The 72,089-nt window shown below is 44.5% G+C and overlaps 1 non-coding gene across 1 annotated transcript; it reads left to right on the plus strand.

The window, feature by feature from the left end:
• Positions 1 to 10,633: 10,633 nt before the first annotated feature.
• LOC135523229 (U7 small nuclear RNA) lies at positions 10,634 to 10,688 on the plus strand. Its single transcript, XR_010452805.1, has one exon. It is a non-coding gene; the product is annotated as a U7 small nuclear RNA (small nuclear RNA).
• Positions 10,689 to 72,089: the final 61,401 nt, after the last annotated feature.

Consider the following 72,089-nt stretch of genomic DNA (forward strand, 5'->3'; position numbering starts at 1 on the left):
GGTGACATCTATAAAAATCTAACTTTTCCTTAATATCTGCTCGTATATCACCTCCCCCGCTGCACGTGAATCTTAAACAACAGGGTGGTTTATAAGGCAGAGTGTATTGTGACGTGAGAGGCAGTAGGCTGCATGGTGCTGGGGGAGAAATGTCTTTTGATAAATGTTCTGTATCTGATTTGGTGTGGAGGAAAAGGAAGCAATCTGGAAGTGAAAAAACACAACTGTTGGTTTTCTAATCGGAGAGAAAGACGAAACAGGTGTGTTGGGGAATGGTAGAGTTATCTCTCTCTCTCTCTCGCTCTTTCTCTCCTTCTATTTTTAAGCATATCCTGCTCCCTCTGCCTCTATCTATCTCTCTCTCTCTCTCTCTCTCTCTCTCTCTCTCTCTCTCTGTATTTCCTGCCAGTGTCCTGGCTCTCCATCTAGGATCCCTGGGGCAGTATTTTTAGGGCTCATTTGTTAGAGGGTTTTTAATCTGGAGACATTCAGAAGCTCAACCTGCTGTGCTCTCCTCAATCACTTAAGGACGAGAGGCAGAAAGAGGGAGAAGAAGAACAGAGAGAGAGTGAGAGAGAGAGAGAGAGAGAGAGAGAGATGGTGTGATTAGTTATCTGTCCACTTTCTCTGGTCAGGTCGCCTACAGTACTTCCATCTCGCTGTCTCTCTCAATTCAATTCAATTCAATTCAAGGTGGCTTTATTAGCATGGGTAACATGTGTTAACATTGCCAAAGAAAGTAAGGTAGATAATATATAAAGTGAAATAAACAATAAAAATTAACAGTAGACATCACACATACAGAAGTTTCAAAACAATGAAGACATTACAAATGTCATATTATATATATATACAGTGTTTTTACAATGTACACATTGTTAAGGACACAAGATAAAATAAATAAGCATAGATATGGGTTGTATTTACAATTGTGCGTGTTCTTCACTGGTTGCCCTTTACTCGTGGCAACAGGTCACAAATCTTGCTGCTCTGATGGCACACTGTGGAATTTCACCCAGTAGATATGGGAGTTTTTCAAAATTGGATTTGTTTTCGAATTCTTTGTGGATCTGCGTAATCTGAGGGAAATATGTCTCTCTAATATGGTCATACATTGGGCAGAAGGTTAGGAAGTGCAGCTCAGTTTCCACCTCATTTTGTGGGCAGTGAGCACATAGCCTGTCTTCTCTTGAGAGCCATGTCTGCCTACGGCGGCCTTTCTCAATAGCAAGGCTATGCATAGTGAGTCTGTACATAGTCAAAGCTTTCCTTAATTTTGGGTCAGTCACAGTGGTCAGGTATTCTGCCGCTGTGTACTCTCTGTGTAGGGCCAAATAGCATTCTAGTTTGCTCTGTTTTTTTGTTAATTCTTTCTAATGTGTCAAGTAATTATCTTTTTGTTTTCTCATGATTTGGTTGGGTCTAATTGTGCTGCTGTCATGGGGCTCTGTAGGGTGTGTTTGTGAACAGAGCCCCAGGACCAGCTTGCTTAGGGACTCTTCTCCAGGTTCATCTCTCTGTAGGTGATGGCTTTGTTGTGGAAGGTTTGGGAATCGCTTCCTTTTAGGTGGTTATAGAATTTAACAGCTCTTTTCTGGATTTTGATAATTAGTGGGTATCAGCCTAATTCTGCTCTGCATGCATTATTTGGTGTTCTACGTTGTACACGGAGGATATTTTTGCAGAATTCTGCGTGCAGAGTCTCAATTTGGTGTTTGTCCCATTTTGTGAAGTCTTGGTTGGTGAGCGGACCCCAGACCTCACAACCATAAAGGGCAATGGGCTCTATGACTGATTCAAGTATTTTTAGCCAAATCCTAATTGGTATGTTGAAATTTATGTTCCTTTTGAAGGACAGACAGCCGAATGGACAGAGGGCTAGCTGGCTCTACGGGCTCGCATCAAAGACAAACAGAGCGGGCACAGAGAGAGAGACAAGGATAGAGAAGGAGAGAGAGAGACAGAGAGAGTGGGACAGAGTGGGACAGAGAGAGAGAGAGAGAGAGAGAGAGAGAGGAGAGAAAGAAGAGAGAGAGAAGAGAGACAGTGGGAGAGAGAGAGAGAGAGAGACACTACGCAAAGAGAAGAAAGGACATGAGGATCTTAATTGGACTGTTCAGTGGCATTCGATAATCAATGCCCCCCACCACCACCACCACCACCACCATCTGGCCGGAGGTTATCGGCGTACACTGAGGAACAGTAAGGAAAGGAACTCTTGAACGCATCCGGGACTCAACCATAGGGCCTATGAATGTTTAAAGCGATTGACGGTGGAGAGAGTAACAATGGAAAGGGGATGGCTCCACATAAAGGTCCTGAGGATTTTGATGATTTGTTCTCCAGGGGATCACAAAAGGGATGAGGATCGTTGGTGAATATTCTAAAAGGTTACGGGGACGAGACCAGGGATGGAGGAAGGCTTTGATTCTCACTAATAGTCACTTCAAACACACCAGATGAGAGGGGATGGGGGCAGAGTGACACCAGAGCTGAAGGACAGAGGACACACACAGGTTGAAGACCAGCCAGGTCACCCGACATCCATCCATGTCAGAGGACGTCAGGAGATGACGTGTAAACCGGCCACTAGGGGCAACAGTGAGGGCTGTTGCCTTCAAGCATGTTACCTTCAAGCACGTTACCTTCAAGCACGTTACCTTCAAGCATGTTGCCTTCAAGCACGTTACCTTCAAGCATGTTACCTTCAAGCATGTTACCTTCAAGCATGTTGCCTTCAAGCATGTTACATTCAAGCATGTTACCTTCAAGCATGTTACCTTCAAGCATGTTGACTTCAAGCATGTTACCTTCAAGCATGTTACCTTCAAGCACGTTACCTTCAAGCATGTTACCTTCAAGCATGTTACCTTCAAGCATCTGCCCTTCAAGCATGTTACCAATTTGAAGTTGTTTTTGAGATTTTTGTTTTTCAAGCTTAATGTTACCTTCAAGCATAGCGTTAGCCTTCAAGTTATGTTAACCTTTAGAATAACTTCATGTTGAACCTTCAAGCATGTTACCTTCAAGTTGTTACCTTAGATGACTTACCTTCAAGCATGTTACTTTCAACATGTTACCACATAGTTAATTAAACATGAAATGTGATCAAGAATACCTTCAGCATGTGATGAAACATTCATTCTGACTTGAGACCGTGAAGCTTGTTGGAGGACTGGAACACAATATCAGGGTTAGGGCACACACCTTCAAAGCAAAATAACCTGTATAGATGAGGACTGTTACACAGTGTAGATTGGAACACACAAGATGTTGGAACACACAGTGTCGATGAAGAATGTAATGCACAGTGTAGATGAGGCCTGGAACACACAGTGTAGATGAAGACTGGAACACACAGTGTCGATGAAGAATGTAATGCACAGTGTAGATGAGGACTGGAACACACAGTGTAGATGAAGACTCACAGTGTAGATGAGGACTGGAACACACTAGACTGGAACACACAGTGTAGATGAGGACTGGAACACACAGTGTAGATTCAGTGTAGATGAAGACTGGAACACACAGTGTAGATGAGGATTGGAACACACAGTGTAGATGAACCTTCAAGTAGATGACTAGAACACACAGTGTAGATGAAGACTGGAACACACAGTGTAGATGAGGACTGGAACACACAGTGTAGATGAAGAGAACACACAGTGTCGATGAAGAATGTAATGCACAGTGTAGATGAGGCCTGGAAACACAGTGTAGATGACTGGAACACACAGTGTAGATGAGGACTGGAACACACAGTGTAGATGAAGACTGGAACACACAGTGTAGATGAAGACTGGAACACACAGTGTAGATGTTGGAACACACAGTGTAGATGAAGACTGGAACACACAGTGTAGATGAAGACTGGAACACACAGTGTAGATGAACACCTGGAACACACAGTGTAGATGAAGACTGGAACACACAGTGTAGATGAAGACTGGAACACACAGTGTAGATGAAGACTGGAACACACAGTGTCGATGAAGAATGTAATGCACAGTGTAGATGAGGCCTGGAACACACAGTGTAGATGAAGACTGGAACACACAGTGTAGATGAGGACTGGAACACACAGTGTAGATGAAGACTGGAACACACAGTGTAGATGAGGACTGGAACACACAGTGTAGATGAAGACTGGAACACACAGTGTAGATGGGGACTGGAACACACAGTGTAGATGAAGACTGGAACACACAGTGTAGATGAAAGAACACACAGTGTAGATGAAGACTGGAACACACAGTGTAGATGAAGACTGGAACACACAGTGTAGATGAAGACTGGAACACACAGTGTCGATGAAGAATGTAATGCACAGTGTAGAGCCTGGAACACACAGTGTAGATGAAGACTTACCTAAACACACAGTAGATAAAACACAGTGATTTTAGAATGAAGACTGGAACACACTAGATGAAACTTAACACACAGTGTAGATGAGGACTGGAACACACAGTGTAGATGAAGAAACACACAGTGTAGATGAATGACTGGAACACACAGTGTAGATGAAGACTGTGAACACACAGTGTAGATGAAGACTGGAACACACAGTGTAGATGATTGGAACACACAGTGTAGATGAAGACTTGGAACACACAGTGTCTGATGATGTAACACAGTGTAGATGAGGCCTGGAACACACAGTGTAGATGAGGACACACAAGTGTAGATGAGGCCTGGAACACACAGTGTAGATGAAGACTGGAACACACAGTGTCGATGAAGAATGTAATGCACAGTGTAGATGAGGACTGGAACACACAGTGTAGATGAAGACTGGAACACACAGTGTAGATGAGGGAACACACAGTGTAGATGTGGACTGGAACACACAGTGTCGATGAAGACTGTAATGCACAGTGTAGATGACTGGAACACACAGTGTAGATGGAACACATAGTGTAGATGAGGACTGGAACACACAGTGTAGATGAAGACTGGAACACACAGTGTAGATGAAGTGTAGATGAAGACTGGAACACACAGTGTAGATGAAGATGTAATGCACAGTGTAGATGAGGCCTGGAACACACAGTGTAGATGAAGACTGACTAGAACTGGAACACAGTGTAGATGAGGACTGGAACACACAGTGTAGATGACTGGACTGGAACACACAGTGTAGATGAGGACTGGAACACACAGTGTGATGAAGATGAACACACAGTGTAGATGACTGGAACACACAGTGTAGATGAAGACTGGAACACACAGTGTAGATGACTGGAACACACAGTGTAGATGAAGACTGGAACACACAGTGTAGATGAAGACTGGAACACACAGTGTAGATGAAGACTGGAACACACAGTGTAGATGAGACTGGAACACACAGTGTAGATGAAGACTGGAACACACAGTGTAGATGAAGACTGGAACACACAGTGTAGATGAGGATTGGAACACACAGTGTAGATGACTGGAACACACAGTGTAGATGAAGACTGGAACACACAGTGTAGATGAAGACTGGAACACACAGTGTCGATGAAGAATGTAATGCACAGTGTAGATGAACTGGAACACACAGTGTAGATAAGACTGGAACACACATAGAAGACTGGAACACACAGTGTAGATGAAGACTGGAACACACATAGATGAGGACTGGAACACACAGTGTAGATGGAACACACAGACTGAACACACAGTGTAGATGAAGACTGGAACACACAGTGTCGATGAAGAATGGAACACACAGTGTAGATGAGGAACACACTGGAACACACAGTGTAGATGAAGACTGGAACACACAGTGTAGATGAGGAGAATGTAATGAACACAGTGTAGATGAGGACTGGAACACACAGTGTAGATGAAGACTGGAACACACAGTGTAGATGAAGACTGGAACACACAGTGTAGATGAGGACTGGAACACACAGTGTAGATGATGGACTGGAACACACAGTGTAGATGAAGACTGGAACACACAGTGATAGATGATGAAGACTGGAACAGACTGGAACAGTAGATGAGGCCTGGAACACACAGTGTAGATGAAGACTGGAACACACAGTGTAGATGAAGACTGGAACACACAGTGTAGATGATGGACTGGAACACACAGTGTGGAACACACAGTGTAGAGATGAAGACTGGAACACACAGTGTAGATGAAGAGGACTGGAACACACAGTGTAGATGAGGACTGGAACACACAGTGTAGATGAGGATTGGAACAGACAGTGTAGATGAGGACTGGAACACATAGTGTAGATGAGGATTGTAATACACAGTGTAGATGAAGACTGGAACACACAGTGTCGATGAAGACTGAAACACAAAGTGTAGATGTAGACTGCAACACACAGTGTCAATGAAGACTGGAATGAGGTCAATGAGGTCTACATGAACACCCACAACCATGGAGAGAAGACATGCCATATAGACAAGGACAATAACACACAGCCTAATATAGGGTTAATATATAGGGTTACACACAGACACACAAACTCATAGCTCTAAGGATCACGGTCCTTGGGTGTTGTTGGATGGTTGGCTGTTCACTCCTTATCTCTAGCTTATCGCTTCCCTGACATCAGCCTCACACAGGACACACACACACACACGTTCACTCTCACTCGCCTGTGTGTGGAATAGTAATAGAGAAATCATGTATGGAAGAGATAGCAGCTCCACAGCAACACACACACATTGTCTGGGTTTCTCTTAGTGATCCTGAATCCTTTGTCTGCGCTGGCCTTTCCAGTGAAGGGCGCAGAACAGAGGCTTATGGGTAGTGAGACAGAGTCTGGGTGAGAGGTTGAGTTTAATATCGCAAAATTAATTTACTCCGTCGGTTTACACACACACACACACACGTGCACACACACACCTCCCCAGTTGCAGTATAAATCTTCCTTAGGGCCCAACCCCGCCCCCTCTTTATCATAGCTCCATCTCATCTATCGAGCCACTAAAAGATGGCCACACACAAACACACACACACACACACACACACACACATGCACACACACACACACATGCACACACACACACACACATAGACACACAATCACACATATATACACACACACAAATACACACACAAATACACACACAAATACACACACACACACACACACACACACACACACACACACACACACACACACACACACACACACACACACACACATACATACATACATACACACATTAAAATCGGGCAACACAGCCCTTACTCCTAGTCTCATTTTGCCTCTGTGTTAATTACAAAGAATAGTGTGAGGCAGGTCACACACAAAATAAATCAATACCTTCAAAAGAAATATTCTGATGTGACCTAGAAACCCAGCCCTGCGTCCTCATTCTGACATTGATTTTCGACGGCAGGCATTTTTGTGTTAGGAGATTATTTCATGCCAAAAGCACATAAATATATTTACTCTCCGAAGATCAAGGAGAGGCAAGAGAAAATAAATATTGAGTCGTTGGGTAAGCGTGTGTATATGATTCAATATTAAGCTAAATCATTTGCTTACAAGTTGCCCCAATGCATTGGCTGAATCTGAAGAGTGCATTGGAAACATAAGCCTGTTTTGGAGTGATTGGCTTTGTTGTAGCCGTGAGTGTGCTTTGCAGATTTTGTAGGTGCCTTGGAGAGATAGAGTTGAAATCAATGATGTAAAGTGAAATTGTATGATTGTGTTTGATCTAGTTTCAGTAAGGGGGAAGGATTATACATTTTGTAATATTAGAAGTGTTTCCTTCTTACTAACCCTCATAAAAACAACAGACACAAAGAGGCACAATCACCATTCACCCCTATAGTGCAGAGTCATTCAAAGTATTTGAGGTAGATGTTATTTACTCTATAGGCTATGTCTTACATAGAGCAATTTTCATTTAGACAAGGTTACTTACAGTGGAGGCTGCTGAGGGGAGATGGCTCATAATAATGGCCGGAATGAAGCAAATGGAATGACATCAAACACCTGGAAACCATGTTTGATGTATTTGATACCATTCCACTGATTCCGCTCAAGTCATTAACACGAGCCTGTCCTCCCTAATAAAGGTGCAGCAACCTCCAGTGCTTGGGACTAGTATTAATAGAGGCCTAAATGAAAGACATACCATGACCACGCCCCCACTTAATCTATGACATGTTTATGCAATAAGATGCAGACTTGGCTCTTCATAGTATCCTGATGCTGATTTCTCTAAGCTCTTCTGGGGTTTGGTGGGTGGGGATAAACACGCACACACACACACACACACACACACACACACACACACACACACACACACACACACACACACACACACACACACACACACACACACACACACACACACACACACACACACACACACACACACACACACACACACACACACATCACTCAGCTCTTCTGTGGTTTGGTGGGTAAAGAGGCATCCCTAAACCCTGCTTAGCTTCAAAGGATGATTTTTATCTACGCAGGGGGTCCAAACTGCCAGGGATGCAAGGTGACCTTACCTGGAGACACACACACAAATCATCATCTAACACACTTGCGTACGCACGCATGCACACACACACTCAGACAGGCTGAACGCACACGCATACACACACAGAGATAGACACAACCATATACACAAAGGTGTGAGGGTCCAGCTATGGGGATTAAATAGTGCTGCTGATACAAAAAGTGAGAAAGGCAGCTCCAGCAAAGCTCTGTTTGGTCACACTGATAACGCTAACACTATTGAGGAAGCATACTGCCATACCTCCATCGCTCTTTCCCCCAGCTGTTTCCCCTTTCTCCCTTTCTCTCCAGTACCTTCTCATATTTGTATGCATCCTTTTGCTTCCATAGAATGTGTGTGCATGTCAGTTAAAGATACGTGCTATTCAGACGTGTGAGCATTGCTGCAGGATTCATTGTGAGCTACTCTGATCCCTGTTCACCTCACCCTCTCTCTATTCACTGAGAGAACCAGATGAATAGTCCGTCTAGGATTCAGTGAGAGCTTGATGATATTAAGAGAAAAGAGAAGAGGGGGGTGGAGATCTTCATTCGTTCTCTCCTTCTATTGCTCTGTCCTTTCGCTCGGCATATGTGATGGCCTTCTATGATGGATAAGGTGATCACCATCTGATCTCTCATTGTTTCCGGTGCCCAGACCTGAGTGTGTGTGTGTGTGTGTGTGTGTGTGTGTGTGTGTGTGTGTGTGTGTGTGTGTGTGTGTGTGTGTGTGTGTGTGTGTGTGTGTGTGTGTGTGTGTGTGTGTGTGTGTGTGTGTGTGTGTGTGTGTGCGCGCCTATCGGTGTGTTTGATGGAGCCAAATTGAATTTTCTCATTCAAATCCTCATCTCTATAAATTCTTCTCCTCCTCTCCACGTCTCTTCCTCCCCCTCTCCTCTCTTCCTCCCTGAACTCTGGCTAAGTTTTAAACAGTGATCATATTTGCTCTCTGGAAATGAGATTTCCGCAGACTCAGTTCATCTGAAGACGCTCCCCCTGACCTTTGCTTCTGAGCAGACTGTCTCCCGATCAGCTAGGGCCCTGCATGCCGGTCACTCTGTCTCTCATTCTTCCTCTATTTTGTCTCTCGCTTTCTCTTATTAATTTCTCCCACGTAGCTATAAAGACCCTGCCGTCCATTCACTCTCATTTTCTCCCTTTTTCTTTGGTTAATTTGGCCTCTGTAGGGTGTTAGGTACCTGTAATTTGGCCTCTGCAGCCCGTTAGGTACCTGTAATTTGGCCTCTGCAGCCCGTTAGGTACCTGTGATGATGTGACACGATGTGCAGGAGAGGTTTAGGAAGAAACACACTGGAGAAGTAGAAACAGAGATACATAGGCAGCTGGAAAGAGAGGCAGAGAGAGAGAGAGAGAGATGCCAATGCTTGCAGTCCTCTGATAAAACGTAAGTAATTCCCAAGTCAAACACACAGAGAGCCTCTGCATCACTCTGCATAGGAAAGAGCCTGTTGTCTGTTGGTGTCAATGTATATTATTGTATCTATCCCTCCATCTACCTCTCTCTCCCTCTCTCACTCATTCCCCCACTTCACTCTCCCTCACCTTACCTCCTTTTTTCTCCCTGCATCTTTGTCTCTCCCCACCGTTTCTTTCCTGTTTCTCTCTCTCTCTTTCTCTCTCTCTCCCTCTTTTCCATTGCAAATGGCAAGAATGTATCCCACCCTACCCACATAATATAAGTATACTATAGAATACTATAGTACTTATTATTGAATTCTGTAGTAAACTATAGTATACTGTAGAATATTATACTACATACGGTCCCGTGTGGCTCAGTTGGTAGTGCTTGCAATGCCAGGGTTGTAGGCTCCATTCCCACAGGGGACCAGTATGAAAAAAATACAGAAATATATGCACTCACTACTGTTAATCGCTCTGGATAAGAGCGTTTGCTAAATTACTAAAGGTAAATGTAGCATCCCTCGATCATGTGGTTTTAACTATAGTAAATGCTATAGTATTTAATTTGCATATACCCTGCCAATTCCCCTCCTCCATATACAAATGTGTGCCACCCGTAAGTTAAAAACCTACGTGCTAAGAAGAGAGCATAAATAGAGCATTCCGTACAGATTATAGAAAAGAGCAGAAGCTCGGAACTCTCCGGTCAGAACTAAATCCTTCCTACCCACAGGTCATGGAAAAGGTGCTCTTTCAGTATTTCTCCAGTAGGTTTCCTCAAGGAGAAAGGCCCCCACTTCTATGTCAAAGATAATGAAGCAAAAACACTTTGGTCAATTCTAAAGTAATGTCCCCAAAAACACGACAGTAAATACTACAATATACTTACTACAGTCTGAAAAAACACCACAGTAAATACTACAGTATACCGTACTACAGTCTGAAAAAACACAACAGTAAATACTACAATATACCGTACTACAGTCTGAAAAAACACTACAGTAAATACTACAGTATACCGTACTACAGTCTGAAAAACCACTACAGTAAATACTACAGTATACCGTACTACAGTCTGAAAAAACACTACAGTAAATACTACAGTACTACAGTATATACAACTATTTTTTTTACTACAGTTTATATACTATAGTAAACTGTAAAAACTACAGTATATTACAGTAAATACTACATTATTTCAATCCGCAAAAACACTATAGGGAATACTGCCCTACAATGATGAAACACAGTTACTACGAATTTGGTCAAAATCTTTGATCGGTTGTCATGGCCAGGTATATTATCTGAGTAATGTGCTATTTCATTTCCTGACACAAGAACAAGCCAGTTGATCAGACTATACCACAGAGTATCAGAACTAGCATTTCAGTCTAGACAAAAATAGACTTTGCAGTAAAACAAATTATGTAGACACTGCGTTTTGTCTTTGTAGGGAAGAATACTACAGTAAAGTCCAAAAAAACATGCATTCATTTTATGATAGCTCGGTGGGACAACCACATAATCACAGTCATTGTAAATCAATTTTTCCTCAATAAAGTATCTAACAACAAAGAGGTCAAGAGCGAATATTAGTTCACAAAATGTTTTTATTTATGTATTTTTGTCACCTTTTGGGGGGGGGTGAGAGGGTGCTGTGGGATTATTTAAGATACTCTTTGAGGCAGTGGAGGCTTCTGAGGGGAGAACGGCTCATAATAATGGCCGGAACAGAGCAAATGGAATGACATCAAACACCTGGAAGCCATGTGCTTGATGTGTTTGATACCATTCCACTGATTACGCTCCAGTCCTTACCACAAGCCCGTCCTCCCTAATTAAGGTGCCACCAACCTCCTGTGCTGAAGAGGTAGAATTTCAGATGTTTTTGGAAGATGGGCAGGCACTCTGCTGTCCTAGCTTCAGGGGGAAGCTGGTTCCACTATTGGGGTGCCAGGACAGAGAAGAGCTTGGATTGGGCTGAGCAGAAGCTGCCCTCCCGTAGGGGTGGGAGGGCCTAGAGACCAGAGGTGGCAGTATGGAGTGCTCGGGTTGGGGTATAGGGTTTAAGCATAGCTTGAAGGTAGGGAGGGGCAGTTCCTCTTGCTGCTCCAAAAGGCAAGCATTGTGGTCTTGTGATGGTCTAGTAGCATAAACTATAGTATTTTTTAATGTGGGTAGCTAGTACCGATGGGTTACTTTGAAAAATAACTCCTTCCCCCTGAGATCACTCCAAACAACTATTTATTTCAGCAGCGATAATCAGACACACACAGGGGCACAGCTTTCACTGGGGACGGAGGGGTCATGTCCCCCCACTTTCTGAAATAGCTATTTTTGCCTCCCCTCAGTTTTGTTATTGCAATGCCCCTCATCCTACTGATTTGAACTTCAGAACCGTATTTGCACTTGAATGTGTTTATGGATGAGAAAGTAAACTTACCATTTCCAAAATGTTGAGTGGGGATGCTGCTTTGCAATCTATTGTTTGGGACAGAGCTCTCCAACCCTGTTGTGGAGAGCTAACATCTTGAAGGTTTTCACTCCAACCCTAATCCTGCGCATCTGATTCAATAATTAGCTGGTTGATAAACTGAATCAGGTTAGTTACAACTTGGGTTGGAGCAAAAACCTACAGGAAGGTAGGTCTCCAGGAACAGGGTTGGAGAGACCTGACATAGGACACCAACAGCCAGCCAGGGTTTCATTAAATAAGCTATAGGCACAATACTTTTTAAAGCACATTTAGGCCTAATTTAACTGATGCATTTGGCAATGTTCAACTTCAAATCACTGGCAATATGAAAAATAGCTTAGCCATACTCATTTACAGCTTCATTTACAGCTTCATTTACATTATTATTTGCCTTAGGGAAGTATTCAAACTTGTCCCAGAATTTGTTATGTTACGGCAGCGTAGCCTAGTGGTTAGAGTGTTGGACCTGAAAGGTTGCAAGATTGAATCCCTGAGCTGACAAAGTACACAATCTGTTGTTCTGCCCCTGAACAAGGCAGTTAACCCACTGTTCATAGGCCATCATTGAAAATAAGAACATGTTCTTAACTGACTTGCCTAGTTAAATAAAGGTTAAATAAAACAGCCTTCTTCTAAAATTGTTTTTTTTATGTATCCTCAGCAATCTACACACAATACCCCATAATGACAAAGCAAAATAGTTTTTTAGAAATGTTTGCAATTGTATTAAATATTTGTTTTTATTTTTTATTTTACCTTTATTTAACCAGGAAGGGCTCATTGAGATTAAAATATATTTTTCAAGAGCGCCCTGGCCAAGATAAGCAGCACCAAGTCATTACAAAAAATACAGACAGACAACATGAAAAACTACAAGTAATCTAGTAAAAACCATTGAATTCACAAGAGTATAAAACAGCAAATTAAAAACATTGACAGGTCAGGGAATCAGCCTCATCAGTGATTTAAAAACACCAATCGGGACAAGTTCTTCCAGTTTAAAAGTATTTTGTAAGGTGTTCCAAGACGATGGCGCAGAGTACATAAAAGCCCTTTACCAAATTCAGTTTGGACATTTGGAACAGTTAGCAGGATAAAGTCCAGCGAACGAAGAGAGTACCCACCACAATACTGAACAATAAAAATGCACAAATAAAAAGGTAGTAAACCCAAAATGGCTTTGTAAATAAGTATACCAGTGACTGAGCCTACAAGTGACAAGAGAAGGCCAGCCAACCCTCGTATACAAAGTGCAGTGGTGCGTAAGGGTTTTGCAGTTTAAAATAAATCTCAAAATGCCATGGTAATGAATGTCAATTGATCCCAAACACTGAGTGGAAGCATTCATATATAAAATATCCCCATAGTCTAGTAAAGGCATAAATGTAGCTGATACTAGCCTCCTTCTGGCTTCAAAAGAAAAACAGGCCTTATTCCTAAAATAAAATCCAAATTTCAGCTTCAGTTTTTTTGTAAGTTGTTGAATATGCAATTTAAAAGAGAGGCCGTCATCAATTAAAATTCCAAGATATTTATATGAGGTTACAACCTCAATCTCCTTGCCCTGACAGGTAGTAATAGGTGAAAGGTTCAGAGGTCTATTTCTTGCATTAGAAAACACCATTAGTTTTGTTTTGTCAGTATTGAGGATAAGCTTCAATTGACAAAAGGTATGTTGAACAGTATAAAAACAGTTTGCATGTTCTGGAAAGCTTTTGTAAGAGACAAGGCACAACAGTAAATAACAGTATCATCAGCATAAAAAGGAAGTTGTGCATTTTGGACATTTTTGTGTAAATAGTGAATAAGAGAGGACCAAGTTCAGAGCCTTGGGGCACACCACTTCAAATTTATTTATTTCTCTTACAAATAAAATGTGGGTTTGTCTTTGGAACCTTAGTATTTCTAACAGCAACAACAGCACAATGGTCACTTAAATCATTACAAAAAACACCAACCTCAGAATATTTATGTGAAACATTTGTCAATATCAAATCAATCAGGGTAGATTTATCTGGGCATTTAAGATTTAATCAACTGGTTAAGATTCATAGAATTACAAAACATTTTTAAACCATCAGACACCGGCTTTAACCAACACCAGTTGAGATCACCAATCAGGATCATTTCACTGTAAAGAAGTTTAGACATAAGGTGCTTGAAAGAAGAAAATTCATCACCGAGAGCAAAGGGGGGTCTATGACAGCCAATCACAGTTATAGAGAGGCCCTTTGAAACCTCAATATTCAAAGCAAGAAATTCCAACTGTTTACAAATAGTTTCAGACTTTGCCACACTTACATGGAATTTAGATTGTACATATATAGCCACACCCCCACCTTTCTTATAAAAAACAGAAATACCTTATTTACATAAGGATTTACACCCTTTGCTATTAGACTTGAAATTGAGCTCAGGTGCCTCCTGTTCCCACTTATCATCCTTGAGATGTTTCTACAACTTGGTTGTAGAAACTGGGGTAAATTAAATTGATTGGACATGATTTGGAAAGGCACACACCTGACAATACAAGGTCCCAATGCTGACAGTGCATGTTAGTGCAAAAACCAAGCTATAAGGTTGAAGTGTCTGTAGAGCTCCGAGACAGGAAGCATACCAAAAAATGTCTGCAGTATTGAATGTCCCCAAGAACACAGTGGCCTCTGTCACGCCTGCTCCCGCACCTCCTCTCTGGCCCGAGGGCGCCAGACTTCCCATCCTTACGCACACCTGTCATCATCATTACGCGCATCCGCGCTCGCTGGACTCACCTGTACTCCATTACCTTGTTGATTGCCCCGCCTATGGCTGTCTGTTAGATCCCTGTCAACATTATTGTTGTATTGTCATTTTTGTTTTCCCCTGTCCAGACGCTGTCCGTTTTCTGTTCCTGTCCGTGTTTCATTAAATGTTCACTCCCTGTACTTGCTTCTCGTTTCCAGCGTCTGTCCTCACAGGCCTCCATCATTCTTAAACGGAAGAAGTTTGGAACCGTCAAGTCTCTTCCTAGAGCTGACCTCCCAGCCAAACTGAGCCGTCTGGGAGAAGAGCCTTGGTCAGGGAGGTGGCCAAGAACACCATGGTCACTCTGACAGAGTTCTAGAGTTCCTCTGTGGAGATGGGAGAATCTTCCAGGAGGACAACTGCGCAACTGGCGGCGAGTAGTGGGAGCAGGAAAAGCAACAATTGCTTCCACTTTACCAGTTACTGGGCGCACTTGACCTCGTCCCACTTGTTTCCCTAATTAAGTCACTGTAGCCTTCCCAAACTCACACTTGGCCAAATTGAGGGTTAAAGAAGCCTTCTCCAACCGCTGAAACACACTTTTCAAAGTGGAGAGATGATCAGACCAAGTAGACGAATGAATCACCACATCGTCAAGGTAAGCAGTACAATTTGGCACATCTGCAAACACAATGTTAACTAGCCGCTGAAAAGTAGCAGGTGCATTACACATGCCAAAGGGCATTAGTGTATGGTACAAAGTTATCTGGCGTAACAAAAGCCGATATGTCAGAAGCTCAAGAGGTCAGAGGCACCTGCCAATAACCTTTTAGCAAATTTAACTTACTAACGTAAGCAACAGAGCCTATTCTATCAATACAGTCATCTAAGCGAGGTAGAGGAAAAGAATCAGACATTGTAACTGCATTTACGCGACGATAGTCCGTACATAAGCGGGACGTACCGTCAGGCTTAGGAACAAGAATACATGGGGAACTCCAGGAGCTGTTACTGGGTTTTGCCATGTCATTCTGTAATAAATAAGTTACCTCACTTTTCATTATTTCCCTTTTCTTAGCATTAACCCGGTACGGATGCTGACGTATAGGAACAGCGTTCCCCACATCCACGTCATGTTCCAAGATGGATGTGCGACTTGGAATGTCCTGAAACACACTGAGAAAACTGTTTATCAATAGGATAAGATCCTTAGTTTGATCATTATCCAAATGTTACATTTGAGAGGGTAACTTCTTCAGCATCTCTGAATTACATAGGCGTTCACCTTGCTGTAACGTATGGCGTAACTCCAACCCGTCCTCCTTATCCTCATCTAGGTCCCAGCCAGGCTTCAGCACCACCGCAGCCACACTGGAGATGGCGGGCTGGACCGGCTTACTTGAGGAGCTGTCGGGAGAATCACGCACATAATATGTTTTCAGCATGTTAACATGACACACACAGGAAGAACGCCTTTGATCTGGTGTCTTTATCACATAATTGGTGTCATTGAGTTTCTTTTCCACCAGATATGGTCCAGAAAAACGTGCTGACAGAGATGAGCCAGGGATTGGCAACAAAACTAAAACTTGATCCCCTGATGCAAATGAACGACCAACAGCCTTTTTGTCATAATGCAACTTCATGCGTTTTTGAGACGAGGAGAGAGACTTTTGGGCTAACGCAAAAGCGGCGTGCAGTCTCTTCCGCATCTTACTGACATAATCCAAAACATTTTTAGGGGCACTACTGGGTGTAGGAGATACGATATGCTCCTTCAAAACTTTCAGCGGACCCCGTGGGGTGTGTCCAAACACAAGGTCAGCAGGGCTGAACCCTAAGGACTCTTGTATCGTTTCCCTTATAGCAAATAGGGCAAAGGGCACCCCCTCATCCCAATCAGTACTTACGTAGCATTGCCTTCAATGTCTGATGCCAGCGTTCTAGAGCCCCTTGACTCTCTGGATGATACGGACTGGAGACCTGATGGGAAATACACAATGTCTTTAACACATTTGAAAACAGTTTAGACATGAAGTTAGATCCCTGATCAGTTTGGATTACTTTAGGGAGTCCAAACGTAGAGAAGAACTTCACTAGTGCCTTCACCACAGTCTTAGCCGTTATAGTACGGAGAGGAATAGCCTCTGGGTATCGAGTAGCACTGCACATTATTGTTAGTAGGAACTGGTTACCTGACCTGGTTTTCGGCAATGGACCTACACAATCAATTATCACTCTTTCAAACGGTTCCCCCACCACAGGAATCGGGCAGAGTGGCGCTCGTGGAACTGTTTGATTCACTTTCCCAGTGAGTTGACATATGTGACATGTTTTACAAAATTGGACCACGTCAGACTTCAAACCTGGCCAGAAGAAATGACGAAGGACCCGGTTATAAGTCTTTGTGATCCCCAAGTGTCCAGACCACGCCTGGTCATGGGCGAGTGACAGCACCTGCTGTCTGAACGGTGTAGGAACAACCACTTGACACACTTCACTCCAGTCATTAATGGTGTCATGAGATGCCCATTTCCGCATCAAAACTCCTGCTTCCATAAAGTAGGCGGTCTCTCTAGTTTTAGCTTCCTCAATGGAAATTACCGAAGCAAAACACTTGCGAAGACTGGTGTCTTCTTTTTGACATTCAATCACCTTCTCGGGGGTGACAGACAAAAGAATGTCATGTAATTGGTGCACGATTTCGTTTTCCCCTGCCTTAGTTTTTACGGGGGTAAAAACTGTCGGCATTGCAGAAGGCATACTCGGGGCATTGTCTTCTACCTCAACGTTCTCAAAAATGGAACTAGCCAAATCCACCACATCTCCTAGCTTGCGAGATTGTGCCCTCGTTAACACACAAGCAGGAAAAACATGTGGAAATGCTTGAACCAATTTCTCATCTGTAGTTCTGATTTCTGGGTTGTCTACTACCTCTAACATTTACATTGACATTTAAGTCATTTAGCAGACGCTCTTATCCAGAGCGACTTACAAATTGGTGAATTCACCTTCTGACATCCAGTGGAACAGCCACTTTACAATAGTGCATCTAAATCATTTATGGGGGGGGGGGTGAGAAGGATTACTTTATCCTACTTTATCTAACACAGGAGTGACATTACCACCAGCAATATCATTCCCTAGTAGCAATTTGACTCCTGATACTGGCAGTGTAGACACTACACCAACACGGAAACGTCCTGATACCAAGTCTGACACTAAGTGGATCCAGTGTAATGGTACGGTTTGTCTCTCTATCCCCTGTAATATGACATGCGAGCCACAATATGTTTCAGGAGACCAGGGTAAAGCATCAGTAACGATTACTGACTGCGCCGCCCCGGTGTCTCGTAGGATTTGGATAGACTTTTGATCAGCTTGTTCTCCTGTTAAGGAAACACAACCGGCAGAGATAAACGGAGCATAGACAGGATCCGGTTTCTCAAATGCTGAATCAATAACTCGATCCAAGGGACGAGCCAAAGACTGACTAAACCCAAACTTTTCATTTTTGTGGATGGTGACTGGGACAATTGCGGTTTATTTTTCAAAACTGGGCAGTCCGCAATCACGTGACCCTTTTGGTGACAGTAAAAACATTCACGGATTTCATGAAAAGGCTTAGGGTTGTCAGAGGAAAAGCGACCTGAACGAGGAACTGATGACGTAATCGTCCGGCCTTCAAAACGTGGTGCATCAAAGACAGTCTTGTGTGTCAAAGCGTACTCATCTGCCAACACTGCTGCTTGGGCCAATGTCGCCACTTTCTGTTCATTTAAATGAACTACAATTCTATCTGGGAGGTTGCTTTTAAAGTCCTCCAACAGCACCAACTCCCGAATATCAGCAAAGGTGTTAGCTTTGCTGGCTGAACACCAACGACTAAACAGAGACTCTTTGTCCCTAGCAAATTCAACAAATGTACGGTGAGATGTTTTTTTGTGGTTCCTGAAGCGCTGCCTATAAGCTTCAGGCACCAACTCATAAGCCCGCAACACGGTAGTTTTAACTGTATCGTAGTGTAAACTGTCTTCCAGGGAGAGAGCAGCTACTACTTCCTGGGCTTTCCCAGACAATTTACATTGTAACAGGAGCGGCCAAACCTCAAGTGGCCAATGCAGCGCAGCGGCCACACGCTCAAACGCAGAGAAAAAAGAATCAACTTCCGACTCTCGGAATGGAGGGACTAAAGCTATGTTTTTACTCACATCGAAGTGTGCTTGATGATGAGCAGCTTGTGGAGTCGCACTGGAGGCAGCGTCTAGCTCCAGTTGTCGGATCCTCACCTCCTTGTCAGCTTCTATTTTCCTAATTCCAAGTTCAAAATTCATCTGTCTCTCTTTATCTTTTTGCTCCATTTCTAACCGAGCCAGCCTCACCTTCAGCCAAGCAGTCCCATCTGAATGACCCGAAGCAGAAGATAAGGGATCAAATCGGGGCAATGTAAAAGGCGTACGAGGAACCCCTTCCTCCGCCCTGTCCTCCGACTTGGCATCAGATGGTCTACCCGTCTCCTCTCCTTGCAATGAGAGAATCCGTTCTCTCACTAAACCCTCCCTGACTAGCACCAAAAGCCCAGCCTTTAGGGCTTTCTCAGGGACAACAAATCCTTAATGGTCAGCTATAGCTATAAGGTCTACTTTACGAAACCTCACCAAACAATCAATAGAGGGCACTTCAAAAAACTTGGAGATGGCTGAGGCAGCCATCTTATACAATGCAGTCTCCTGAACACACTAACTAAACAAGTCATCCAAACTCACAACCTACCATCACACCTCAATCACTAACCACAGAGAGCTCAGAGCAGCAGGGTCCGGTGGGTTTAATGGAAAAATCCCGGATGAGCCCCATTATGTTACGCACGCCTCTATGAAGAGGGAACGCGACACCCTGCTACAACTAAACTCTCCGTGAAGTGAAAAAGGTATGGACTGTAGGTGCGAGTAAGGATGACAACAGACAGAATGTGGTACCGTTTACCAGGACTTTATTCCTTCACACGGTAATATGGGGAAAAGGGGCTGGACGGAACCAAAGCAAAGAAAGTAAATCTCAAAGCCCCCCCTCTCCTATCTTACCTGCCTACCCACTACTTACCTAATTTAGCACCACCTGGTGCCCTAACCAAAATACAAGGGGGTGGTCCGCCCAGGTCTTACCTAGTGTGCCTAGACAGTGAATATGCTACGGGTATATGTATGCCCGCGGGCCTCTTGCCTAAGCACTCCCTAGGTGCCTTCCCCTTCCCCCCTGGGAACAAATGAAACAGAATATTAAACAATTTTCGCAAACAAACTAAGAAACAAAGGATGTCAAATAAACTCTGTCTGAGCAACAAACTCACTAAACATACCAACTCTCAGCAATGAACTCCCAGCAAAATCTCTAGCAAAAACTCTAGGAAAATATCTGCAATGACCTCCCAGCAAAATTCTCTAGCAAATCTACCTCCAGCAAAATCTCTCTAGCAAATCTACTTCCAGCAAAATTCTCTCTAGCAAATCTACCTCTAGCAAATCTACCTCCAGCAAAATCTCTCTAGCAAATCTACTTCCAGCAAAATTCTCTCCTCCTGCACAGAACACTGGCTTTTATATAGCTTCTGGTATAGGTAATTGGAGACAGCTGCTTCTTGACGAGGGGGCGGGGTCAGCTCTCCAATTAGCCCTGGAGTCGACCAATCTGCTGCTTGATGGATTTCAGGAAGCCATTTCCTGAAATAAACACATGCAAACATACAAACTACAACACATAAACTGGGGAACGTAACAACAACCATCTCTGCAGCACCACCAATCAGGCCTTTATGGTAGAGTGGACAGATGGAAGCCACTCCTCAGTAAAAGGCACACAGCAGCCCGTTTGGAGTTTTCCAAAAGGCACTTAAAGACTATCAGACCATGAGAAACAAGATTCTCTGGTCAAATGAAACCAAGATTGAACTCTCTGGCCTGAATGCCAAGCATCACATCTGGAGGAAATGGCACTGTCCCAATGGTGAAGCATGGTGGTGACAGCATCATGCTATGGGGATATTTTCAACAGCAGGGACTGGGAGACTAGACAGGATCGAGGCAAAGATGAACGGAGCAAACAAAGTACAGCGAGATCCTTGATGAAAACCTGCTCCAGAGCACTCAGGGCTTCAGACTGGGTGAAGGTTCTCCTTTGAACAGGACAATGACCCTAAGCACACAGCCAAGACATTGCATGAGTGAATTTGGGACAAGTCTCTGAATGTCCTTAAGTGGCCCTGCCAGAGCCCAGACTTGAAACCGATCAAACATCTCTGGAGAGACCTGAAAATAACTGTACAGCAATGCTTCCCAGCCAACAGAGCTTGAGAGGATCTGCAGAGGAGAATGGAAGAAACTCCCCAAATACAGGTGTACATAGCTTATAGTGTCATGCCCAAGTACACTCAATGCTGTAATGCCTGCCAAAGGATCTTCAACAAAGTAAAGGGTCTGAATACATTAGTAATGTGAAATTTCAGTTTTTTATTTAGAATAAATTAGCAAAAATTACTTAACCTGTTTTTGCTTTGTTGTTATGGGGTATTGTGAGTAGATTGATGAGCGGGAAAAAACAATTTGATACATTTTTGATTAAAACAGTAATGTAACAAAATGTGGAAAAAGTCAAGGGGTCTGAATACTTTTCGAAGGCACTGTATACTTTTATACCCTTTTGGTGAATTTACGAGGCATAGCTAGATACAGATTACCAAGACAATAGCCTATGCGCATGGTTCTGACTGTCTGTCTGTCTGCCCCGATTTTCTTTCCCTCGCCTGTTCCTCTTTTTCTTCTCTATGAATAACACTAGTGTGTGTTTGGTCTTTGGTCTGTTGTGTGTAAAATAATAGCTTAGCCTATTCATTGATAGCCCCTACTTTAATGAACTTGCACGAGCCATTGCAAGCCAAAAAATTGCTAAATACAGCACTGCGATAGCTATAGCCTACATCTTTTGATTACCAATGCACGGTTCTGACTGTCTGCCTGGTGGCCAACCCTACCTATGTCTGCCTGTGTCACTCTCATCTCTCTCTCCCTTCCTCGCTAGCTCACTCTTTGCTGTGAAAGATGTGAGAGTTTGTCTTCTTTAAGTAGACTACGGAAAATAGTTTTCTCCGCTGCAAAAATACTGAATTGAGGAGTCGATTCCCAGCTGAATCGAATTGTGACACCCAGAAATCAATATGAAAGTTGACCAACTGAAGGGGAAGATTCTCGGTGTTTGTGATGCTCGTCGTTTGGTGAGACGCAGACAGGATGGCATGGAATGGTGAAACAGAAGAGTCATTGTCTGTTCTTTTGAGTTTGATGTTGACTTGAAGTGATGTAATTGCTTGTTTTTGTGTTGACATGCTGAATGCACCAATGTGTCTGTTTAAACTACAAGCGCACAGATCGGATACCCCACAAGACATGCCACCAAAGGTCTCTTCACAATCCCCAAGTCAAGAACAGACTATGGGAGGTGTACAGTACTACATAGAGCCATGACTATATGGAACTCTATTCCACATCAGGTAACTGATGCAAGCAGTAGAATCAGATTTTTAAAAACATATAAAAATACACCGTATGGAACAGAGGAGACTGTGAAGAGACACACACAGGCACAGACATACATACACATGATAAGACACACACTCTACACACACGTGGACAAAGATGTCTATTATCTAGCTATCTGTGTCACTACTTCAGCCGAAGTCGGCTCCTCTCCTTGTTCGGGCGGCGTTCTTGGGTCGACGTCACCGGTCTTCTAGCCATTGCCGCTCCATTTGTCATTGTTCCATTTGTTTTGTCTTGTTACCCGCACACCTGGTTTTCATTCCCTATTCACACTGCATAGTCGACGATTCCTGTTCCCCCCATGTCTTTGTGTGGAATTTCATAGGAAATGATAACTTCGTAATCTGAATATTTTTCCTTGGTGCCCCGACTTCCTAGTTAATTACAGTTACATGATTAATCAGTTGATCGCGTAATACTAATTACAGAGAATCTTTGATAAAAACTATAAGTCTTCAATTTAATGATAGTAAAGACACGAGAGACGGCAGCACGGTGCCAGGGTTTCCCATCACAGCTGGACCTATACGTGGCCACCGTTCACCCAGCTCCCTCGGGAAGGGAGAGGGTGTCCACCCTCGTCTCGTGACTCTCGGGGAGAGCTCTGGAGTGGGAAAACGCCATGTGGGGAGAAGGAGATGCGGCGTTGGACCACTTCGAGGAGTTCACGGCTCTTCCACCTAAGGCAGAGAACGAGGAGCGCCCAGGAGTTCGCCCTGGAATTTCGGACCTTGGCCGCCGAAGCAGGATGGAATGACAAGCCAGATACGCCAATGATTGAAACTACTTTAAGGCAGTCTGACAAACCTTTAAAGTTGATTTCCAAACTGTACCAAGGGCTGGTAGAGGCTTTTCCCAATGACACAAAACATGTAAAACTAAAATGTGAGGAAGACCTGGTAGAAGGTATTGGTGATGATGAATGGATACAGATGTGTTTGAATGCCCGGTCATGTTCATATGACTATTTAAGACCATCCATAGAATGTACTATATGCCAGTGAAACTGAATTGCACGCAGAAATGTTGTTCCTCTGCTGGAGGTGTAAAACACCAAAGGGGACATATTTACATATGTTATGGTCTTGTGAAGGCTGTCTGAATTCTGGCAAAGATTATGTTATTTCATCTCAGCATGTCTACAGATTCTCCCTTTTCCCTGTTTTTGTGTTCTTGGAAATGTTGCCACTGGATACTGTGATCAGAAGAATCTGCGTAACCAAGTATTTATAGCGGCTTAGAAATGCATTGCCATTAATTGGAAGGTCGGTTATCCCCCCACAATGTCATAATGGATGGCAGAAATGTTAAGTTATGTATCACTAGATTTGATTTATAACAAGATTAAGGGTATACTGGGCAACTTTCATAAGGTCTGGATGCCTTATATGGAATACACTATGACTCCATTGAAAACATGCCCACGTCAGGGGAGATACCTATTTAGGCAATCCCTAGCTGCTGGGCTGCTCAGTCCTGATCCTGGGGGTCTGCCATCTTGTAGATTGTCACTGTGGCCTTGGCCTAACACACCCGAAACCAATAATGAATGTTTCTCGAAGATCCTAAAGCTGAGTGGGGTGTGTTGGGTTGAGGCGCTGCAGTGCCGTGGACCCCTAGGGACAGGATGGGGCGATCCAGCTATATTGTAAAAAGAGCTCTACAGTACTATTAGGCCTACGAGATTAATTATATGGAGAATTTGATGTTTCTGTGTGTATATTTGAGGTGTATGTGTTTTGTTATTTGACTTTTGTTTCCAAAACTTTCCCTTGGGAATAATTGTTTTAAAGTTAGAAGGAAATTGTTTTGAGAGAGTTGAGTTATGAACTGGACCGGTGGAGGTTGGGCGTGCAGGCGGCTCGGGCTGGCCTGGCTGTCTGGCTGAAAATTTATATAGAGGATGTCTTAATAAAGACAATCAAAAGTCTTTGTATTTTTTAAAGAGTTGTTCGTTTGTTAGGCTATTGGTTACAGGTGCAAGGCAATATTGATAATTGAATTACCTTTGATCTTGTTGAGTCTTGTCAATCACTTAAACATATTTAATAATGATCTCTTATAGTATCTACCTTGATGACTCTGGATATTTCTGCTTACTTCTGTTATCTAAATAGAGACGGCATAGTGGACTGTGTAGAAATGCAGGACATTAGCTATAGATGGCTTCCTGAGGGAAGACATCCAGTCCCACCGCCAGTTTATGTCCCCCCACTTCTAAAACCAAAGTTGCGCACCTGCACATGTACACACACACACACACACACACACACACACACACACACACACACACACACACACACACACACACACACACATACACACACATGCCCCTGAGACAGAGCAGGTTAATGGCAGCAGCCAGTGATTGGGTTCACAGATGAGGGATAATTTTGGTCCATATTCGAAGGAACTGATTGCTCCCAGTGTTCATTAGTAAATTCCGAGGTCAAACGTTCCAGGGACAGCATTCCCTTTTCACTCCAGTGACTCACAGCCTAAATCCACAGCAAAGGGCTTAAAACGAGACAGGAAAGGAAAATGTGCATTCTAATACTCTGAAGAATTAGGTCTTTATGTGAACAGATTGGTTAAAGTGAGGGTTAGAGGGTTTAACACATACAGCTCCAAACAAAAGTTTGGACACACCTATTCATTCAAGACTTTTTCTTAATTTTTTAAACTATTTTCTACATTGTAGCATAATAGTGAAGACATCAAAACTATGAAATAACATACCGTATATGTAATCATGTAGAAGCCAAATAAGCATTAAACAAATCAAAATGTATTTTCGATTTTATATTCTTCAACGTAGCCACCCTTTGCCTTGATGACAGCTTTGCACACTCTTGGCATTCTCTCAACCAGCTTAATCTGGAATGCTTTTCCAAAAGTCTTGAAGGAGTTCCCACATATTCTGAAAACCAACTCATCCCAAACCATCTCAATTGGGTTGAGATCGGGTGATTGTGGAGGTCAGGTCATCTGATGCAGCCCTCCATCACTCTCCTTCATTGTCAAATAGCCCTTACACAGCCTGGAGGTGTGTTGGGTCATTGTTCTACTGAAAAACAAATGATAGTCCCGGGAAGTGCAAACCAGATGGGAGCCATGCTGGTTAAATGTGCCTTGAATTCTAAATAAATCACTGACAGTGTCACCAGCAAAGCACCCCCACACCTTCCCACCTCCTCCTCCATGCTTCACGGTTTGAACCACACATGTGGAGATCATCCATTCAACTACTCTGCATCTCACAAAGACATGACAGATTTCCACAGGTCTAATGTCCATTGCTCGTGTTTCTTGGCCAAAGCAATTCTCTTCTTCTATTGGTGTCCTTTAGTAGTGGTTTCTTTGCAGCAGTTCAACCATGAAGGCCTGATTCACACAGTCACCTCTGAACAGTTGATGTTGAAATGTGTCTGTTACTTGAACTCTGTGAAGCATTTATTTGGGCTGCAATCTGAAGTGTAGATAACTCTAATGAACTTATCCTCTGCAGCAGAGGTAACTCTGGATATTCCTTTCCTGTGGCGGTCCTCATGAGAGCCAGTTTCATCATAGCACTTGATGGTTTTTGGGACTGCACTTGAAGAAACTTTCAAAGTCCTTAAAATGTTCAATACTCACTGACCTCCATGTCTTAAAGTAATGATGGACTGTTGTTTCTCTTTGCTAATTTCTGTTCTGTATACCATCCCTACCTTGTCACAACACAACTGATGGGCTAACATGCATTAAGAAGGAAATCAATTCCACAAATTAACTTTTAACAGGGCACACCTTTTAATGTAAATGCATTCCAGGTTACAACCTCATGAAGCTGGTTGAGAGAATGCCAACAGTGTGCAAAGCTGTCATCAAGGCAAAGGGTGGCTACTTTGAAGAATCTCAAACCTAAAATATATTTTGATTTGTTTAACCCTTTTTTGGTTACTACATGATTCCATATGTCTTCTTTCATAGTTGTGATGTCTTCAATATTATTCTACAATGTAGAAAATAGTAAATGTAAAGAAAAACCCTTGAATGAGTAGGTGTGTCCAAACTTTTGACTGGTACTGTATGTGTACTTTCAACTTGATTTGAGTGTACAATGTGACTAAGCTCCAATGCTCTGTGAGTCGTTAATGTATATTCTTCCTTTCTGTAAACGGACTGTATTCATGTGTGTGCATGTGTGGATGTGTGTGTTTGAGTGTGTATTTTCATCGTCCATATTTCATGTCGAAATTGCAGTTTGAGTAGAGATATGTGATGGTAGTTAGTGCCCACTGGGCACACACTAGTTGAATCTACACTTTTTTTCAATGTAATGATGTTGAACAAACATGGAATAGACGTTGAATTGACATCTGTGCCCAGTGGGTGGTGAATATTTGGGCTAGCTTCCTGTTCATGGAAGAGCAGGTTTCCACAGAAATGCAGAGAGACAGCGGTCTGACACTATGAATGATACATTATATGATTGTCTTGGATGGAACCCTGCGATCCACACGGTCTACTGAGTAGTGGAGGCTCTCCCCACTGGGCACAGATGTCAGTTCAACAAAACATTTCACCCTGTCATTGGCTTTAGGTTAAAATTTGGGTGAAAAAAATATGAAATTCTCTTAATTTGATTACTTTTTTCAAATTTGTCTTCCATGTTGATTCAACGTTATCAGATGGATTTTTTTTGGAGAGTTGAAATGACGTGGAAACAACGTTGATTCAACCAGTTTTGCCCAGTGGGTCCTCTGTCTCACTGTCTCTCTGTATCCATCACCTTAGATCTCTCCATCTGCAGTCTCATATCCAGGTTAGAATACATGGTGTGGTTATTGATCAAAAAGCTTTGAGATTTTTGGGAAATGTGAGAAGTGTTTATTGGTATATGATCGGAAAAAAGTCCATTTTACAAATCACCACGTTCATCACCGATATGGAAACAGTTCTTTCTGTCCTTCTTTCAGTTAGTTATACAATCCAAAACAGAAATCGATAATCATTGAAGTAATCTGCCCTTTGTTTCTCCAACCTTATTGGATGCAACAGGGCAGGAACAAACACATAACAATGGTAAGACATCAAGCAAGGCATGTTTGTGTGATATAGAGTACGTTTCAAAGGTTTGAAAGGCCAGAGAGAGATCCAATTGTTGAATAATTGAGAAGGTAAGGGATAGGAAGAGCCATAGTTAGAGTGAGCAGCAGTTAGACTTCACAAAGAGATAGGGAGAAGAAGACCTAGCTATAACATAAGAAGACTGAGCTTTCACTTGGCACTTAGACACCTCTACCTCATAACCTTTTGTTTGCAACTCTTTGGTTGTGATTGACTAGCCAGGATGATGGTTCTACTTTGTAGAGTTTAAGTGGACAACAGTGCCAGTGGATGTGGATGTGGATGGATTGGAATGAAACCTAGCGATATTCAGATGGGGTGCGACATTCTAAAATGTATGACATCAGAGGACCTCCGAATCATTCCACAAGGAACTCCAGAATGGAACTATGAAAATAACATGTGGGCAGTCACGTTTCCAAGATGCTGGACTCTCAAGAATAATGATGTGGCATGTGACACTTTGCTTCTTCAAAGTCCAATATCTTGTCAACTTGACTGCTAACACACAAAACATTGTGGGACTGTATCAACAGTGGACTAATGAAACAAATGCCAAAGGATACAGTCATTTTTAAAGTTTTCTTTAATCTTCAAAGGGTTAAAATGATGTCGCCTTGAAACTATAGAGATCCTATAAAGTATTCTAATTCCTAATTATGTGCTTGAAACATTGAAGGTCAGAATTTGTCCTTGATTGGACAGTCATCACAACGATGCTTGGCCAGTTGGATTTCAACCACCACTTCTATAACCACATATCAATAGTTTATTATCTCTTATGGGATTAGGTTTGCTTGTTTTAGTTTTATTTTCCTAACCATATGCCACCATTTCCCCATAGTGTGTCAATTTCCCGTAATATGGACAATCGTCAGAAATGACAACGTAAAATTGCAAAAGGATTCATCATAAGCATACTCCCCATATCTATATTGGACCATGGGGCGAGAGATACTCATTTCACATTTCAGACACTGCAATGTCAGTGGTTCTTAGCGGAAGCGTCCATTATGCGAGAGCCAGGGAGTGATGATGTCCATGCTGAGAATGAGGACTATAAAATGGCCGCCTGCTAGGAGAGGGAAATGGCCAGCGTTATTATTTCATCTCCCTGAGGGGAATTGGCCTGAATATATATGCAACATTATGAAACAGTGTTATTATCTGTGCTAGGGTAGCCGCTTCTCGACCCAATGTCACACACACACACACACACGCTGAACAGGAGCACACACACACATTATAAAACATAGTTATTATCTGTGCTGCTGAGAAACAGACTGGCTGTGGTGTGTATTGCCCCAGTGCTCTCTGGGAGATTTTTACTGCTCCTGTTGGTGTTCTTCTTTTTCTCTTTTTTTCTGTTTGAATAGAAACCAATCATATCCCTCCCTGTACCACCCTTCTGTCTCTCATTCGCTCTCCTATTCACAGTGATTCTCATTCCTCCCTCTCTCCCTTTCTTTCTTTCTTTCTTTCTTTCATTCTCTTTCTCTCTCTCACACTTGCTCTCTCTCTCTCTCTATCTCTCTCTCTCTCTCTCTCTCTCTCTCTCTCTCTCTCTCTCTCTCTCTCTCTCTCTCTCTCTACTTCTCTCATATCTTGTTAAAGAGAATGGTAGTCACAGGCTGATGACTTTCAGTATGGTTGTGTCTCGTGCGTGGGCGTGAAGGGGGGGGGGGTGCGGGGGGGTAAACAGTAATTCATAACTGCTGTAGAATTACCCCCCCCCAACCCCAACAACTGTTAGCTTCACGCCTGTCTAGCTACATGGGCTGATCTAGGGCTAGGTCTGGGGCTGGGGCTGGGGCTGCATGGGGTTGGTGTTTGGGTTGCATGATAACTTGCATGTGCTTCAGTGATGCTGGTTCCTTTAGGATTATAGCATAGTGACTTTCCTCAACCTATAATCCCTATTTTGAAACACACCTCCTCTCTCCTCCTCTCCTCCTCTCCTTCTCTCATTTCCCCCTCTCTCTCTCTCTCTCTCTCTCTCTCTCTCTCTCTCTCTCTCTCGCTCTCTCTCTCTCTCTTGCTTTCTCTCTCTCTCTCTCTTGCTCTTGCTCTCTCTCTCTTGCTCTCTCTCTCTCTCTCTCTCTCTCTCTATATATATATATATATATATATATCCCTGTAGATATAAACAGTCATAATGACTTGGCACCACCTATATAATCCCTATGTAGATAGACACATCCCATATCTCGAAATGCAGCAAACGACTGACACAAAGGTCATTTTAGAGGAGATGCAACTCTCTCTCCACCTCCCCCTTTCTCTCTCTCTTCTCCAGGTCCTCTCTAATTCCTTCCTTTATTCATGAGCCTGACCCCAATGGGCTGTTGGGATGGTTATTGTGTGTGTGTGTGTGTGTGTGTGTGTGTGTGTGTGTGTGTGTGTGTGTGTGTGTGTGTGTGTGTGTGTGTGTGTGTGTGTGTGTGTGTGTGTGTGTGTGTGTGTGTGTGTGTGTGTGTGTGTGATGGAGAGCAATGCAGACAGTAAATAGGAATATGAATCCTGAACGGCTCGGCAGCTGGAATGGCTTTTCCGAGGTGCAGTGATTTTCCGAGAGGGATGTTGATGAGGGTTGGGATTGCTGGAGCAAAAAGTCTCTGAGTGTGTGTGTGTGTGTGTGTGTGTGTGTGTGTGTGTGTGTGTGTGTGTGTGTGTGTGTGTGTGTGTGTGTGTGTGTGTGTGTGTGTGTGTGTGTGTGTGTGGTTGTCTGGCTGGCTGGCTGGCTCTAAGCTATCCCTCTATATCCCCTAAATCAAAATATCCATATTTATTGAAGGCGAAGAAGAAGTCCTGACCAAGTCGAAGTAAGCTCAGACAATTACAAAAAACAAATAATGTCAAAGTATCACATTTTGTCAGGAAATATAGCTAGTAACATGGCTGAACAAAAATACACATTTTCGATACAGACAAAAAGCTTCTCTCAAATTGTGTGCACAAATGTCTCAGTAAAGTCTTTGAAATTGTTGCAAGTTCCATTGATATTTTTTTCAGTATATATTTATAAAAACATATTTTTTACTGTATTATAACGTCGTCAATGTTGTTGTCATGCTCTAAACTTTTGTTGTGCCGCAATAGTATGTTTTGTCACGGACCTTAGGCATTACTTCAGGGAGCTAATGCAAGTCTTCAGGACCCAGGGAAGATTCCTCATGTGTGTGGATGAGAAAGAGGAAGAGGCAATCCTTTTCATATTTGTTTCCCAGTGTGTGTTTTCATCTGTATTTGTGTCTATCCTAGCTGTCAATGACTCCATCACATCTCCATAGCCTCTGATACCCTAAATCTAATAAAGCACTCAAATCTGATCAAACCAAAGGAATCTGATCGGTGTGAAGGTCCCGACACACACGCGCGCGCGCGCACACAAACACACACACCAAATCTGACAAGGCGTAGGTATCTGATGTGTGTGATCTGACTGATAAATATGATAAGACTACTCCAGGTTAATAGAGCCTGACACACACTGGGGCCTTTGGAATGACTGAGACAGGATCAGGGCTTTGGCACATCACCCAGTCCAACCTGTCACCCGAGCCCAGCCTCAGAGCATCTCTTCAGGGTAGCTTTAGCTAACACCCCGGGGGCCCCCCTCTCCCCCAGCCACTCCAAAGGCCCCGACACACACTCATCTCTGGGATGTGGGGATATGGTGTTGTTGTAGGGATGGCTGTCTGCTTTGATACCCTCAGGGAGATTACAGGGCAACGATAAAGGTTCTACTGGAACACAGGTAGGATCTTTCTCCTCTTCTCTTCTTCACTTCTCCACTTCCTTTCTATCTCTCACACACACACACACACACGCACAAACACACACACTCTCCTAATGACCACGGCGTGACATGGAGGTCTCAGCATGCCCAGTCTAATTTGTCTCTTCCCCTCTCATGTGTGTGTGTGGCCACAAAGATAGTAAAACAAGGACAATTCTCCCTCGTGGGGGCATTTCCCACATCCCCATGAGGACAAAGGCTATTTTAAGCAGGCAGGTCACCTGTAATAGAAGTCAGTATTTGACGCCCATCCATGTCTGAGGATGTCAGGAGAGGATGTGGAAACCGGCCTATAGGGGCAACAGTGAGGGAATGGCGGATGCTGTCGGCATGTGCCTCTGGTTCCATGGTGCATGTTCAAAATTCAGTAATAGAAAGTTGGTTCTGAAATGTTTTTTTAAGCCTATGCTTAACCATTCGGAGATAATGTCTAACCTTAAGAAGTCTGAGTTAATTCATACATTTAACCATGACCTTAAACATGTTGAGCCTATACTTCACACTAAACACTTCGAAATTTGACATTTGGAATAACTTCAAAATGTTATGTTTGAGAAACATGGATGATAATTCTGACGTGAGACTGTGAGAGCTTGTAGATGGGTGTTAGGTTGTGGGCTAGGTTTACAATTAGGGTTAGGGTTACAATTAGGGTTAGGGTTTAAATTAGGGTTAGGGTTTAAATTAGGGTTAGGGTAAGTGGTTAGTAGTTACGTTTAAGTTAAAAGTTAGGTTTAGGGTTAGGGCTAGGGCTTGGGTTAGGTTTAAGAGGGTTTCTATTTATGCTGATCTCAAACCTGTGGTTGCAAGGGCCTAGTGGTCACCTGTGGGTGACAGGTAGCCTAGTGGTTAGAGTGTTGGGACAGTAACCGAAAGGTAGTTAGATCAAATCCCGGAGCTGACCAGGTAGCACTATTTAAAGTGTATTGATTTAACTCACCACAATCTATAACTTGATTGTCTTGTCTTAAGTCTCTCATCTGTACCTTTCTCTATCTGTAATACATACCATGAGGTCCAAAAGTATTTAGATATGTGTAAATATGAATACATATGTATCTGAACACTTCTACATTAATGTGGACCATGATTGGATCATCCTGAATGCATCTGGAATAAGGATGAGTGAGAAAGTTACAGAGGTTATGAGTTTCATACCAACCCAAAAATACCTCCCCTGTTAATGTACTTGTGAGAGACTAGCATGTCTTGGGGGTATGATCTTTGTGTATCTTTCTCACTCATCATTATTCACAATTCATTCAGGGTTTTCCGTAATTATGGTAGCATCCACATTCATACAGAAATGTTAAGAAACATATTCCTTTTATTTATTGGATAATATTTACCCCATTTTGTAGTTACGGCCTTGTGTTGTCCCTGCAACTCTCCAACAGGCTTGGGAGAGGTGAAGGTCGAGACATGCGTCCTCTGAAACATGACCCGCCGAGCCACGCTGCTTCTTAACACACTGCTCGATTAACCTGGAAGTCAGCCGCACCAATGTGTCGAAGGAAACACTGTCCGACGGACGACAAAGTCAGTTTGCAGGTTCCTGGCCAGCCACTAAAGCACAACGAGCCAAGGAAAGCCTTAGTGGCCAAACCCTCTCCTAACCCAGGCGACGTTGGGCAAATTATGCGCCGACGGGTGTCGAACCCCAGGCTGTAGTGGCGCATCAGCACCTGCGATGCAGTGCCTCAGACCGCTGAGCAACTCAGGAGGACAGAAACATATTATATTCTCATTTACAATAAAAGTTACTCCAAAATGACACAGTGCATTATTTAACATTCATTTTTATTGGGCACAAAATAATCTGAAACAAACTGCAAATACTTTTGGTTCCCTTGTTAGCAAAGCAAGGATGTAATCCAACAATGACAATAATTGTCTGGAATGGTGACTGTGCTGGTGGCTGGGCTTGTAGCTGGTGACTGGTGACTGGGCTGCTGGCTGGGCTGGTGTCTGGGCTGGTGATTGCTCTGGTGACTGTGCTGGTGGCTGGGCTTGTAGCTGGGCTGGTGACTGGGCTGCTGGCTGGGCTGCTGGCTGGGCTGTTGGCTGGGCTGTAGGCTGGGCTGGTGACTGGGCTGCTAGCTGGGCTGCTGGCTGGGCTGTTGGCTAGGCCGGTGGCTGGGCTGGTGGCTGGGCTGGTGAATGGGCTGGTGGCTGGACTGGTGGCTGGGCTGTTGGCTAGGCCGGTGGCTGGGCTGGTGGCTGGGCTGGTGACTGGGCTGGTGGCTGGACTGGTGGCTGGGCTGGTGAATGGGCTGCTGGCTGGACTGGTGACTGGGCTGCTGGCTGGGCTGTTGGCTATGCCGGTGGCTGGGCTGGTGGCTGGGCTGGTGAATGGGCTGGTGGCTGGACTGGTGACTGGGCTGCTAGCTGGGCTGTTGGCTGGGCTGGTGGCTGGGCTGGTGACTGGGCTGGTGGCTGGACTGGTGACTGGGCTGCTAGCTGGGCTGCTGGCTGGGCTGTTGGCTAGGCCGGTGGCTGGGCTGGTGGCTGGGCTGGTGAATGGGCTGGTGGCTGGACTGGTGACTGGGCTGCTGGCTGGGCTGTTGGCTGGGCTGGTGGCTGGGCTGGTGACTGGGCTGCTAGCTGAGCTGCTGGCTGGGCTGGTGGCTGGGCTGCTAGCTGGGCTGTTGGCTGGACTGGTGACTGGGCTGCGAGCTGGGCTGGTGGCTGGGCTGGTGACTGGGCTGGTGGCTGGGCTGGTGACTGGGCTGTGGTTGGGCTGGTGGCTGGGCTGGTGACTGGGCTGTGGCTTTGCTGGTGGCTGGGCTGCTAGCTGGGCTGTTGGCTGGGCTGGTGACTGGACCTATAGTGGATTAGTCACCAGTATCTTCACAGCTCTGATCTGAGGGATTCAGGGGACAACAGGGTCTGACAACAGGGACAGACTTATCAAATTAGGTCTGCTCTTGGCTGGAATAGTGCATGTGTGTGTGTGTGTTTGTGTAATTCATACTGTATGTACTATATGTATATCTATATCTATATATATCTATTACTGTATCATATCTTAGCCCAAAGCACTCAGATCTCAAGGTTACAGCTCAAGATCCAGCAGAATCACTCCATTGATTAGCTTCAAGAGCCACCTCAGTCGCAATTATTAATGAACAGCCGACTATGCCATCCTCAGAGCTCTATTAATTGATTGTTAGGACTGAGTTTAATAGATCATTAGGACTTAGGATCGTTAAGGTTAGTGGCAAAATACAAAGTGTAAGTGGCTGGTTGATGTGAATAGGACCAAGCACTGAGGGTTAAGAGGCTAGCCAATGAAAGCCTGTTGATATGGTTATGGTGATATGCTATGGTTCCATAACAGAAAAAAGTGAAATATGCAGGCTATGTACATATTTGTGTAGGATATAAATGTACTTGTCATGCAGCCATTAGCTTTAAATGGTATTTGTGCTACACATGTAGATTTCACAGAAATATTTGACCCATTCAAGATGTGTTTACATGGTTAGATTTATACTCTGAGGAGATATTATACATTTATTGTATAGCTGTTATTTGCGATGTTATGGAGATGTTGTTTACATTATATACTGGTGATAGTGGGAGCAATTACATATTTTGAGACTATGTGACTATTTCAAGTTGTGTTTCTGTATTCAGCCATGATGGGCAATTGTGATATTAAGGAGTGTAGTTCAAGCAGTTCTTTCTGATTTTATTGAGAGGTTTTCTGACAATCCTTCTTCTCTTTCACTTTATTTCTCTCTCTTTTGCTCTCTTTCTTGCTATCTCTCTCTCTCACTCTCTCTCTTGCAGTGCATGCTGGGAGTTTTTTGGTGTTTGAGTGTTTGGTGTGGAGGGCTCTATCCTAACTAACTTTCTTGATTATTTTCTTTACATGTTATTTTCTATGGTGGAGGGTTAATGCAATATTTGTTTTAGCGGTATCCACAGTTTATTCAAAGTTAGGGTGGAAGAGGACAGAGTAACTTTCCTGGGGTTTGGAAGGTGTGGTCTGCGTGATGGCTTCTCAGCCTAGCGCGGAGGAGACGCTGTCGATACGGCATGGATTCAGGTGTGTTCCTGAGAACGGAGTTAAGGTGGAGGAGGTTCTGCTCGCGGTCGGTGAACAGGTTGGAGCTGAATTTATACATTCTGCTTCTAGATTGAACAAAACTGTGGTTGTGTTCATTAAAAGGGCTAATTTGGTTGGTAGGCTAATTGCTAGGGGAATATTTGTAAGGGATGTGTTTGTGTCAATTTCACCTCTCTCTACCCCTTTGACAAGAGTGGTAGTTGCAGATTTGCCTCCGATTATTACGGATGACCAAATCAGGAAAGAGCTGAGTCGTTTTGTAAGTTTGCTACTGGTTTTCGTGCACTGTCAGAAGGCTTTCAGGCAGATGCCGTTAAGCACGTTTCGTTCCTGAGGCAAGTGTTTATGTTTCTGAACAACAATGAGCAACAACTAAATGTGCATTTTAAAGTGAGGCACGGGGAGGGGCTCTATGCAGGTTTTGCCAGCACAGATAGTCTATGGTGTTTTGAGTGTGGGGATTTGGGGCATAAGAGCTTTGCGTGCCAAATAAAGCCTGTAGACAAGGTGAGGGTACAGCGCCAGCGGGGAAATCAAGGTCAAAGTGCAGGGGGTAAAGAGATGCAGACAGCAGAAGCTGGGCCTAGTCATGCCAGGGAAGGTGGTGTAAATGAGGCTGGGCCTAGTCAGGCTAGAGAATGTGGTGTAGATGAGGCAGGGTCTCGTCAGGCTAGAGAATGTGGTGTAGATGAGGCTGGGTCTAGTCAGGCTAGAGAATGTGGTGTAGCGGAGGCTGGGTCTAGTCAGGCTAGAGATGGTGGGATAGCTGAGGCTGGGTCTAGTTATGCTATGGGGGGTGGTGTAGCGGAGGCTGGGTCTAGTCATAGAGATGGTGGGGTAGCTGAGGCTGGGCCTAGTCATGTTATGGGGGGTGGTGTAGATGATTCTGGGTCTAGTTATGCTATGGGGGTGGTGTAGATGATGCTGGGTCTAGTCAGGTTATTCTAGTGGATGAGGAGAGTATAGTGGGGAAGTGTAAGAGTTATTAGTGGGGGAGGATAGTGAGGGTGTCAGGCGGAAAAGGAAAAAAAAGGGTGTGGACAAAGGCACCATGGAAATGTTGCCTGTTGCTGTGGGTGATGCCCTGACCAGAGAGAAAGGGCAGGTGGTCAGGGTGGGAGATAGAGTTGAGAAGGAAAGTGAGTCTGAGAAAGAGGATGAGGAGTTATTTTTTTCAGACTCCTCTTCAATGGGCCCGGGGCTGACAGCCAGTCAAGCAGAGGGGTCTAAGTACACGTTGAGAGAATTGACAAGGTTCCTGAATGAGACTAAGGGGGAAAAGATTCATCTTGAGGCTTTTTCTTCTGATCCTAGAAAGTTTGTAAGATCAGTACAACATGCTATGAAAAATGAGGGGCATGGTGCCCTCTCACCCAGGAAACGGTTTAGGTTGAGGAAGTGGGTCACAACAGGAAACGGTTTAGGTTGAGGAAGTGGGTCACAACAGGAAACGGTTTAGGTTGAGGAAGTGGGTCACAACAGGAAACGGTTTAGGTTGAGGAAGTGGGTCACAACAACAGTTTAGGTTGAGGAAGTGGGGTTTAGTTTCTTCAGACACTGTTTAGATGTATATTTTCTTTCTGACAATGTGGCTTTTTGAGCTTTGCTATTGGTCTCTTTCTCTGCTGGCCTTTCTCCCACTTCTTATGGAGACTCTTCGGGTCGGATCACTTCATATAAATGGCACCAGAGATGTGGGAAAGAGGAGTGTGTTGGGTGAATATGGAAAACAAAACAAAGTACAGGTGTTGTTTCTGCAGGAGAAGCATAGTGATGTGGTGAATGAAGTCGATTGGGGGCTCTGGTGGAAAGGTGCAAGTGTGTTGAGCCATGGGACAGATCTTAGTGCAGGGGTGACAGTCCTTTTTTGCACCGGGGCTGTCTGTGTGTTGAGCCATGGGACAGATCTTAGTGCAGGGGTGACAGTCCTTTTTTGCACCGGGGCTGTCTGTGTGTTGAGCCATGGGACAGATCTTAGTGCAGGGGTGACAGACCTTTTTTGCACTGGGGCTGTCTGTGTGTTGAGCCATGGGACAGATCTTAGTGCAGGGGTGACAGTTTTTGCACCGGGGCTGTCTGTGTGTTGAGCCATGGGACAGATCTTAGTGCAGGGGTGACAGTCCTTTTTTTGCACCGGGGCTGCAGGGGCTGTCTGTGTGTTGAGCCATGGGACAGATCTTAGTGCAGGGGTGACAGTCCTTTTTTTGCACCGGGGCTGTCTGTGTGTTGAGCCATGGGACAGATCTTAGTGCAGGGGTGACAGTCCTTTTTTGCACCGGGGCTGTCTGTGTGTTGAGCCATGGGACAGATCTTAGTGCAGGGGTGACAGTCCATGGGACAGATTTTTGACACCGGGGCTGTCTGTGTGTTGAGCCATGGGACAGATCTTAGTGCAGGGGTGACAGTCCTTTTTTTGCACCGGGGCTGCAGGGGCTGTCTGTGTGTTGAGCCATGGGACAGATCTTAGTGCAGGGGTGACAGTCCTTTTTTTGCACCGGGGCTGCAGGGGCTGTCTGAGTGTTGAGCCATGGGACAGATCTTAGTGCAGGGGTGACAGTCCTTTTTTTGCACCGGGGCTGCAGGGGCTGTCTGTGTGTTGAGCCATGGGACAGATCTTAGTGCAGGACTGGCAGTCCTTTTTGCACCGGGGCTGTCTGTGTGTTGAGCCATGGGACAGATCTTAGTGCAGGGGTGACAGTCCTTTTCTTGCACCGGGGCTGTCTGTGTGTTGAGCCATGGGACAGATCTTAGTGCAGGGGTGACAGTCCTTTTTTGCACCGGGGCTGTCTGTGTGTTGAGCCATGGGACAGAACTTAGTGCAGGGGTGACAGTCCTTTTTTGCACCGGGGCTGTCTGTGTGTTGAGCCATGGGACAGATCTTAGTGCAGGGGTGACAGTCCTTTTTTGCACCGGGGCTGTCTGTGTGTTGAGCCATGGGACAGATCTTAGTGCAGGGGTGACAGTCCTTTTTTGCACCGGGGCTGTCTGTGTGTTGAGCCATGGGACAGATCTTAGTGCAGGGGTGACAGTCCTTTTTTTGCACCGGGGCTGTCTGTGTGTTGAGCCATGGGACAGATCTTAGTGCAGGGGTGACAGTCCTTTTTTTGCACCGGGGCTGCAGGGGCTGTCTGTGTGTTGAGCCATGGGACAGATCTTAGTGCAGGGGTGACAGTCCTTTTTTTGCACCGGGGCTGCAGGGGCTGTCTGTGTGTTGAGCCATGGGACAGATCTTAGTGCAGGGGTGACAGTCCTTTTTGCACCGGGGCTGCAGGGGCTGTCTGTGTGTTGAGCCATGGGACAGATCTTAGTGCAGGGGTGACAGTCCTTTTTTTGCACCGGGGCTGTCTGTGTGTTGAGCCATGGGACAGATCTTAGTGCAGGGGTGACAGTCCTTTTTTTGCACCGGGGCTGCAGGGGCTGTCTGTGTGTTGACCCATGGGACAGATCTTAGTGCAGGGGTGACAGTCCTTTTTTGCACCGGGGCTGTCTGTGTGTTGAGCCATGGGACAGATCTTAGTGCAGGGGTGACAGTCCTTTTTTGCACCGGGGCCGGGGCTGTCTGTGTGTTGAGCCATGGGACAGATCTTAGTGCAGGGGTGACAGTCCTTTTTTGCACCGGGGCTGTCTGTGTGTTGAGCCATGGGACAGATCTTAGTGCAGGGGTGACAGTCCTTTTTTGCACCGGGGCTGTCTGTGTGTTGAGCCATGGGACAGATCTTAGTGCAGGGGTGACAGTCCTTTTTTGCACCGGGGCTGTCTGTGTGTTGAGCCATGGGACAGATCTTAGTGCAGGGGTGACAGTCCTTTTTTTGCACCGGGGCTGTCTGTGTGTTGAGCCATGGGACAGATCTTAGTGCAGGGGTGACAGTCCTTTTTTGCACCGGGGCTGTCTGTGTGTTGAGCCATGGGACAGATCTTAGTGCAGGGGTGACAGTCCTTTTTTGCACCGGGGCCGTCTGTGTGTTGAGCCATGGGACAGATCTTAGTGCAGGGGTGACAGTCCTTTTTTGCACCGGGGCCGTCTGTGTGTTGAGCCATGGGACAGATCTTAGTGCAGGGGTGACAGTCCTTTTTTGCACCGGGGCTGTCTGTGTGATGAGCCATGGGACAGATCTTAGTGCAGGGGTGACAGTACTTTTTTGCACCGGGGCTGCAGGGGCTGTCTGTAAAACGTCTGTAAAACGTTGCTCCTCAAAGAAGGTGTGTAAAGGTAGGTTGCTTGTTGTTAAAGTAGAAATTAATAACATGGGTTTTGTCTTTATAAATGTGTTTGCCGTAACCCAGATGTCCCCCGTTCGTGCACCAGGGGGTCGATGGACTCCCAGTGGAGTTTTATAAAAAATTCTGGGGAATAATTGGACAGGACTTCTTTTGCGTGTTGCATGATTGCGTCGGGGTTGGAGAGTTGCCGATGAGCTGCCGTCGGGCGGCTCTGACTCTCCTGCCCAAAAAGGGGGACTTGTGTGAACTTAAGAACTAGAGGCCTGTGGCATTACTCTGTGCCCAAATCCTCTCTAACAGACTGAAGTCCCATTTGGACTCGATAGTACATAAGGACCAAACATATTGTGTACCGGGACGCTCAATCACGGACAACTTGTTCTTAATTAGGGACATGTTGGACTTGTCGAGAGGTTCTAACGTGAACTTTGGACTGGTCTCTTTAGATCAAGAGAAGGCTTTTGATAAAGTGGATCATGAGTATCTGTTTAATGTGATGTCTGTGTTTTGGGTTTGGGAAGAGTTTTTGACATGTGTGAAGCTGTTGTATGCTGGGGCGTCATGTATGGTTAAGGTGGGAGGGGGGCTCAGTAGGCCAGTCTGGGTGAGACGGGGCATTAGACAAGGATGCCCTCTATCTGGGCAGTTATACACATTAGCCATTGAGCCTTTTTTAGGACTGCTACGCAGGAGACTGCAGGGAGTGTGCTGGACAGGAATGGATGTGGTGACAGGCATAGCAGTGTCAGCATATGCAGATGATGTTTCTGTGATGGTCAGGGATGATCAGGATATGCAGGCACTAGAGACCAGTCTGAAGGTGTACGAAGGAGCTTCATCAGCTAAAGGCAAGAGCAAAGCTCTGTTATGTGGGCATGGGGGGTTAGGGCCTCTCTGCTTCCAGGGGGTTTGCAGTGGGGTTGTGAAGGGCTTAAAGTGTTGGGGGTGTACCTGGGCTCGGAGAAGTGGGTAAGGAAGAACTGGGAGGGGCTGTCACAGGCAGCGGTGTCAAGACTGGCCAGGTGAAGGTGGCTCCTGTACCAAGTGTCATATAGAGGGAGGGTGCTGATAATTAACAACCTGGTAGCATCTTCCCTGTGGCATAAACTGGCTGTCCTCAATCCCCCCGCCGGTCTGCTCGCAGACCTGCAACGCAAGCTGGTAGACCTCTTCTGGTCGAGCCATCACTGGCTGAAGGCAGCAGTGTTGTACATGACCGTTCACAAAGGAGGACAGGGCCTGGTGGAACTGGAGAGCAGGATGGCTGCTTTCAGGCTAAAGGCGGTACAGAGACTGCAGTATCATGCTGATGTTGGCTGGAGGGAGCCAGCATGCGCGCTGCTGAGGAGAGCTGGCGGATTAGGGTTGGACGGGCAGCTGTTCCTCATGAAGCTGGAGAGACTGAGTACATCAGATCTCTCAGATTTTTAGCCTGCAATGCTGAGGGCCTGGCAGCTGCTAAGGCCCATACGAGAAGGGGGTATGGAGCCTGGGCTATGGGTGTGGGAGGAGCCTATCTTCCACAACCCAGCCATCCCTTTGAGATCGGTTCAGTTGGCCACCCTGCAGAGGCAACTGATGGCAGGCTGGGTGACCTGAGTCTGCTGGGAGAGGAGGGGTGGAAAACCCCGGAAGTCTTGGCACAACAAACAGGAATAACTTCTCTTAGGCTGCTGGAGAGATTCCTGGAGGAGGTCCAGGAGGCACTGTCTGAGGCGGTACGGGGGATGTTGGAGCGGCCAAAGGGGGAGGGGCCACCAATGTTTCCGCCACTGCAGGTGACGGCAGAGATTGGAGACTGGCAAGGGGGTCTGGAGTTTTAGGATATGGGAGGTAAAACCCTCTACAACCTCTGCATTAAGGTTAGGAACATTAGGAGCCTAACAGGAGTGAAGGCACATCAGTGGCAGGGGGTATGTGGGGCGGAGAGTATGGTGGGTTATAGATGGAGGCTCTACAAACCCCCAGTACCAAAGAGGTCAGGGGACCTCCAGTGGAGGGTTCTTCGCGGAGCCCTGGCCCCTAACAGCTGGTTGGCACAGGTTGAACCGGGAATCGGGCAGGGGTGTCTTTTCTGTAAAATGAAAGAAACTGTGATTCATGTGTTTTCTCTGTGCACCAGGTTAATGCCTTTAATGTCTCTGTTGGAATGTCTGTGTGAGAGGTTGGGGGTGGCTTTTACTGTTGGGATGTTCATAATGGGATACAGGTATTCGAGAAAGGAGAAAGCCAAATGTGTTTTGTTGAACTTTCTGTTTGCTCAGGCAAAGTTAGCTATTTGGGTAACAAGGAGGAACGGGGTCAAAGGTGGGGGGATAACAGACTCTTTACTATTTTTAATGGGATGGTCTCTGCGCACCTCGGGGTTGAGTTTGAGTTCTTTAAACTGATAACATGTGTAGGGATGTTTGAGGAGATATGGTGTGTTGGGGGGGCTGTCTGTATAGCTGGGGAAGATGTTTTGGACATACAGGTGTAGGAGTGGCTATTGTGATGTTGGTTTGTATCATGTGGTAGATAGAAAGGTGAGTATGATAAATGTATGCAGAACAGGATATATTTTTTGTTTTTTATTTTTAATGGGGATGAGTTTTAAATTAAATGAAATGAGATTGTTTAAGTAAAGAAAGACAAAAAGTCAAAGTATTTCGCTCTCACTCTCTCTCATCTGGAATTAAATGCAGAGACCTGGTTGTCAAGGTGAAGGCCTCTGTCACCGTGGAGACAAGAGTATCTTAATCTCCAGGACACCCTTTTCCTGCTTCCTGGTTACGGTGATCTGGCCCAGCAGGATATGACACGTGCCCCAAAAGGAAGTGGTGGCGATGAGGCAGAGAGACAGAGTAACACCCTGAGATGATTAAAGGTGTTTCATTTAAAAAAATCCTAGAGTTGATTGACGCACCAGTCTCCTAGATTTAGGACAGACACCTCAAACTGTATTATTTGACTGTCCTTTTTGCCATGTATTAATGTGTTATTCAATGCATTTCTATGGGCTTTAGTGGTAAAGGCCAAAATCTATATTTTATTAAATCATTTTTTGATCAAAATCAAATAGCTTAATGATCCATAGTATGTCAGCTGAGCCCCCCACGACCCCACCCAACATGTTAGACTCTAATTTAAGGTTTAAGATGAGATCTGGATGAGACACATACATACTGTATACAAACGGGCACGTATGGACACAGAGATATACATAGAGCAAAATAAATATACGTACAATTCAATAATTTTGGCCTGTTGTCCGGACCTTTGGCAGTCTCTATGGGGGTGCCACAGGGTTCAGTCCTCGGGCCGACTCTATTCTCTGTATACATCAATGATGTTGCTCTTGCTTCTGGTGACTCTCTGGTACACCTCTACGCAGACGACACCATTCTGTATACTTCTGGCCACCCCTTTGGACTCTGTGTTAACTAACCTCCAGACGAGTTTCAATGCCATACAACTCTCCTTCCGTGGCCTCCAACTGCTCTTAAACGCAGGGAAAACTAAATGCATGCTGTCCAACCGATCCCTGCCCGCACCTGCTCGCCCGTCCAGCATCACTACTCTGGACGGCTCTGACTTAGAATACGTGGACAACTACAAATACATGGGTGTCTGGTTAGACTGTAAACTCTCCTTCCAGACTCACATTAAGCATCTCCAATCCAAAATTAAATCTAGAATTGGCTTCCTATATCGCAACAAAGCATCCTTCACTCATGCTGCCCAACATACCCTCGTAAAACTGACCATCCTACCGATCCTCGACTTCGGTGATGTCATCTATAAAATAGCCTCCAACACTCTACTCAACAAACTGGATGCAGTCTATCACAGTGCCATCCGTTTTGTCACCAAAGCCCCATACACTACCCAGCATTGCGACCTGTACGCTCTCGTTGGCTGACCCTCACTTCATACTCGTCGCCAAACCCACTGGCTACAGGTTATCTGCAAGTCTCTGCTAGGTAAAGCCCCGCCTTATCTCAGCTCACTGGTCACCATAGCAGCACCCACTCGTAGCACGCGCTCCAGGTGTATCTCACTGGTTACCATAGCAGCACCCACTCGTAGCACGCGCTCCAGGTGTATCTCACTGGTCACCATAGCAGCACCCACTCGTAGCACGCGCTCCAGGTGTATCTCACTGGTTACCATAGCAGCACCCACTCGTAGCACGCGCTCCAGGTGTATCTCACTGGTCACCATAGCAGCACCCACTCCAGCAGGTACACTGGTCACCATAGCAGCACCCACTCCAGCAGGTACACTGGTCACCATAGCAGCACCCACTCGTAGCACGCGCTCCAGGTGTATCTCACTGGTCACCATAGCAGCACCCACTCGTAGCACGCGCTCCAGGTGTATCTCACTGTCACCATAGCAGCACCCACTCGTAGCACGCGCTCCAGCAGGTACACTGGTCACCATAGCAGCACCCACTCGTAGCACGGGCTCCAGCAGGTACACTGGTCACCATAGCAGCACCCACTCGTAGCACGGGCTCCAGCAGGTACACTGGTCACCATAGCAGCACCCACTCGTAGCACGGGCTCCAGCAGGTACACTGGTCACCATAGCAGCACCCACTCGTAGCACGCGCTCCAGGTGTATCTCACTGGTCACCATAGCAGCACCCACTCGTAGCACGCGCTCCAGCAGGTACGCGCTCCACTGGTCACCATAGCAGGTGGTCACCATAGCAGCGTAGCACCTCCAGGTGTATCTCACTGGTGTATCTCACAGGTGTATCTCACTGGTCACCATAGCAGCACCCACTCACCATAGCAGCACGCGCTCCAGGTGTATCTCACTGGTCACCATAGCAGCACCCACTAGCACGCGCCTCCGTATCTCACTGTCACCATAGCAGCACCCACTCGTAGCACGCGCTCCAGCAGGTATCTCACTGGTCACCATTCGTAGCAGGCTCCAGGTACACTGGTCACCATAGCAGCACCCACTCGTAGCACGGGCTCCAGCAGGTACACTGGTCACCATAGCAGCACCCACTCGTCGTAGCACGCGCTCCAGGTGCACGGGCTCCAGCAGCACGCGCTCCAGCAGGTACACTGGTCACCATAGCTCCAGGCAGCCACTGGTCACCATATCAGCACCCGCTCCAGGTGTATCTCACTGGTCACCATAGCAGCACCCACTCGTAGCACGGGCTCCAGCAGGTACACTGGTCACCATAGCAGCACCCACAGCACCCACAGGTACACTGGTCACCAGCACAGGCTCCAGCAGGTACACTGGTCACCATAGCAGCACCCACTCGTAGCACGCGCTCCAGGTGTATCTCACTGGTCACCATAGCAGCACCCACTTGTAGCACGCGCTCCAGCAGGTACACTGGTCACCATAGCAGCAGCCACTCGTAGCACGCGCTCCAGGTGTATCTCACTGGTCACCATAGCAGCACCCACTCGTAGCACGGGCTCCAGCAGGTACACTGGTCACCATAGCAGCACCCACTCAGCACAGGCTCCAGCAGGTACACTGGTCACCATAGCAGCACCCACTCGTAGCACGCGCTCCAGGTGTATCTCACTGGTCACCATAGCAGCACCCACTTGTAGCACGCGCTCCAGCAGGTACACTGGTCACCATAGCAGCAGCCACTCGTAGCACGCGCTCCAGGTGTATCTCACTGGTCACCATAGCAGCACCCACTCGTAGCACGGGCTCCAGCAGGTGCACTGGTCACCATAGCAGCACCCACTCGTAGCACGCGCTCCAGGTGTATCTCACTGGTCACCATAGCAGCACCCATTCGTAACACGCGCTCCAGGTGTATCTCACTGGTTACCATAGCAGCACCCACTCGTAGCACGCGCTCCAGGTGTATCTCACTGGTCACCATAGCAGCACCCACTTCCAGGTGTATCTCACTGGTCACCATAGCAGCACCCTCCAGCTCCAGGTGTACACTGGTTACCATAGCAGCACCCACTCGTAGCATGCGCTCCAGGTGTATCTCACTGGTCACCATAGCAGCACCCACTCGTAGCACGCGCTCCAGCAGGTACACTGGTCACCATAGCAGCACCCACTCGTAGCACGCGCTCCAGGTGTATCTCACTGGTCACCATAGCAGCACCCATTCGTAACACGCGCTCCAGGTGTATCTCACTGGTCACCATAGCAGCACCCACTCGTAGCATGCGCTCCAGGTGTATCTCACTGGTCACCATAGCAGCACCCACTCGTAGCACGGGCTCCAGGTGTATCTCACTGGTCACCATAACAGCACCCACTCGTAGCACGCGCTCCAGGTGTATCTCACTGGTTACCATAGCAGCACCCACTCGTAGCACGGGCTCCAGGTGTATCTCACTGGTCACCATAGCAGCACCCACTCGTAGCACGCGCTCCAGGTGTATCTCACTGGTTACCATAGCAGCACCCACTCGTAGCACGGCTCCAGGTGTATCTCACTGGTCACCATAGCAGCACCCACTCACTGGTTACCATAGTAGCACGGGCTCCAGGTGTATCTCACTGGTCACCATAGCAGCACCCACTCGTAGCACGGGCTCCAGGTGTATCTCACTGGTCACCATAGCAGCACCCACTCGTAGCACGCGCTCCAGGTGTATCTCACTGGTCACCATAACAGCACCCACTCGTAGCACGCGCTCCAGGTGTATCTCACTGGTCACCATAGCAGCAGCCACTCGTAGCACGGGCTCCAGGTGTATCTCACTGGTCACCATAGCAGCTCCACCCACCATAGCAGCACCCACTCGCGCTCCAGGTGTATCTCACTGGTCACCATAGCAGCACCCACTCGTAGCACGGGCTCCAGGTGTATCTCACTGGTCACCATAACAGCACCCACTCGTAGCACGGGCTCCAGGTGTATCTCACTTCTTTTGTTCCGCTGTATTATTGACTATGTTTTGTTTATTCCATGTGTAACTCTGTGTTCTTGTATGTGTCGAATTGCTATGCGTTAACTTGGCCAGGTCGCAGTTGCAAACTTGTTCTCAACTAGCCTACCTGGTTAAATAAAGGTCAAATAAAAAAATACAAATAAAATACCCATATATTCATACACACAGAAACACAGAAAGTCATTTTCACAATAACAGTCCATTTTCATCCTTATTTTCATCCCTAATACTAACATTGAAAATGTAATTCTGTTGTTATTGCGGTGGTCATGAATAAAAACATTAGGGTGCTTTTTGAGGCACTGGATAGACTATGACTCTTTCTCTCTGCAGTCACATTGTCCTGAAAGGAGATGGCTGATGGCAAATTGTGACGGTGTTATTTTTATGTACTTTCTCTCTCTCTCTCTCTCTCTCTTCTCTCTCTCTCTCTCTCTCTCTCTCTCTCTCTCTCTCTCTCTCTCTCTCTCTCTCTCTCTCTCTCTCTCTCTCTCTTTCTCTCTCCCCAATCTGTCTCTCTCTCCCCAATCTCTCTTTCTCTCTGTTTCTTTCACTCAATCCCCATCTCTCTTTCTCTCTCTCCCCCAATCTTTCTGTTTCTCTTTCTCTTCCTCCTACTCTCACCCCATTGTCTTACGGATGCAAACAAGCACACACACACAAACACAACACACACGCATGCACACACACACACACAAACTCACACGCTAATCAACATAATCCACCACATAGACAGCAATCACAGCAGTAGCAAGGAGAAGCACTCTGCTTTATTCTAATGCATGACAAAGTAGGGGAGCAATCTGGAATGGTCACAGACTGTGGTGTGTATGTTAAAATATACACACACAGGCACTCAAACACACACACATACACACACCCGTTCACAGGACGAATGACAGGCGTGAGGGAGGGAGTGAACAGACACACAAACACACACGCAGGCACAGGACAAATGACAGGAGTGTGTGGAGTGAGGGAGGGAGTGAACAGACACACAAACACACACGCGGGCACAGGACAAATGACAGGAGTGTGTGGAGTGAGGGAGGGAGTGAACAGACACACATACACACGCGTTCACAGGACGAATGACAGGAGTGTGTGGAGTGAAGGAGGGAGTGAACAGACACACAAACACACACGCGGGCACAGGACAAATGACAGGAGCGAGTGGAGTGAGGGAGGGAGTGAACAGACACACACACGGGGACATTATTATTTGGGTGTAATGGTGTCTTTAGTGGACACACTCAGCTTTAGTCTTGACTGAAATCACCATCATATACAAAGCAACATATCTCTCTCTTCCTTCTCACCCCCCCTCTCTCTCTACCTTCCCACCCCCCCTCTCCCCCCCCCCCTCTCTTGTTCATGGTTTGTGGTTGCCATATGACCTGCTTATCTTTCATTTCTTTACACTTCTTGTGGTCCATCACCTTGAAAGCGGCTTATAACCAATGTATTACCTGGTGTTGTTCGCTTCACTATATGGTATGTATGATCCTGCATATTGATACAAATGTGTACTCAGACTTTTTGTCCAGTAAAAGTATGATCACAGACACTGGTAAGGCTCTGTTGCATTGAGGTTGTGCATTGTGTAGCTTTACTATGTGTCTGTACCAAAGTAAGGTCTGTGACTTGGATATAGAATATTCATGACGGACGTCTCGAGAAGTTTCTTCATATATTCTCGCTGGACTGCGTATATATTAAGATTGTAGACAAGCGCTAAAGTCCCTCTGGATGAATTCCCTTTCAGATCTTATATGTAGCTCCCTGCCATAAATATTTCACAGGTTTATTTATTTACCCAACTCATTTTATTAGAAGGAATATTTTTGGGAAATGCCAAGGCTAATTTCCTGGTGAGGAGAGAGTAGAGGAGATGCCTGCCTGCGTGTGTTTGTGTTTGCATGTGTACGCATGTGTGTGTGTGTGTGTGCGTGTGTGTTTCCGTGCGTGTGTGTGTGCGTAGTCTATGTTAAAGTTATATAGGAGTACTCATCTGACAGAAAAGAGAGGACAGTAGCAGCAAATGTCTGAGCTTCAGAAAAACCTTTCCATCCTTATTTTCATGTGTCTGCTACAGCCAGCAGCTGTTCAGAGGGAGAGAGAGAGAGAAAGAGATGGAAACAGAGAGAAAGAGGGAAGGAGAGGGATCAGAGGAAATGAGGGATGAGAAACAGAAGTGGTTGTATAACTCTGTTTGAGTCATTATGGAACATATGGAAAACAACAGCGTCGGAATCCCTCGGTTGTAAAAATAAGAAACACAAACATAATAATTTTCTTTGTTTGATTTAGTTGTATCATTTATTTTGACCAAAAAGCAATATAGAAACATGTAACTGAATATGTAATACAAATTCACACATTTTGTAACAATTGTGTGGTTATAGTCTAAACATATTATTTAGCTACATATTTCAATTGCTCTTATACTTTCTCCTGTAGTCATTCATCAATAAAAGTGTACGGTAAAAAAAGTATAAACCCTCTTGGCAAATACTAACACAAAGGGTATTACATAAAATGATTGTGTACACCTTTATTCAAACAGTAACAAACAAGGTTCAACACTCAAACAAACACAGGATTACAGATTCTTTATGTTTCCCTTGTTTATTATCTCATTCCTTTCTTCTTTCCATCCAATTTCCCTTTTTCTCTCCAGGATGGGAGAGAAGTTCTGCCCCCGACAAGGCTAATGTCATGTTCAGATGATATAACACACACACACACTTTTCACTGCTAGAGCCCCTCGTTGCATTTGTGTATTCACTCCTCGCTCCACATCAAAAGGAGGCAGACATCAGACATTACCTACAATATTCTGATCCGGAATTCTGCAAAATCGCTTTGAGAATGCCGAAAGTTGATTTGGGTGACAGTTCTGGAATGGATGAAGGGAAAAGAGAATTCAAAGAAACATTTGTAAACAGACAACAAGTAGCTGCCTATGGCCACTGAAATATGCATGTGACGGTGCTCCTTTAATCAGATCAGTAGGGCCTTGTCACAAATAACAAGATGCAGAAAACATTGAGTCCTGCTGAGGTATGCTCGACCACAGGTGGTGTGCCTACAATCGCAACAGTGTATCAATTATAATGCCGATGTTTGACAATGCGACCTTGAGAGAAATTAACCAAAGAATTTCCCTCGATTCATTCCTGGATGCGTGTAAGAAGCTAGTGTCCAGAGGTTAGTACCTGTTACATCTCTGCATCATACCTCTTTCTCTCTCTCTCTTTTCTCCCTCTTTCCTCACACACCTATCAGCCCCACTACAATGACGTACACTGGCCGACCTGTAAATGTCATCCTCTTCATTCCTGTCAAACACACACACAGCCACACAAACACACAGACACACAAACACAGACTTAGCACACAACCCCATAACACACCAGAACAATCAGCTTGGTAGATGATATCATATTTTCTCACTGCACGGGGCCGGCTGGGCCCATAAATCTAATGTAACGTGAAAAAATCTTCACGTGAATATCTGGAGAGAGAGGGAAGGAGAGAGAGAGACATGACCCCATCTCTGGAACAATGGGTCCTCATGTGCTGCACAGCTTAGCAGGCAAGACTGCTGAAATCTGATACACACACACACACAAATACACACATAGCTCACTGCTGGAATCTGGAATGTGGGATCTGGTGTTGGAAGCGATAGCTACTGTCTGTGTAATATTTAGGGCCTACACAGGGAGTGTCTGGCATGCCATGAAAGAGACTGGAGGAGCCAACAGACAGGGAGGGAGGGGAGAGGGAGAGAGAGAGAGAGCGTGAGAGAGAGAGAGCGTGAGAGAGAGCGAGAGAGAGAGCCCGAGAGAGAGAGAGCGAGAGCCAGAGAGAAAGAGCCTGAGAGAGCGAGACAGAGAGAGAGAGCGAGACAGAGAGAGATAGCGAGAGAGAGCGCGAGAGAGCAGATGTGTCCACCGCTTCTGCTCGTCCTCTCTCACACACATACAGACGAAGAGAGAGCGAGAGAGACGCACACACACAAAACACACACACACACACTGCTGTCATGGCTGTCAGGCCAAATCCCATGAATTATGGCTCCTCCAGATGTAAGAGATTTCTAAGCTGCTCCCAGCAGCCTGCGGTCTGTGGTGTTAGGGGAAAATAGAGAGAGAGATAGGGAGAGAGAGAGAGAGACAGAGAGACAGAGAGACAGAAGGAGAGAGGCAGAGAGAGACAGAGAGAGAGAGAGAGGAGAGAGAGAGAGAGAGAGAGACAGAGAGACAGAAGGAGAGAGGCAGAGAGAGACAGAGAGAGAGATGGGGAGAGAGAGAGAGAGAGACAGAGAGACAGAGAGACAGAAGAGAGGCAGAGAGAGACAGAGAGATAGGGAGAGAGAGAGAGAGAGACAGAGAGACAGAAGGAGAGAGGCAGAGAGAGACAGAGAGACAGAAGGAGAGAGGCAGAGAGAGACAGAGAGAGACAGAGAGAGAGACAGAGAGACAGAAGGAGAGGCAGAGAGAGAAGAGAGAGAGACAGAGAGAGACAGAGAGACAGAAGGAGAGAGGCAGAGAGAGACAGAGAGAGAGAATAAGGGCACAACAGAGTTTAAGCATCATCCAAAACATCCATAATCTTCTTCCTGTTTTTGTTTTTCATTGTTCTGATCATTTGTTTTGACAAATCTGCAATTTCACACCAAGTAACACCACAGTAAATATAACCGTTGGCTTCTTTCGAAAATGATGAGTTTGGTTAATTGATGATATGTAGATGGAAAACAAAGAAATGGCAACTGATCACTAAATGGTATGTATTACATTATTTGAACTAACATTTTCTTCAATACAACAAATCTTGCATTCTGAAAGAGGGAAAACTGAATTTTCAACTTGCAACTGTTTTTCTTTTATACAATTCTGTCAAATGTTTGTATTATTTCTGATAGACTTCTATATACTTGCATGCTTCTATAACACTTCCAGAACATTGTCTGGTAATTTCTCCTTCTAATGTTGAGTTAGGTATCAACACCCATCCCTGGTTCAGTCCCTCAGTTCGTTTGGCTCATTAGTCGTTTGTACCAGACAGTTTATTTGAAATTATGAAAGCATTACACCCTCTGATGTAGCAGTTACAAAATCAATACCTGTAACCCTAGATGCCTCTCTCTCTAGAGTTATCCTACAGCACAGGGGGATGTGGCTCTCTCTCTTAACCATGCTAATGCAATTTAAAGTCACTAAGACCTCACTAATAACTACTGCTACTCTGCGAGAGAGAGAGAAAGCTGAGTGCAGTCATTATAAAACATCACTCTATCCTTTGATCATTGTGAAGAACAATCCACCTGAGGGAGATTTACTTGTGACTCTACCTCTCAACCCGGCACTGCCCCACCAAGAACAGAGACAGATAGACAGAGGCATCATACTATTTTTGAGAGTGCACTGATGGCCAAATTTGATATCTTTGAATGGATTCCCTGCTATCTTATGTCTATACCACAAAATGTATAACAGATCATTTGCTTTAGTAGATACAATTATAATGTCAATCTGCATGACATCTATGGGGAGAGAGAAAGACAGAGAGAGAGAGACAGAGAGAGACAGAGAGAGTATGTGAGGGAAAGAGAGAGAGAGAACGAAAGGGAGTGAGAGAGAGTAATGGTGAATTACGCCTTCATTACTGTGAGACTTTAGAACTCTATAAACGTACACTCAGAACCAGAAAAAGCACAGTACAACAGCAAGCTTCTGACACTAATTGAGGAATCCATAAACACAAACAACTTCTGGCAAAATTGGTGAAAAAAAAAATCTAAACAAGAGGAATCAGCGATACAACATGGTGACATATGGACAACCCATTTTAAAACACTCTACAGCACCGTCGAAATTGACACAAACGCAGAACAACGCCAACTTTATGAGAAGTTGAATGGATTACAAAAAGCTATAAAGGACAATCAAAATCCATTGGACTCCCCAATTACTGACCAGGAGCTCTATAAGAAACTTCAGGCCCTCAACTTTAAAAAAGCAATGCGGACCTGATGGAATCCTAAATGAGATGCTCAAACTCACTAGTGCAAAATTTCAATTGGCTATATTAAAACTGTTTCATTTGATCCTGAGTGTAGGTTATTTCCCTGACATCTGGAATCAAGGACTCATAACACCAATCCAAAACGGAGACAAATTTGACCCTAACAAATACAGAGGCCTTTGTGTGAACAGTAACCTGGGGAAGGTTTTCTGTAGTATTATAAATGTAAGAGTTCTAAACTTTCTTAATAAGCACAATGTCTTGAGTAAAAGCCAAATTGGATTTATACCAAAACATCGCACAACTGATCATATTTACACCCTACACACCCTGACAGATAAACATGTCCACCAAAATAATACCAAAATATACGCTTGCTTTCTGGACTTGGCATTTGATTCTATTTGGCATACAGGATGTGTTCTACAAAGTTATTGAAAGTGGTGTAGGGGTAAAACATATTACATAATTAAATCAATGTATACTGGCAATACGTGCAGCATTAAAATTGGCAAGAAAAGAAAATAATTCTTTAACCAGGGGCGGGGCCTTCGTCAAGGTTGCAATCTGAGCCCTACACTCTTCAATATTTGCATCAACGAATTGGCCACTATTCTAGAAAAATCCTCAGCCCTTGGTGTTTGTCTCCACATTCCAGAGACGAAATGCCTACTCTTCGCAGATGACCTATGCCTGCTGTCACCCACAGCTCATGGCCTACAGCAGAGCCTGGACCTGCTAGAGCAGTACTGCCAGACCTGGACCCTGGCAGTAAACCCCAAAAATACTAAAATAATGATTTTCCAGAGAAGATCTCAGGGAATTAGACCAAAGTTCTCAATTGGTACAAAATATATAGACTATTGCACACACTAAAATTACTTAGGTATAAAAAATAAGCTCAACTGCACACCTTAATGAGGCAGTGAATGAACTGAGAGAGAAAGCACGCAGGGCATTCTACGCCCTTAAAAAGCTCATTCAAATTTAAATACCTACAAATTGAATATGTCTGTAACATTGTAGGTGGAAGAAGGACCCAAGGTGCAGCGTGGTACGTGTTCATACTTTAATAATGGAACTGAACTCTGATTAACAAAACACAGAGAGAAACAGTTCTGTCTGGTGCAGACACAAAAACACAAAGCATACACCCACAACTAAAATGGGGAAAACAGGCTACCTAAGTATGATTCTCAATCAGAGACAACGAACGACACCTGCCTCTGATTGAGAACCATACTAGGCCAAACACATAGAAATATGACATAAAAAAAGAACATAGATTACCCACCCCAACTCACGCCCTAACAAACCTAACACAAAGAGATAAAAAGGGAACTAAGGTCAGAACGTGACAATGTCATTGAACCAATTGCACTTTATGGCAGCGAGGTGTGGGGTCCCCTTGCAAAACAAAATTTCACCAAATGGGACAAACACCCCATTGAAACCCTGCATGCAGAGTTTTGTAAGATTCTCCTACATGTTCAGAGGAAAACTACAAACAATGCATGCAGGGCAGAATTAGGCCAATATCCACTAATAATAAAAACTCAAAAAGAGCAACAGTGACCCCCTCTCATATCATTACCAAGCCCTGCAATGCCAAGAGCTGTGCAAAGAAAAGAGTCCCCTCATCCAGCTGGTCCTGGGGATGAGTTCACAAACCTGTTCAACTAACACACTGAAGCCTCAGGACCATAACATCCAATCACTCAGGATAAATCAAATTGTAACACAGTCAAAACAAAACTATATTGCTTATTGGGAAACGCAAGCACAAACACAAAGCAAATTGCAGTGCTATCTGGCCCTAAATTGACAGTACACCGTGGCTAAATATTTGACCATGGTTAGTGATCAAAACCTTAGAAAAACCTTGACAAAGTACAGGCTCAGTGAGCAGAGCCTTGCCATTGAGAAGGGTAGACACAGGAAAACCTGGCTCCCTGTAGAGGAAAGGCTGTGCAACCATTGAACAACAGCAGAACCTGAGACGGAGCTGCATTTCCCTACAAAATGTAAAAAATATAAAACAATTAGAGAGTGTCATTTCCCCAAATTTGAAACCCTTATTCAAGGTTTCAAAGACCTCTCTGATGAGAGTAGGCTACCCATCCTGTTGGGGGAGGACGCAGAGAGCTGTGGGTTGGCAGCGCACTACATTGCTGCCTGTCATAGGTTGAGGGACAGTGTCTGACCAACCTGCACATGTACTCTACTGTATGCTAATTGTTATTGTTGAATGTATGGTCATTTTGACCCTTGGTTATTGTTGTTACTGTTGTTCCGTTGACAATTTTGATTCTCATTTTTATATTTGAAATATCCTTTGGCAACTAAGCTTTGGCAATATGTACATTGTTACGTCATGCCAGTAAAGCAATTTACATTGAATTAAATTTAATTGAGTATGCGAATGAAAGAGAGCGAAAGAGAGAGAGAACGAAAGAGAGAGAGAGAGAGAGAGAGAGCGAAAGAGAGAGAGAGAGAGAGAGAGTGAGAGAGAGAGAGAGAGAGAGAGAGAGAAAACAAAACTCTCCTCCATGATTGTGACATGAAGCCCAGAGCGTTCTAACTTTACCTCCGCACCAGGCCATAGGTTTCAGAGGCTCTTCTTTCTCTGGAAGAGAGAACTAATCAGAAAGATGAATATTAAGTGTCCTGATGTATCCATTACTCAACAACATGTGGCTGTGATTGATGCAAGTCAACTCTGTCAAAAAGAGGTCATCCCTGCTAGAAACTGGGGCATGATTTAATTTATAAACTTTCTGTCCTTGTAACATCCTTTTTTTCTAAACCTTAACTCTCTCTCTCTCTCTCTCTCTCTCTCTCTCTCACTCTCTCTCTCTCTCTCTCTCTTTCCACTAACGTAACCAGTCATTTTGTTCAGTGTAAGGTAGTGGTTACCATATGCAGAGGGCTGTCGGGCCAATCCCCTTGTGTTTTCATGGGACTCCCAAACATTGTTCTTCCTGTTGCATTGGAGCTCGGAGGCCTAAAACAAATTTCTTTCACAAAGGTCAACAATAGTAATCTTCATTTCGGGAATAACTAGTGTTGTCATATGGAAATATCAGTTGGAACATTGTATAGTTGGTTATGCCATATGTTAATTTTAGTCTCTACAAAGGGCTTGTCATTTTTGCTTTCTAATAATAGAACAGAGAAAACAATCTGTAGGCCCAACAGAAATGTTCTAAAATGGAAACTTTCCCTTCAGAGAATAGCAACGGAATATCCACTCATCTGTATTTTTTTTTTCAATCCAAGTCTCTTTTCAACCTTTTATGGAGTGTTTTTAGAATTGTACAATTATATAAAGAATATAATTAGAAGTCCGTCATGATGGTATCCGTTGCAATTAAAATCAATTCCGCAATATTCTTGGGAATTCTCAAAAGATAAACAAATACATAATAATGTGAAAGTCTATAGGACTATCCATGTCATCCATCGGAAGAGAGATGATTCTACCTCCGGAATATTCCCTGACATTAACATTCCAATGGTATCATTAACTTTAACAATTTGCTCTGCTTTTTAAACTTGTAACCCGAGGAAAGGGTCCAAGAGGAGAGGAGACAGTATCACGTTGCACCCTGGCACACATTAAAACCTCCTCACAGCAACACTCGTCATGGACACTACAGATGCAGGATCTTAATTTGCTCAATGCAATGCAGTACACCTAAAGCTTGTAGTGCATTTGATGTTTCAAAAGGCTTCTGAAGTTTGTACATTTCTCTTTGAAATTTGAGGCTTGATTTTCCATTATGAAAAATGGACCAACCCTGACAAAAATGTCCAGAATTAATTATAATCCACGTAATAATTAACATTTCCGGTTCCTGCAGATTATTTTCCTGCTGTAGCAAACTGGCTTAAATTAAGATTCTACATTTGTAGGATAGTTACACACCATAAGACCTTCAGGACAAGCTACCAATAGTTATATACAGATATCTGTTTTTTCCTTCTAGTTAGAGAGATAGCTAGCCAGCTACAGACAGACAACTATCTGCATAGTGATCAATTAATCCCACAACCTCTACCAGTGTGTAAATTGTATGTGAACTGCCTCAAAACCACAGTTAATACAAAGCTGTGTACCAGTGAAGCGTTTAGGCTTAGCTTAACCACCACTTAGGCGTTGGTAATGTACATCTCTATGTCCTATAGCTTTGTCTCCTCTAAGCTGCTGCTGTTAGCTGTCAGAGATCGCTAACGACATTCACAATAATTAGCTGGGCGTTTAGAGATGTGGGTTTGTGCGAGCCGGTGTGTGTGTGTGTGTGTGTGTGTGTGTGTGTGTGTGTGTGTGTGTGTGTGTGTGTGTGTGTGTGTGTGTGTGTGTGTGTGTGTGTGTGTGTGTGTGTGTGTGTGTGTGTGTCCGTGCTCGTGCACGTGTGTGTATCCCTGTGTGCGTGCATGTGTCTCTGTGTGGGAGAAAAAGTTTCAACACAATTAGCTAAGCATCTAGACGTCTTAATCGCTGCCATTCGATCCTGAGAGCTCACGTTGCATCACTGATGACCCATTTAGTGGGAGAAGCGTATAGATTATTGCACTCTCAGGCTGTTCCCTTAGATGTACGGAACAAGTTATTAGTGTGCTTAACGCTCCCTAACACACAGACAGCAATATTGAGTAACACCTAAATGGGAGCTTTTTCTTCAAGCTGGAATCCTTAATGGTGAAACTGACACGTACGGGACACCACAACAACAAAGAATTGACTGCAAACAGCGATGTCCCTCGGACATCATCTTACGTACGATACAACAGTAGAATATGTCTAGATGATCTCTGTTATCACGCTGCTCACCTCCGTTTGGAACACTCCTCACCTCCGTTTGGAACACTCCTCACCTCCTTTTGGAACACTCCTCACCTCCGTTTGGAACACTACTCACCTCCGTTTGGAACACTCCTCACCTCCGTTTGGAACACTCCTCACCTCCGTTTGGAACACTCCTCACCTCCGTTGGGAAACACTCCTCCGTTTGGAACCTCCGCCTCCGTTTGGAACACTCCTCGCCTCCATTTGGAACACTCCTCACCTCCGTTTGGAACACTACTCACCTCTGTTTGGAACACTCCTTGCCTCCGTTTGGAACACTCCTCACCTCCGTTTGGAACACTCATCACCTCCGTTTGGAACACTCCTCACCTCCGTTTGGAACACTCCTCGCCTCCGTTTGGAACACTCCTCGCCTCCATTTGGAACACTCCTCACCTCCGTTTGGAACACTACTCACCTCCGTTTGGAACACTCCTCACCTCCATTGGGAACACTCCTCACCTCCGTTGGGAACACTCCTCACCTCCGTTTGGAACACTCCTCGCCTCCGTTTGGAACACTCCTCACCTCCATTGGGAACACTCCTCACCTCCATTGGGAACACTCCTCACCTCCATTGGGAACACTCCTCACCTCCGTTTCGTCAACAAAACCACAACAATAACAAAGGCCGGGGGAGAAGAGTGGCACTGTTTTGAGGAGTTGTTTTCTTACAAGTCAGATGTGTTACAGTAAGTCTTGTAGTTTTTAATTGTGTTGTTTGTTAATGAACCACAAGCTTAAACCAACTGTCTGTCTCATGTAAATTTGATGCACCATGGGCCCACAACTTTCTAAATTTGAAGTTGTGCTTTTTTATCTATTTGCTGAATTCTCACACATGCTTTTGTTGAGTCTTCTGGCATAGTTTTGTTATTCATATTTTGGAACCTCCCCTCTCCTCCTAGCCTAGCTTGGTCACCACTGTGTTATTTATTTGTTGTCATGGTGCTAAGCCCATCACAGTTGTCTGGGCAACATGTATCGTTCCTCATGAAAAGCCAATAAATGTCATGTAACGACGGATCCGTCTAAAAACAGGAAGCCCGTGCCAAGAAAGAGTGCCACTGGTGTTAGGGACGCCATGTTGCGTTATGTCTCATATCAGGCCCCTTTCATTAAACCCTCCCGGGTCAAGTGTTAGTGTGTGTGTGCCTGTGTGTGCCTGTGTGTGCGTGTTACAGGGGCACGCTAACCCCAACACTGTGTCAACGAGTACATTCACCCTCCTCTCCCTTCTCCCCTCACTATTCTGCTGTAGTTGTGTCACATTTTACCCACGGTCCACGCCTCTTTAATGTGACTATATTTACCCAACAGTCTGTGAGGCAGGGCTAAAACAGAAGAGTGGATGTATTTAACATTATTTTAACTTAATCAGACATGTTCTTTTAGGCAGACATTATTTTTTGCTTCTCAGGGAGGTGAAGCCGTAGCCTGTTAGAAAGGTGTTCTCTACCTCAGGTCTTTGTTAAAATAAGGATGTATTTGTAATGTACTTTTTTATATTATGATTTATTTGTGTGTGCGGGAGGATATATGCTCAGTTTAATACTTTTACAATTCAAAGCTTTCTTACTTAATTTCTACTCTATAAAATAAAATGGCTAGAAAGGCATCAAAAGTTTGTATTATCATCTCTGAACTAATACCTGTGAATTAAACTTTAAAATGAAAGGACAATTATTTCATCTAAAACACACTTTCACTCCCAAACCACAAACTGGGCTCAACCATAGCCTTAGTCTAGGGGTGCTGGCTCCCTCCCTCGCTCCGCATTACAAAAGCCCCAATTTCAGATATTCTCATTCTCGTGGGCATTCTCCTTCATATTTATTGTGTGAATCAGAATTTATGATGAGTAAATTGGAGTTCTTCATGTGTAGTGCCGGGGGGTGAGCTGTGTACGCCCGGGCCGGGATGGGAAGGCCTGCCTTATTGATTACAGAGAGAAAGGGCCCTATGTGTGCCCCATTTCAAAGAGAAGGCGAGCTCCCACCACGTAACTTCTGAGAATGAATTTGCCCCGGCATGAGGCTTCATGAGAAACACATGTCCACACACAGCCTGCAGGTAACGGGATCACACTGCAAAACACACACACATAGACACAAGCACACACACAAGCACACACGCACACACACACACACACACACGCACGGACGCACACACACACACGCACGCACACAAACAAACACACACACACACACACACAAACACGCACGCACGCACGCACACACACACACACACACACACACACACACACACACACACACACAACACAAACACACGCACACGCACACACACAACACACACACACACACACACAGCTCCAGGTAACAGGATCACACTCCTCGTCTGATGAAAGAAGACTGGGCCATCTATAGATGTTGGATTTAATTTGAGCCAGATTGCTACAACAGAAAAATAATCTCGTAGCAACAGGTAATTATTATGTGGATTATAATTCATGGACATTTTTGTCGGTGTTGATACAGTCAAAATTACAAACTTCAGAAGCCTTTTTAACCTCAAAAACACTACAAACTTTACATTTCCTGCACTGCAGGAAAGTTTTCCTGCAACAGGGTAATGAAATGAGTATCCTCAATCTGTATCCATCCACATCAATACACATACGCTACCATGAAATACAAAGGAATAAAAATATCACTGTCACATATTAACCTTCATTTATAAGCAAAATACGCTCCTCTTCCAAAATAGACAATCCACTTTCTACAACCATAAAACAAAAAGTTGTAAAACCTTTACTCATCCCACAATCAATCATCTTTGAAATGTAATGATACACACACATCCAAGAGTCTGTTTAGTTGATATATTAATACAATCTAATTTATGTGAAGTATATTCAATATAATATGTAATATGCTCAATATGATACAGTTGAAGTCGAAGTTTAGTCATTAAAGCTTGTTTTTCAACCACTCCACAAATGTATTGTTAACAAACTATAGTTTTGGCAAGTTGTTAGGACATCTACTGTGTGCATGACACAAGTCACTTTTCCAACAATTGTTTACAGACAGATTATTTCACTTATAATTCACTGTATCACAATTCCAGCGGGTCTGAAGTTTGTATACACTAAGAGGACATTTCTCCAAAAAGTACAATCTTTGTCCCCATGTGCAGTTGCAAACAGTAGTCTGGCTTTCTTATGGCGGTTTTGAAGCAGTGGCTTCTTCCTTGCTGAGTGGCCTTTCAGGTTATGTCGATATAGGACTCGTTTTACTGTGGATATAGAGACTTTTGTACCTGTTTCCTCCAGCATCTTCATAAGGTCCTTTGCTGTTGTTCTGGGATTGATTTGCACCTTTCGCACCAAAGTAAATTCATCTCTAGGAGACAGAACGCGTCTCCTTCCTGAGCGGTATGACGGCTACGTGGTCCCATGGTGTTTATACTTGCGTACTATTGTTTGGACAGATGAACGTGGTACCTTCAGGCATTTACAAATTGCTCCCAAGGATGAACCAGACTTGTGAAGGTCTACAATTTTTCTCTAAGGTCTTAGCTGATTTCTTTTGATTTTCCCATGATGTCAAGCTAAGAAGCACTGAGTTTGAAGGTAGGCCTTGAAATACATCCACAGGTACACCTCCAATTGACTCAAATTATGTCAATTAGCCTATCAGAAGCTTCTATAGCCATGACATAATTTTCTGGAATTTTCCAAGCTGTTTAATATCACAGTCAACTTAGTGTATGTAAACTTTTGACCCACTGGAATTGTGATACAGTGAGTTATAAGTGAAATAATCTGTCTGTAAACAATTGTTGGAATATTGACTTGTGTCATGCACACTGTAGATGTCCTAACCAACTTGCCAAAACTCTACTTTGTTAACAAGATATTTGTGGAGTGGTTGAAAAACAAGTTTTAATGATGCCAAACTTCCGACTTCAACTGTATGTCGTAAATCAGCAACAGTGAAGTCAGAAAGGTTTTGGTGGCTCCAACTGAGACACGTGAGAAGCTTTCTGTGTGTTGTATTATGGGATGTCCAGTACTTAGGGACTGTTCTCATATTACTGGTCCAACACCCGCGCTAATACATCACCATGACTCAAGACTGACAACACATCTGCCTGCCAACACATCTGCCTGCCAACTGAGTTAGGGAGCGGACAACAGGACAGAAAGAGGGACAGAGAGAGAGACAGAGAGAGGGGAAGAGAGAAAGAGAAGGAGGGAGAGAGGAAGTGAAAGAGGAGAAAGATAGGCTGGGAAAGAGCGTGCAAACACTGCTAATGTTAAGACTATTGGAAGGATTATATGTTATTCGTTTCTCCCCCTCCAGTCTTTGCCATCTTCTGGACAACCGGCCTGATGATTGTGTCTGTATGTCTGTATGGCTGTATGGCTGTCCTCTGAGGCTACTGGATATATGTACAGACAGTATACATGTCTGTTCAAGGTTGGGAAGTAACTGATTACATGTACTCTGATTACCAAATAAACTGTAACTGTAATCGGTTACCAGCAAAAATATTGTAATCAGAATACAGATACATTTGAAAAACTAGATGATTACTTCTTGGATAACTTTTAAATTTAGAAAGGATGTTTTCCCAACAATAAATTAAGACGCATTGTTTTCTCAATTACATTAATTTCAGCTTTGAAAAGAGGCGCAAGTTTGTTCAACTTGAGCGAGTCTGACCACAAGTCAGATACCGCTATGATGACACATGCTGCCTAGCTCTGAATTGTGTGGTGCGTGGTGTGTGTGTGTGTGTGTGTGTGTGTGTGTGTGTGTGTGTGTGTGTGTGTGTGTGTGTGTGTGTGTGTGTGTGTGTGTGTGTGTGTGTGTGTGTGTGTGTGTGTGTGTGTGTGTGTGTGTGTGTGTGTGTGTGTGTGTGTGTGTGTGTGTGTGTGTGTGTATACAGTGGGGAGAACAAGTATCTGATACACTGCCGATTTTGCAGGTTTTCCTACTTACAAAGCATGTAGAGGTCTGTCATTTTTATCATAGGTACACTTCAACTGTGAGAGACGGAATCTAAAACAAAAATCCAGAAAATCACATTGCATGATTTTTAACTAATTCATTTGCATTTTATTGCATGACATAAGTATTTGATCACCTACCAACCAGTAAGAATTCCGGCTCTCAGAGACCTGTTAGTTTTTCTTTAAGAACCCCTCCTGTTCTCCACTTATTACCTGTATTAACTGCACCTGTTTGAACTTGTTACCTATATAAAAGACACCTGTCCAAACACTCAATCAAACAGACTCCAACCTCTCCACAATGGCCAAGACCAGAGAGCTGTGTAAGGACATCAGGGATAAAATTGTAGACCTGCACAAGGCTGGGATGGGCTACAGGACAATAGGCAAGCAGCTTGGGGAGAAGGCAACAACTGTTGGCACAATTATTAGATAATGGAAGAAGTTCAAGATGACAGTCAATCACCCTGGGTCTGGGACACTATGCAAGATCTCACCTCGTGGGGCATCAATGATCATGAGGAAGGTGAGGGATCAGCCCAGAACTACACGGCAGGACCTGGTCAATGACCTGAAGAGAGCTGGGACCACAAGTCTCAAAGAAAACCATTAGTAACACACTACGCTGTCATGTATTAAAATCCTGCAGCGCACGCAAGGTCCCTCTGCTCAGGCCAGCGCATGTCCAGGCCTGTCTGAAGTTTGCCAATGACCATCTGGATGATCCAGAGGAAGACTAGGAGAAGGTCATGTGGTCTGATGAGACAAAACTAGAGCTTTTTGGTCTAAACTCCACTCGCCGTGTTTGGAGGAAGAAGAAGGATGAGTACAACCCCAAGAACACCATCCCAACCGTGAAGCATGGAGGTGGAAACATCATTCTTTGGGGATGCTTTTCTGCAAAGGGGAGAGGACGACTGCACCGTATTGAGGGGAGAATGGATGGGGCCATGTATCGCAAGATCTTGACCAACAACCTCCTTTCCTCAGTATAAGAGCATTGAAGATGGGTCGTGGCTGGGTCTTCCAGCATGACAATGACCCGAAACACACAGCCAGGGCAACTAAGGAGTGGCTCCGTAAGAAGCATCACAAGGTCCTGGAGTGGCCTAGCCAGTCTCCAGACCTGAACCCAATAGAAAATCTTTGGAGGGAGCTGCCCAGCGACAGCCCCGAAACCTGAAGGATCTGGAGAAGGTCTGTATGGAGGAGTGGGCCAAAATCCCTGCTGCAGTGTGTGCAAACCTGGTCAAGAACTACAGGAAACGTATAATCTCTGTAATTGCAAACAAAGGTTTCTGTACCAAAAATTAAGTTCTGCTTTTCTGATATATCAAATACTTATGTCATGCAATAAAATGCAAATTAATTACTTAAAAATCATACAACGTAATTTTCTGGATTTTTGTTTTAGATTCCGTATCTCACAGTTGAAGTGTACCTATGATAAAAATTACAGACCTCTACATGCTTTGTAAGTAGGAAAACCTGCAAAATCGGCAGTGTATCAAATACTTGTTCTCCCCACTGTATATATGTGTTCCTGCCAAGTCATCCGTGATACAAGTCAATGTTGGATGTCCATCCATGTCTAAGAAAGTCATGAGATGACATAGAAACTGTCCACTGGGGGCAACTGTTACCTTATATTTTATTTTATTTAACCTTTATATAACTAGGCAAGTCATTTAAGAACACATTTTTATTTACAGTGACGGCCTACCAAAAGGCAAAATTGCCTCCTGTGAGGACAGGGGCTGGGATTAATCAAGTAGGTTTCGGTTTTATTAGGGAGTTGTGGACAGGGATGGTGAATGGGTCTCAGCATCTGCCTTTGATTCCAAAGGTTGCAAGTTTGAATCCAGAGATAGGAAGTGATTTTTGTTTTAAGCCTATCCCAAACCTTAAACCTTACCTTAACCATTCAGTGGTAATGCCTAACCTTAAGATTTCGGAGTTAAAGCCTAAAGTTAATCCTGACCTTAAAAATTCAGAGTTAATGCCTTAACTTAACCTTAAACACAAATTTAACGTTTGTGTGTGTGTGTGTGTGTGTGTGTGTGTGTGTGTGTGTGTGTGTGTGTGTGTGTGTGTGTGTGTGTGTGTGTGTGTGTGTGTGTGTGTGTGAGCGCGTGTGTGTGTGTGTGTATGAGCACGCGTGTGTGTGTATGAGCGCGTGTGCGTGTGTGTGTGTGTATATGAGCGCGTGTGCGTGTGTGTGTGTGCGTGTGTGTATGAGCGCGTGTGCGTACTTGTGTGTATGTGTGCTTGCTGCCTCTTGTGACCTGCCAGACAGCTGAGGGAGAATATTTAAGTTCTAAAATAACAACCCTCCCCAGAGTTAGCCTGTGTACGTCTCCTGGGGAGAGACAGAGAGCAAAATGGAACTTTTTCAAGCCTGCAGTAGTAGTCATATCTATTAATACCTCACTCTGTTTCACTCACATGACAAACGTTCATTTCCTAGTTGGGGATTTTTCTTTTGGGGATTTAGGGGGGAAAGGGTTGATGTTTTGGCTTCCAGATGTGTAGTTAGATGACAGAGATAATGTAAAGGAGGTGTTAAATTAGGGGGAGGAGGGATGAGGGGAGGAGGAAGCTGGACTAGCTGAATTTATAAATGTACAAGGAGATTTAGACCTTTAAGGGCGAGATACGTAAAATAAAAAATAAGTTGCATAAAATGAAAATAAATGCTCCTGAATTTAAGGATGAACTTTGCCTGTATCGACAAAGCTGAGGAGTTCAGTCCCGCTCCGCCTGGATTGTATCCTCTTAAAACCTCTGATTAGGTGTTTTGCAGGTGTTGTACAGGTGTTTTAAGGTGTTGTACAGGTGTTTTAAGGTGCTGTACAGGTGTTGTACAGGCGTTTTACAGGTGTTGTACAGGTGTTGTACAGGTGTTGTACAGGTGTTGTACAGGCGTTTTACAGGCGTTGTACAGGTGTTGTACAGGTGTTGTACAGGCGTTTTACAGGTGATGTACATGCGTTTTACAGGTGTTTTGCAGGTGTTGTACAGGTGTTTTAAGGTGTTGTACAGGTGTTGTACAGGTGTTGTACAGGTGTTGTACAGGTGTTGTACAGGTGTTGTACAGGCGTTTTACAGGTGTTGTACAGGTGTTGTACAGGTGTTGTACAGGTGTTGTACAGGTGTTGTACAGGTGTTATACAGGTGTTGTACAGGTGTTGTACAGGTGTTGTACAGGCGTTTTACAGGTGTTGTACAGGTGTTGTACAGGTGTTGTACAGGTGTTGTACAGGTGTTGTACAGGTGTTGTACAGGTGTTGTACAGGTGTTTACAGGCATTTTACAGGTGTTTTACAGGTGTTGTACAGGCGTTTTACAGGTGTTTTACAGGTGTTGTACAGGTGTTGTACAGGCGTTTTACAGGTGTTGTACAGGCATTTTACAGGTGTTTTACAGGTGTTTTACAGGCATTTTACAGGTGTTGTACAGGCATTTTACAGGTGTTTTACAAGTGTTGTACAGGCATTTTACAGGTGTTTTACAGGTGTTGTACAGGCATTTTACAGGTGTTTTACAGGTGTTGTACAGGCATTTTACAGGTGTTTTACAAGTGTTGTACAGGCATTTTACAGGTGTTTTACAGGTGTTGTACAGGCATTTTACAGGTGTTTTACAGGTGTTGTACAGGTGTTGTACAGGCGTTTTACAGGTGTTGTACAGGTGTTTCAGTAGCCCCTTATAGAAGCCCACTGTCCCCTCACCCCACCATCACCCAGTCCCCCACCCCCTCCCACCTCTCTGGTCTTATAAAGATAAATATAACGCTGGGCAGATTTTCCCCTGGACCCACAGATTGGGGGACACACATTAATCTTACCTTGCTAGCTGTTTTGGGGGGGCTGCAGATTAGGGATGGGGGTGGAGGGTGGTAGAATTGGGGGGTGTAAGCTCCTTCCAGACACTCCAATGTATGGAAATGTATGTGCATGTTTTACGTGGGGGTATATTTATTTATCCTCTGCCCTCCTCCCGGGTGCTGATAGCCCTATAGATGGTTGATGGATGGATGCATAGAGAGAGATGCAATGAACCCCTACATGCATGGATGTATATAGTCCCCATCTATGAATGCAGGATTCATGTGCATAAGAAACATAATCCATAGTTTTACATACATAGTAGCACACAGACACAGTTCCATACAGGAAAGAGGCATGACAGCTCTGTAGCAAGGTGGTAAAGATAACGCACATCTGTGTAGCTATAGAGAAGCTAATATCATATAGAGCTTTATAATGAGGAATGGAGAAGGTTCCTCATTGTGGGAGCATGTGTGTGAAGTGTGAAGTGTGAAGTGTGAAGTGTGTGTGCGTGTGTGAATGACTGAGAGGGGTCTTTTGGAGAAATATAACGAGGTATAGAAAAGTTATCTTATTGCAGAGAACATGTGTAGGTCATACCTATTCTATTGTCTGACTCTGAGATTAGACATTGTGACACATACAGGCGCTCTACCATTTGTGTTGTTTTGTGTTGTTTTGTGTTGTTTTGTTAGAGAAACAAGGAGTGACACTTAGATATTTAACTAAATAATATAGGTTTAATATTAATTTTTTTGTCAAATGTATACAGAGATGAAATTGTGCAGTGTTGTGGTTGCATACGGAATGTCACTAGTTTTAATTGTGGTATAGTTCATTTGTAGTTTGTTTTTGTTTACAGTGTCTTTTGGAACAAATTAAGCATTATAATAGAGAATATATATTTAAAAATGAAAGTCATGACTGCTAATTATTCATGGAAACTAAATTTTCAGACTATAATTAAATGCATTTAACCATTAGGGACAATCTGAGATCAAACATGTATATTGAATTTGATGCAGATAGCAAATGTAAATGAGCAAACCCTCTTAACTATATAATTATAGAGAACTGAGACAAGAAGTTCCTTTGTGTTCATTTGGTTTCAGAAATATTCTCAGATGAATGAAATAGAAATTAATTAAAAAGTATTGTGGATAAAAATGCAGATTGCATTTACATTGCAAATACATCTCAGCATAAAATAATGCCATTTTTTTACACATTTTCATTTCTGATATCACAGTAAAACAAGGACTCCATGTGTAAACTGATTCATTTTCATGTTCCCATTTTTTTAAACAATAATTCTAATTGATTATAATTCCAATAATTCAAATTGATGTATTGATTCTTGAAGTTGTATTGGTGGTAATATCTGTATGTTTTTATGGTGTTGTTTGTACCAGCATTTAGTCGAAGTTAACTGGGTATTCCGTTTGTATAAACAACAGACTCTTTCACAGTAAATCTCAATGCAAAGAACGCCAGTATTTTTCTTTTCCCTGAATGTCTGTTGAATTTAAAAGCAGTCAGATTCAGGTATTCTGTCACAACCACCCGTCCGCTCCCTCTTTCCCTTCTGCTCAAGCTGACATGCACTGTAATGTCAGAATACATCAACAGAGAGACCAGAGAGAGGGAGAAAAAGAGAGAGAGAGAGAGAGAGAGAGAGGATGGATTTGTATCTTTCATCAGCAGTACACATAAATATGGAGCCATTTCCTCCATTTTAGTTCGGAGACAGCGATGCAGAGTCCCACTGCGCCAATGCCTTCTCCATTTTAGTTGGACCCTAGTTGATGTTTCTGTAACAAGTAGAGTTTCTACACCAGCATGCCCCTCAATTACACATATTTCAAGTATTTTTTCTAGTCAAAATAATATCAAACTTAGAGGTAGAGGTGATATAGTGTACAGTGTATATGTGTGTGTATTGTGTATATATATACCAGTCAAACGTTTGGACACACCTACTCATTCAAGTGTTTTTCATTATTTTTAGTATTTTCTAATTTTGTATAATAATGGTAAAGACATAAAAACTATGAAATAACACATATGGAATCATGTAGTAACCAAAAAAGTGTTAAAGTAATCAAAATATATTTTATATTTGAAATTCTTCAAAGTAGCCACCCTTTGCCTTGATGGCAGCTTTGCACAATCTTGGCCTTATCTCAAACAGCTTCATGAGGAATACTTTTCCAACAGTCTTGAAGGAGTTCTCAAATATGCTGAGCACTTGTTGGCTGCTTTTCCTTTACTCTGCGGTCCAACTCCTCCCAAACCATTTCAATTGGGTTGAGGTCAGGTGATTGTGGAGGCCAGGTCTTCTGATGCAGCTCTCCATCACTCTCCTTCTTGGTCAAATAGACCTTACACAGCCTGGAGGTGAGTTTTGGGTCAATGTCCTGTTGAAAAACAAATGATCGTCCCACTAAGTGCAAACCAGATGGGATGGCGCATTGCTGCAGAATGCTGTGGTAGCCATGCTGGTTAAGTGTGCCTTGAATTTGAAAATAAATCACTGACAGTGTCACCAACAAAGCACCCCCACACCATCACACCTCCTCCTCCATGCTTCATGGTGGGAACCACAAATGAGAAGATCATCCATTCGCCTACTCCGCGTATCATAAAGACAGGGCAGTTGGAACCAAAAATCTCACATTTGAACTCATCAGACCAAAGGACAAATTTCCACAGGTCTAATGTTCATTGCTCGTGTTTCTTGGCCCAAGGAAGTCTCTTCTTCGTATTGGTGTCCTTCAGTAGTGGTTTCTTTGCAGCAATGCGGCCATGAAGGACTGATTCTCGCAGTCTCCTCTGAACAGTTGATGTTGAGATGCGTCTGTTACTTGAACTCTGTGAAGCATTTATTTGGGCTGCAATATCTGAGGCTGTTAACTTTAATTAACTTATCCTCTGCCGCAGAGGCATCTCTGGGTCTTCCTTTCCTGTGGCGGTCCTCATGAGAGCCAGACTCATCATAGCGCTTGATGGTTTTTGCGGCTGCACTTGAAGAAACGTTCAAAGTTCTTGAAATGTTCCGGATTGACTGACCTCCATGTCTTAAAGTAATGATGGACTGTCGTTTCTCTTTGCTTATTTGAGCTGTTCTTGCGATAATAAGGACTTGGTCTTTTACAAAATAGGGCTATATTCTGTAAACCACCCCTACCTTGTCACAACACAACTGATTTGCTCAGACGCATTAAGAAAAGAAATTCCACAAATCAACTTTAACAAGGCACACCTGTTAATTGAAATGCATTCCAGGTGACTACCTCATGAAGCTGGTTGAGAGAATGCCAAGAGTGTGCAAAGCTGTCATCAAGGCAAAGAGTGGCTACTTAGAATAATCTCAAATATAACGTATATTTTGATTTGTTTAACACTTTTTTGGTTACTACTTGAATCCATATGTGTTATTTCATAGTGTTGATGTCTTCACTATTATTCTACAATACAGAAAATAGTGAAAATAAAGAAAAACCCTTGAATGAGTAGGTGTGTCCAAACATTTCACTAGTACAATATATCCAAACATTTTACTGGTCCATATATATATATATATATAGTGTATTCGGATAGTATTCAGACCCCTTCACATTTTCCACATTTTGTTACTTTACAGCCTTAATCTAAAATTGAGTAAAGGACATGATTTGGAAAGGCACACACCTGTCTATATAAGGAAGGGTACCAAAAAAAATATGCAGCCTTGAAGGTCCCCAAGAGCCTCCATCATTCTAAAATGGAAGAAGTTTGTAACCACCAAGACTCTTCCTAGAGCTGGCCGCCCAGCCAAACTGAACAATCGGGGGAAAAGGGCCTTGGTCAGAGATGTGACCAAGAAGCCGATTGTCACTCTGACAGAGCTCCAGAGTTCATCTGTGGAGATAGGAGAACCTTCCAGAAGGACAACCATCTCTGCAGCACTCCACCAATCAGGCCTTCATGGTAGAGCGGCCAGACGAAAGCCACTCCACAGCAAAAGGCAAACTGACAGTCCGCTTGGAGTTTGCCGAAAGGCACCTAAAGTACTCTCAGACCATGAGAAACAAGATTCTCTGGTCTAATGAAACCAAGATTGAACTTTTTGGCCTGAATGCCAAGCGTCACATCTGGCGGAAACCAGGCAACATCCCTACGGTAAAGCATGGTGGAGCAGCATCATGCTGTTGGGATATTTTTCAGCTGCAGGGACTGCGAGACTAGTCAGATGAACGTGCAAAGTACAGAGAGACCTTTGAAGAAAACCTACTCCAGATCACTCAGGACCTCAGATTGGGGCGAAGGTTCATCTTCCAAACAGTGCAACAACCCTAAGCACACAGCCAAGACAATACAGGAGTGGCTTCGGGACAAGTCTCTGAATATCTTTGAGTGGCCCAGCCAGAGCCCAGACTTGAACCCAATCTAATAGCTGTGCAGCGACACTCCCCATCCAACCTGACAGAGCTTGGGAGGATCTGCAGAGAAGAATGGGAGAAACTCCCCAAACACAGGTGTACCAAGCTTGTAGCATCATACCCAAAAAGACTCAAGGCTGTAATTGCCACTAAAGGTGCTTCAACAAAGTCCTGAGGGGTATAGAGGGGTCTCACAGGTCCAGGGCCGTATTGACCTCTTGTCTTTTGTTGGAGGACCTCCTTGTACGTGACCTGGGGCGTGGCTGTATCGTCATGGAATGGGGCTGTAGCTGCCATTTAAAATACTGTGGTGTGGGAGAAACAAATGCTTGGGGTGGGGACTGGAGACCAGGGGTTAGGACCAGGGGTATACCCAGAGGGATGGGGGGAGATCCCCAGGAGTGTTAGGGCTCAGAACCTGGGCGATGAGGAAGAGGTGAGGGTAGAGGTAGTGGCGGGGTGGGGTGGGGAGGTGGATTTAGGGTTAGGAATGGTGATGAGGCAGAGGGTGACGTGCGCGAGGATGAGGGTAGGTGATGAGGGGTCAGAGTACCTATGGGAGAGGATAGAGATGTTGTGGTTAAAGGAAAGGGGTGAGAATAGGGGTGAGAGGGAGGGACAGGGGTGAGAATAGGGGTGAGAGCTAGACACGCTCCTCACTAACACACCAACGAACCGACCGACCGATCCCTATTTTAATGGCTGCAGTGAGAAACCCTCCGTCTGTCAGAACGAAAGCTAATTGGCTATCGCTCAACCTCCGAGGTCCGTCTCACAAATTGGCAAGAGGGCAACAGACCCCCGATCTGATCCTTTCCCTCTGTCACGCCTCCCGCCGTCCATTAAACAACAGCTTAAGTTGAAAGAAAAGGAAAAACTAAACAACAGAATGAACAAAAAGGGTGTAACTGTGCTGGGGAGACAGGCACAGCGGTGCTCCGTCTGTTTGTTAGGGAAACAGGAGGGATCATTCCAGATTGTCATAAATGCAGTGCAAACCAAACCGAGTAGTTTGTGTTTTTCACTGTTGCTCAAACCTCATGTATTTGAATCCATGTAAAGTCCCAGCTGAATTTCAATTAGAAACAGGTTTCTTTACGCCCTGAGGTGAAGCTGCTAATTACAATGTTGACTGTGGTTGTGTGTGTGTGTGTGTGTGTGTGTGTGTGTGTGTGTGTGTGTGTGTG

This window comes from Oncorhynchus masou, chromosome 30 (genome assembly GCF_036934945.1).
Source record: "Oncorhynchus masou masou isolate Uvic2021 chromosome 30, UVic_Omas_1.1, whole genome shotgun sequence".
NCBI classification, from domain to species: Eukaryota; Metazoa; Chordata; class Actinopteri; order Salmoniformes; family Salmonidae; genus Oncorhynchus; species Oncorhynchus masou.